General features: G+C 30.5%; 6 protein-coding genes across 23 annotated transcripts in view; 4 read left to right on the top strand and 2 right to left on the bottom strand.

Annotated features, from left to right (window-relative positions):
• Window positions 1–23,440: 23,440 nt before the first annotated feature.
• LOC114183286 (calcium-dependent protein kinase 32-like) lies at window positions 23,441–26,580 on the bottom strand. Of its 18 annotated transcripts, none has more exons than XR_014994968.1 (10): window positions 26,242–26,580; window positions 25,991–26,130; window positions 25,746–25,892; window positions 25,450–25,566; window positions 25,217–25,315; window positions 24,727–24,849; window positions 24,193–24,651; window positions 23,903–24,054; window positions 23,771–23,814; window positions 23,472–23,666 (listed from the first exon to the last, which is right to left on the bottom strand). XR_014994968.1 is itself a non-coding variant. In XM_085673050.1 (9 exons), exons 4-9 carry the CDS (start codon window positions 25,531–25,533, stop codon window positions 23,550–23,552), a joined length of 504 nt encoding a protein of 167 aa, XP_085529176.1. In that variant the 5' UTR covers window positions 25,534–25,566; window positions 25,746–25,892; window positions 25,991–26,128; window positions 26,242–26,577; the 3' UTR covers window positions 23,441–23,549. The 18 variants fall into 18 exon arrangements, 7 of the variants coding, with proteins under 7 accessions (XP_085529176.1, XP_027926049.1, XP_027926054.1 ...); XR_014994964.1 differs by having other exon boundaries at window positions 24,727–24,907; window positions 25,217–25,299; window positions 26,242–26,575; XR_014994966.1 differs by having other exon boundaries at window positions 23,903–24,314; window positions 24,515–24,651; window positions 24,727–24,907; window positions 25,217–25,299; window positions 26,242–26,575.
• Window positions 26,581–32,547: 5,967 nt separating this feature from the next.
• Window positions 32,548–36,406, top strand: LOC114184369 (uncharacterized). Its single transcript, XM_028071682.2, has 3 exons — window positions 32,548–32,705; window positions 33,793–35,350; window positions 35,525–36,406. Exons 1-3 carry the CDS (start codon window positions 32,548–32,550, stop codon window positions 36,404–36,406), a joined length of 2,598 nt encoding a protein of 865 aa, XP_027927483.2.
• A 1,110-nt stretch (window positions 36,407–37,516) lies between these two features.
• On the top strand, window positions 37,517–38,747 carry LOC114184368 (uncharacterized). The gene is made up of 2 exons (XM_028071681.2): window positions 37,517–38,132; window positions 38,659–38,747. The coding sequence occupies exons 1-2, from the start codon at window positions 37,517–37,519 to the stop codon at window positions 38,745–38,747; spliced, it is 705 nt and encodes a 234-aa protein (XP_027927482.2).
• Window positions 38,748–48,787: 10,040 nt separating this feature from the next.
• LOC114185489 (uncharacterized) lies at window positions 48,788–54,087 on the top strand. The gene is made up of 6 exons (XM_085673950.1): window positions 48,788–48,880; window positions 49,953–50,147; window positions 50,229–50,417; window positions 52,164–52,373; window positions 52,453–52,557; window positions 53,832–54,087. The coding sequence occupies exons 2-5, from the start codon at window positions 49,955–49,957 to the stop codon at window positions 52,506–52,508; spliced, it is 648 nt and encodes a 215-aa protein (XP_085530076.1). The 5' UTR covers window positions 48,788–48,880; window positions 49,953–49,954; the 3' UTR covers window positions 52,509–52,557; window positions 53,832–54,087.
• An 8,924-nt stretch (window positions 54,088–63,011) lies between these two features.
• Window positions 63,012–64,364, top strand: MT2B (metallothionein 2B). Its single transcript, XM_028073229.2, has 2 exons — window positions 63,012–63,202; window positions 63,876–64,364. Exons 1-2 carry the CDS (start codon window positions 63,135–63,137, stop codon window positions 64,048–64,050), a joined length of 243 nt encoding a protein of 80 aa, XP_027929030.1. The 5' UTR covers window positions 63,012–63,134; the 3' UTR covers window positions 64,051–64,364.
• Window positions 64,365–66,652: 2,288 nt separating this feature from the next.
• LOC114183843 (ATP binding microtubule motor family protein) overlaps window positions 66,653–66,755 on the bottom strand; it is a 3,895-nt gene continuing 3,792 nt past the window's right edge. Inside the window, exon 13 of the mRNA XM_085673227.1 lies at window positions 66,653–66,755. This exon is cut by the window's right edge and continues 198 nt beyond it. The gene's annotated coding sequence lies outside the window, so the exon portion shown is untranslated.

The following is a 66,755-nucleotide window of genomic DNA, read 5'->3' as shown; positions in this document are numbered from 1 at the left end:
GTAATAATTAAATAATTATGAAGTTCTAGAGTTAGTTGATTGCCTTAACAAAGTTATTAATTGATAGTATTTGGTATATATGGATTCGTTGCACCCCAAGTGTTTCTCGCCCTTTCACTTTCAATCGTAGAGTTTAAAATAATCTTTCTTTGTATCTTGTTGTAATGAAGTGGATGTTGCAGTTCATCCGTTAGTTGGTGTCGGGTCCACTACTATTTCACTATCTAAAACCTTGATTCATTTCATTTCAGAAAAAAGGTACGCATTGCAACGTCTGATTGTGATTTATTTGGTATGATAAGTTTATATTTGAGGTAGTGAAATGTTTGATGAAAAAAAAAACTGAGTTGGATTTTTAACCTTCTATGAATCTGCACATTCGACTTACTGTGACGGAAATGATTTCTCGAAATAATATTTATATATAGAAGTCGACTTCCGAAGCAACAAAAAAAATCCCATACTTTCAGATGTGGGCATCCGAAATTGTTTGTAATCAGATGTGAACTTCCAGTCTTTAACTGTCCGAAAATGATATTTTTCATCGTATTCTTTTAGAAGTGGACATCTGAAAATAAAATTAACCGAATGTCGACTTCCAGCATTTATCATTTTCAAAAGTGGTGTGTTGATTCCATTTTCTTCCGAATGTGGACATCTGGAATGTCCATTCCCAGTTTTGGTTTTATTTACTTGTATAGTGCAGAGGTTTAAGGAATTCAATATATTGTGAGGTGCATGTTTTGTCTTTTTTTTTTCTTTGTCCGTGACGTTTGCAACCATGAGGTTTGAAGACATTGAGTAGGGGAAAACATGAATGTCATGGTTGTGTTGTTTCAATTGTTTATCTTTGGTGTATTTTATCGGAAGTTCACTTTCGGATAATATACAAAGATTTTTTTTTAATTGGTAATTTTTTTAGTTTGAGTAATAACTTAATACTTATGCTCATTTATTATTTATTTATATTTTATATTTAATTTTTAGTTACATAAATATTTCTTTTTATTTTTGTATTTTTTATTGTTATATTTTTCTATGTTTTAATTGTTATTTGTTTAAGTTCACTATTTATTTATGGTTTATTGTTTTATTTTTCAATGAATATTTTTATTTTTTATTTTTTTAATTTTATTTAGTTTGAATTGGTATTTTTTTTTTATAGTTTACTATTTATTTATGTTTTTTTTATATTTATTTTATTGTTCTACGAATATTTTAATTTTCTTTTTATTATTATTTTTTATTTTGAAAAAAATGGTATTGAATACTAATGTTAGATTATATGTGGTTAAAGTTATCTAAGATTGATGATCTCCCTTTGACTTTCATGGAGTCCCAAGTAAATTCGAGTTTCATCTTAAATTTCTCTTCTTTTATAAATGAGATGTGTGACAGAGACTATACAAATAATTTTACGACTGATAAGATATTTTCAACACGAGATGAGTTGATTTAGTGGGTTTGAGGGATAACATTTCATCTTGGTTTTATTGTTGTCACTATAAGATCTGACAAAGCTACTTATCAACCTGGGAGGAAAACGTATGTATTGTTAGGCTATGAAAGGGATGGTAAGTATAGGAAGTATAAATCTGATGTTCAACCTAGTGTTTTTGGCACAAGAAAAATGTGATTGTCCATTTAAACTCAAAGACAAACCAATTAGTAATGGAGATGGTTGGATGTTGAAGGTAATTTGCGGATATCATAACCACGATGTGTCTTAGACGCTAGTTGGTCACCTATTTGCTGGGAGGTTAAAATCTTATAAACATTCCTTGCTTGTTGATATGTCTAAGAGTTAAGTCAAGCCTGCAAATATTCTACCCACTCTGAATAAAAATAATGAGTGTAATGTCACAACGATAAAACAAGTTTATAATGCAAGATACATTTATAAATGATCGTTGACAGGTTCAAGACCTGAATTACAACACTTGATGATGTTGTTAGATCGTGATAATTACATCCATCGGAGTAGATGTGAAGACAAATCTAAGGTGGTTAGTGATCTGTTTTGGACACATCCCGATTCCGTTAAATTGTTGAATGCATTTAATATTGTATTCTTGATGGATACCACCTACAAAACCAACAAATATCAATTGCCATTACTTGAGATAGTGGGGGTGACATATACATGGTTGACTTTCTCTGCTGGGTTTGCAATCATATCTAGTGAACAAGAATCTAATTTTACTTGGGCCCTAAAAGACTTAAAGGATTATTCATGACCTTTAAGGATGATCCACTAGTAATTGTAAGCGACAGGGACCTTGCTTTAATGAATGCTATTGATAGTGTTTTTCCTGATTGTTATCATCTCCTATGTTGATTCCATATTTAGAAAAATGTGCAAACGAAGTGCAAAATGTTAGTGAATTATGTTGACGCATGGGATGTTATGATGGAAGCATGGAAAAATGTTATGTATTATGAAGATGAGTTAACCTTCACTTATTATGTTGACCACATTCATCATGTTTGTATTTCATGGCCTTTATTATATGAATATGTCAATGAAAGTTGGATAATTCCTTACAAAACATTCTTTGTAAAGGCATGGACAAATCGAGTAATGCATTTAGAAAAACACAACATCTAACAAGTATGTTTCATTGTCATTTTCATCAGTTATCTTCTTACTTCACTTATGATATTGTTTATGCTAATTATAATAGAATTGAGTCAGGTCACTAAAGCCTGAAGAAAGTTCTGGAAGTAGTATGGGAGACTTATGCTCGGGTTGGGATGTAATTCATAATGTGATTATCCGCTAACATAATGAAATCAAGGCGTCTTTTGCAAAAAGTATAAATCTGATCAGTGACGAGTATAAGGGAGTATAAGGGAGGCATGTATAAAAGATTGGTTGAAATTGTATTAAGACATGCTTTACGACTCATTGTTGATGACGTTGAACGAGTCATGTATATAGGATTTGATAGTGGGAGTTGTGGATATGTGTTAAGAGCGACATATGCCATGTGCTTATGAATTAGCACGATATGTCTATGGGGTGATTCCTTCGACCATTCTTCATATATTGTGGACTGGATTAAGCTTCTCAAATATTTCATCAAATGAATCGCTTCCAAGATTATGCATTGACAAGGAAATTGATATGGTGGTCAATTTTTTCAGTGAAGTCGACATTATAGGAAAAGTAACAATCAAATAAAAGTTACTTGAAATTGCATGTCCTGCAATGATATCAATGGTGGCTCCAATGCAAAAAGTTAAAACCAAAGGTGCACAACATAAAAAAGTTCATTGATCCGAACGGTCTACTAAGCGTGATCCATCCTACTTTGAGCATGTCGACGCCTTTTTTTCCCCACAGAGTGGTCATTCCTTGAAGAGTGACACGAAATCTAAAAAAAAATGCAATGAAGTTTTTGGATCTACAGAAGAAAGTGCAATTCCCATGTTAAATCACTTCCATCCTATCTATCACCCTTACATTGTCAATGTTGTTGATGTGGTTGTTGATGGTCATTGTGGGTATAAATGTATTGTTGCCTTGTTAGGGATGGGTGAGGAATCGTGGCCCCTAATCCCACATGATCTTTTTAAAGAACTTAGTCAATGGCGTGATGAATACAAGATTAGTGGGATCTTATGACGTGATGAATTGTCCTATACCCATGGTAGATATCATATCATTTACACATGGCTATCCTAAGGCTCGAGCTTGGTCTGTGTTTTACGCTAATAGGATGCAGACATTTGTGCACTTGATGAGTATCAATACTAGTCATGTGGACCTAGGCATCGACTAATATTTGTATTTTTATTTTAATTTTTAAAGGTTAATTATTTTTGTAACTTAATATTTTGTCTTATGGACATTAAAAACTATTTGTAATTGTTATGCATATATATAAAACTATAACTCTTTTGACCAAGGGACGAATATATTTTAGCCTTAGTGCAATCACCATTAAGTCAACAATGTCAATAATTGTAAAGAAGCACATTAAAACATAATGCAAGTAAAAAATAAGAAGTTCTACAACACAAAATGTCAAAAGTTCATGACTATTTAACTAATATACCGAATGGAAATACAATCTTGTTCATATAAGAATATATAAAGGTCTCCTATCCAGAACTAGCTAAGCACCTCCCTCGCACATTTTGACCTATCTGCAACGCCTCATTAGTGCGTTCCCATGTTACTGTCCTTCACTAACATCGCGACAGTCTATCATCCTGTGTAAGAATAGAGCCCTGTAATGACAACATCAAATGAAGTATATTAAAAATTTTACATGTATTCAAATATAGTTTTGAGATACTTACAAATAAATTAAATGATGAAGCTAGTGATCTTCTCTGTGGTGGAAGATCATCTGGTACATGTCGTCAAAGTCGAGGAATTAGACTAGGCCAATCGTCATGAGTACCCAAAATAATATACGGATGAGATACCTGTCTAAGCCACTACAGGTAGTCGTCCACACATGCATGAGGAGACATTGCTAGAAGCAAACCCTTCAAGACATGACTCGTGAAGCGTAACCATCGAGCATCAATGTCTGCTAAGTCGACATCACCAACATACGAATGAGATACTTGTCTAAGCCACTACAGGTAGCCGTCCACACATGCATGAGGAGACATTGTTGGAAGCACACCTTTCAAGACATGACCCGTGAAGCGTATCCATCGAGCATCAATATCTGCTAAGTCGACATCACCAACAGCAAGTGGATACCTCAGGATATGCTGCAAAAACCTAAATTGGTGCAACACACGTTCCGATAGATGACGGTGACCAATTTCACCCACCCGGATGAAGCCAGAGAATAAAGTGATGGTTATAAGGGGACGATTAACTCGATGTGATGCATACGAGTTCCACACAACCCCATCGTACATTAGTGCGTCCAATTGTGCTCTGACCTCATGCAACGTATAATTCAGTCTGAGTGTCAAAAAATGCATCGCTCGAGGTCTCTGCTCATCATAGTTGTTTATTAATTGCTTCCTTCTTAATCACAGGAAGTGCTCATATATCCAACTCTACAAACAAATGCAAAGGGTTTTCAACAATAAAGCAATAAACATGACCAAAGCAAATAATAATTTTGCAAAAATAATTTTGTACCTATAAAAGAGTAAGATATCCAGTTAATTGTTTGGTGTGTGCAAGGCTTGCATCGCCAAGCTGCTCATAAAGATGTGCAAGTGTAGCAACTCCACATTCAAACCTTTCACACAATTGCAGATCTACAAACATATTCAGGTAGGAGACGCTATGGAGGTATCGCTCCTATCCATAAAAATGGTGTTGCCAAAAGGATGCAGCAAATGCGCCTGTGCCGCAAACTACCACTACTAATTCTCACAACACTCAGTGTAGAGGTCTCTCAACCAACTAAGTCTTACATGGGGACCACGACATTATCTGAGCACAAATGACCCCGTCGTCTGTTCAACGCCTAAAAGATCAATCACACACTGCAAAGCAGCATCGAAGTCTATTGCTTCGTTGCTAAAAATCTCTCCTACTATAGGTAAATAAAGGAGGACAAAGATGTCATCTAGTGTCACGCTCATCTCCACAAAAGGAAGATGAAAGCTGCTGGTCTCTTTGTGCCACCTCTCAACAAAAGCCAAAATGAGGTTCTTATCAGGATATTTATATCATATATGACACAATGACATCAACCCAAAATTTTGAACAAATGGCTCAACAACTTCATGACAAAGTCCAAATCTTTTCAATTTCTTGCCATGAGACACTAACTACATGTTCACTTGGTCCTACTAAAAATCATTATACAAATATTTTAAATTTATCCACTAATTTGAACAAAGAAATTAGGCTTAATTAATGTTTTGGTCCCCTAATTTGTCGGTTTGGTTCATTTTGGTTCCCTTATTATTTTTTCATTCAATTTAGTCCTCTAATTCTTTAAAAAGGTTCAATTTGGTCCTCTAATTCTTTAAAAAGGTTCAATTTGGTCCCTGCTGTTAAGTTGATGTTAACACCGTCTTCGTACATGCCAGGTGTCATTTTATGGAATTTTGAATTTTTAAATTTTTTTTTAAATTTTTTTTGAAATTAAAAAAAATCACGTGTCACTTTATGGTTGTGACACGTGTCAATTTAAGAATTTTTTATTTAAATAAAAAAAAATACTACCACGTGGCAGGTCATGATTGTGCCACGTGTCAAGCTAATATTGGTTGTTTTCAATTTAGTCCCTCTATTTGAAAAATTGATTCAATTTAGTCCCCCAATTTTTTAAAATGATTCAATTTTGTCCTCTCCGGTGTGAGACCAAATTAATAATTAAGCTTAATTACAACTTATATATTCATGTTAAAATAATATTTTATCATTTATACATCAAATTACTCCTTAAATACTCATGTTATTTTATTTCTTACATTTTTTCACTTGTAATTTTTCACACTTGAAATTTTGTATACATGTAAAAAAGTAATTTGATTTATAAATATATTAAAAATTATTTTAACATGTATATATAAGTTGTAATTAAGCTTAATTACTAATTTGGTCTCAAATTATGGAGGACAAAATTACAAATCTACTCATTGTGTATGACCTAATCCATTCCATCATACTAATGATTGGTTTATCCCTAGCCAATAAGATAGTACTATTGAATGACTCATACAAGTTATTCATTAAAACATCACATCTAGGATAAATGTTGAATGCATGCTTACACCATGAATTTCTAGGAATGCCAATTAACCAGTTATACGCTTCAGGGTTAATGTTTCTTAACTCACCCATCTTTTTTTCCCAACCTGCGTAGAAAGTTGTCTTTGCTGCCCCCATCATAAGGTCTCTGATAACTACCCCACCACCAAATTTCTTCTTGAAATTACTATAAAGATGCCTCAAACAGAAACGGTGCTCTATCCCATTCAAGATTTCATCAAATATTGTCATAAGTCCCTGCAAAAATGAATAGTTTTGTATAAGAATATAGTCTCAATTAATAGTATATAATTTTAGTGCAAGTAAGTTGTTGACCTTTTGTTGATTTGAGATGAAAACCCAACGATGATTTTCAATGTCCCCAATATCTTCTAGCAGTAGTGAAAGAAACCACTTCCATGTCTCCTTACATTTATTCTCTACAGCAGCAAATGCAAGTGGATAGTATTGGTCATTGGGGTCCCTGCCCACTGCAACCAAAAGTTGACCACCATAAGCTGTTTTCAAGTGGCATCCATCAACCCCTATAAAGGGCCTACACCCAGTAAAAAAACCAGCCTTACAACCTTCTAAGCACATGCAGAAACAACCAAACCTTGGTGGCAGACTTGGTTGAGGCTGATTTATCTTAATTTTGAATGTTCCAGCCTTTACTCTCACCAATTCAGCTACATAATCATCTAAGCGACTGTACTATATTTGTCCATCCCTTACCAAACAGTCCATTGCTTTTTGCTTTGATTTCCCAGCCCTCCAAGGGGTTATGCCAACACTGTATATCTTCTTGATCTCGTCAATAATTTGACTCACTATCATTACACCCACATTCATAAATCTGTCTATTAACACTTGTGTTATCTAGTCACTATTAGCATTTTTATTCCCAAATACCATGCCACACCTATGATGCCCAACCAATGTCTTAAGCTGAAAGGTTTCCCTACCACCAACCTTGCTTGCCATCATTAAGAAACCACATTTTTTTTTACAAAACAACCCTAACTCTCTTCTGATCATTTTTAACAAATTGAACTTCTTTACCATTTAAAATACTATGCTCCATTAATGCTTGCTTAAAATCTTTCAAAGACGAAAATTCCATTCCTAATTTGAACTTGAAGTCCTTTGTCATATCTTCAGCTCTATATCTAGAAAATTTGGGCCTATCACGACCAACACCTTCCTCACTATCAACATTTGAATCCAACTCATAAGTATCATATTCATCACTTATGTCATGTTGTCCAACTTCAGCATTAGTCACAAATGAACCAGCTCCAACATTTTTTTACTCCGCACAGTGCTTGAATTTCGTTTCATTTCTTTCAACCTATCCAAAACAGGCCCAATTTTTCTGACAGGTGGCTCAATGTCTATCCCAAAACCATCATCGTCATCTGCTACCCTTTCTTCTTCACTCTCATCTAGTTTATTTGCATCAAAACCTCATCCTTATCAGACACATCCTCAACTACCACATTTGGCTATCCAGTCCCATCCTTATCACCCCCTACTTGTGCCTCAATGCCCATTTGTGCCTCACACCCCTGTTTTGCCTCACACACCTGTTCTGCCTCACCAACCAGGTGACCCTCAACTCCTACTTCTGCCTGAAAACCATGTTCTACCTCACAAACCAGACCACCCTCAACTCATATTTCTGTCTCACACCCCTATTCTACCTCACCAACCACATCACCCTCACATCCTACTTCTGCCTCAACCCCCAATTGTGCCTCAACCCCAACTTCTGCCTGACCCAGTTCTTCATCCATTTCAAGACCAGTAATAAAATGAACTACTTCGGGTTGACAAGGAACGTTCTGAACATATATATATATATATACATATATATATATATATATATATATATATATATATATATATATATATATATATACATATATATGTATATATATATATATGTATATATGTGTGTATATATATATATATATGTATATACACACATATATACATATATATATATATATATATATGTATATATATATATATATATATATGTATATATATACACATATATACATATATATATATATATATATACATATATATATATATATATATATATATATATATATATCTACCTCTTCATTCCTATCCTCTACATACTTAGCCAACGCTAATGCCTCCTTATCATCACTTAACAATCTTAGATTGTTTAACAACTTCTCTTTTGATCCCTTCCACCAAAGTTTAACATCTCCAGCGTATTTAAACTCCTTCAGGATGCCTAATGTTTCAAAGAATGACCACAAATCTGGATCGATACCCTTAACCACATGGATTTCACCCCCACATACTTCAATCCTTTATTCCTTTCAAACCTACCCATGTCATGGAATGTAACTGCAAACCCCATTTCCAACCCTACATTTCAAATAAAATCAAAAACCAACCAAATCAAACATTCAACGAAAAAAACAATGAAGAGAAAAGTGAACATTCAACGAAAGAAATTTAAAAACAATAAACGACTAACCTCACTTCTTCGTCCACCAAATGCAAGCACTTAGCACCACCTTCTTCGTCGTTCTGTGATTACAATTAATACCTTTGATTACGAATTCTCTCTTCCTTCACCAGACCATGTTTAGTCCCTAGGGTTCTTACCAATCACCTCAGCTCAGATTTTTTTACAAATGATAAGAAGTTAATGAAATTCTAACATAACCCTCCATCAGCTAAGATGTTTTAGTAAAGTAAAGAAACCTTTCTAATTCTAACAAAAACCTCAGCTCAGATTTTAGTTAACCTCTAATTGTGCATGTGCCTTATTAATGTTTAACTAAAACGTGCAAAAAAAAATTAACTAATGAAAACGGGATCCTGACATGGCCATCCGTTAGACAGGTGTCAATTAAAACTAACGGAGTTTAAAATTGAGGACGAATTCCATGAGATTAAAAACGTGGAGGACTAAAATAAAGCAAACGTTAGGTGGGGGACTAAAACCAAAAATTACCAAAACTTGAGGGATGAAAAACATAATTAACTATTTTTTAAATTCAAAAAAAAAATTAAAATTAAAAAAAAATTGAAAATTCTACAAAATGACACGTGACATGTACGGAGACGGTGTTAACGTCAACTTAATGGCAGGGACCAAATTGAACCTTTTTAAAGAATTAGAGGACAAAATTGAACCAAAAAATAATAAGGGGAACAAATTAGGGCATCAAAATAGTAATTAAGCCAAGAAATTATTAAAGTATTATACTAATCGTGCCATCCCAAATAGCACATGTGACGTGATCAACAAATCCAGTGAACAAAGAAGTATCATCGGGCCCTCCTGGAAATCCTCTTAAAACATTGTGGTCCTGGTCCGTAGCAACCTCCTCGTGTTGGATTACATTTTCCTACTCAGCAGGAGCTGGTGATGATGGACCAACTTCTCCATGACCTGTTGATGAACCAACTTCCCCATGAACTGATGGACCACTATCTTCATAACGACCCTTGCCTCTTCTACAAATAGATGTTGTAGGTCTACGTCTAGGCTCTTGGTCAAAAGCTTCAGCATGTGAAGAACTTGAGCCTCTACGAGGTACAAATGCTTCTCTTATCCCAGCCATGTCTGTAATTAACAAATTTCAAAACATTAAAATTATAATTAATTAAATTTAAAATTATCGAAAAATATATTTATTTAAAATTCAAATTAATTCAAATTCAAATTAACTACAAATAAAAATTACAACATAACCACACAAGAAATTATATAAAAACTAAAATATTTCACAAATATTAAAATTAAAAAAATTTAAAATGAAATAAAAAAATTTATAAACCGGAAGTCGACATTTGGTGAGTAAACCCACATCCGAAAAACAACCACTTTGCCACTTAAATTCATCGGAAGTTGATATGCGTCAAGCAACTTTACGGAAGTCGACTTTCGGTGACAGTTTCTGCCTACGGATATCGCGTTCTCTTATGGAAGTCACTTCCGATAATCAATTACTTACGAAAGTCGACTTCCGGATGTGGGTTTATGAAGATTGGTTATGGATGTCACACTGGTTACGAAAGTGGCGTTGACTTACGAAAGTCGACTTCAAGAAGTGGATCCTTTGAAGCATTGCTACGAAAGTTGACTTTCAAAATTCAATAATTTACAGAAGTCGACTTCAATTTTTGGTTCAGTTTTCCTGCACCGCTTCCTGTACATTTATTCTCATATAAACTAAATCATTCGTGTGTATATATATATATATATATATATATATATATATATATATATATATATATATATATATATATATATATATATATATATGCACATATGTGTGGTGTATGCATATATTCCTAGGTAAAATAGTACACAGGATCAAAATGAGAAACATGATAATAAAATGACAATGATATGTTGACATGTGTAGGTCGTCGGGTCGACCGGCCTGTCTGACTCGTCGTGTTGACCCGACACGATCAAGTCTTTGTATTGGCCCGACCTTACCTGGTCAGGTCATTAGGCCTGCCTGGCTCGTTAGAGTCGTCGGGCTTGCCCGGTCTGTATATGGCGTTTGGCACGACTAGGGATGGCAACAAGTTGGATCGGGTACGAATAGTGCCTACCCGCAACCCGACCCGAAAAAAATCCGCTCGTTACCCCGTCGTTTACCCGCCGAGTACCCGCTTAAAAAATACCTGCAGATTTTTTTAAACCCGCGGGTACCGGTGGATACCCGCAAATATTTAAAAAAAATATATTTTTTATAAATATTTTTAATATAAAATTATAAAAATAAAATAAAGTATAATTAAATTAAATTTTAATTTTAATTAAATTTAACCTAATAAAATATAATTTTAATTTTAATTAAATTTAACTTAATAAAAAATAAATTAAATTTTAATTTTAGTGTTTTACGAGTAACGAGTACCCGTGGGTACGGATAGTATGATACCCGTACCCAACCCGTTTATAAGCGGGTATTAAAATATCTGCTACCCGCGAGAACTAACTACCTGTCGCGGATTTTATTCGCGGATATCTGCATGCGCGGGTATTTTTACCATCCCTAGGCACGACCCGTCCGAGTCATCAAGCAGACTCAGCCTATCTGAGTTGTCGGGGTGACTAAGCCTGTCCGAGTTGTCGGGCCGATTAAGCATGTCCGGATCATTGGGCCCGATCGGCCCATCAAAGTCATTGGGCCCTGCCTAGTTCGTAAAGGTCGTTGGACACGATTTGTCCGAGTCTTCAGGTCGACCCAGCCTATCCGGGTCTTCGGGCCCGCCTGACCTATTCGGGTCATCGGGCCCACCCGACTTTTTTGAGTCGTCGGGCCTGATCGATTTGTCAAGGTCGTCAGGCCCGTCTAACCCCTTGTCTTTGGGCCTGCCTGACCCATTCTAGTTGTTGAGCGCAACGACTCGTCCGAGTCGTTAGGCCCTCCAACCCGTTCTGGTCGTCGGGCCTGCCCAGCCCTTTAGGGTCATCAGGCTTGCTCGGTTTGCATAATTCGTCGAGTACGACCCGTTTGAGTCTGGATTTAGCTTAGTCCATCTTAACCTTTAGTCTAACCCAACTAAAAATTTAAATTGAAAATTTGGATTATCCATATTTAAAAATCTTGATTTAAAGAATAAATATTTAAACTATAAAATATATAAAATGTATATTAGATTGAAATCCAAATCCATTAAAATGGATTTTAAATGAATTGGATTTCTAATAAAAATGGGGGACATTTGGTTCCTACATCCCATCGTGCACCCCCCACATATCAAGGAAAATATTCAAATATCCTTCGTCATTGCATCACACCACTAATGTTATTATCATCGCCCTTGTTAATGTTGTCTCCGCTACCGGATATTTCATATATTTTGGAAAGCTATTTCCAAAATACATGTAAGGAGTATTCCAAAATATGTTTCTGAAAGTTTATTCTAGAAATCTGTTTTAAAGAATGTCTTCCAAGATATATTTCACACATTCCAAAAATTCTAAAACACTATTCTGGAATTAATAATGCAGAAGTCACTTTTATATAGGTAAACTGTCATTTTGAAAATTGGCGGGTGTAGAAGAAAATATTGATGGTTTTCAAAATCAATAAAAGTTTGCTTTTTGACGATGTTATTTGTTTCAAGAATTAATTAAATTTTAAACTATGTTGTTGGTTTAGTAAATGTAACACCCCATTTAATTTATAATCCTAATTAAAGAGGCATCACACAGAAATATAATGGCGCGGTCCCGGAGTATAAACCTCACTCCATCCAGTTGTTCAAACAAAGACAAAAGAGGAACTAGGCACACTACCATGCCAAAAACAGAAATAAGAAATCAAGGACATAACAGTAGTTGATAATACATCAAAAGCCAAAACAGTACGTGGGCCACAACCCTAGGGAAAAGCCCAAATAAAAGAAGTCCAGTCCAGGTAGACTATGCAGCGGAATCATCCCTTCCTTGTTGACCTCGAGTACCTCTCGCATTTGCTCACATCAATAAATTGATGATCATTGCAAAGGAGAAGAACCACATATAAAGCAACCAAACAAGCAAAAGGGTAAGCCTGGGTACATTTAATCATACAAATACATGCTATTTCATAGACAAATGAATATATGTCAACCAAATCATGTTTTGACTCGCAACCAATACACTAAGACTCAGACTCGACTCATCCGGATACATATAATTTAGTCGAATTCAGCGGATGCTTGCACTTGTGGTGGATTTCTCTGCTCACCCCTGAGCTAAGTGTTACAAATGTTACAATGTCTCAATACCCCACGCACAAGGTTAGCCCTTAATGAGTTTCAGGCCTCCTACTACTCTCATCACAAGAGTCAGTCCGCTCTAAGTGAGACTAACTGACTCCTTAGAGTGTCAGGATGCAACCTTACCTTGAATCCTTACTAAATTATATAGAGGGGGCACCACCATGAACTCCCACTAACAGGGGTCATGGAATTACGTCCCGACTACTAAAGCACTACCATGGGGTCTCACCTAGAGGCTCATGGGTTTACGTACTGACCACATACCAATCATATTTAAACAACCAAGTAATATTTATCATACACATAAACCTCATGCCAACCTTTATAACCAATCTTCATTCATATTCAATGTTGAATCCATACCAACTCATCCTTCCCCAACCATGAGTGTAGAATTTTATGTCATATCAATACCATGCCACTTTAATTACCAACCATCTCATATAAAATCACATGCCAAGATCATACCACACCTCTCATTTACAACCCATGCATCATACCACTCATGCATAATCATTCTCCTCATGCTTTTAATATAACAAGGCAAATCAAAATATTTCCAATCATCCAAGGACAGAGAAAATAGCAAAATCACAGTATCCTCGCCCAACTTCTCGCTCAGGTTAAAGGGTCTCGCTCAGGCGAGAGAGACTCTCGCTCAGGCGAGCTCCCTTCGCCTAGGCGAGAGCTCGACAAACTGGAACAGTGGCCATTCACGCTAGCTCGCTGAGGCGAGATCTCCTCGCCTGAGCGAGGCATTCTCTCGCTCAAAACAAAGATGGTCCGCCTGAGCGACAGCTCGCGCAGAAGGTCTGGGTGAGCCTTTGCCAGTGAGACTAGCTCGCTTGGGCAAGACTATCGGTTCTCGCCACTGTTCGTACCTGCAGCAGTCATACATTCATGTCCTAAAACACAAAGCAAAGCATTTTTATGCAGGTACAACATCACACACTTCATACCAACTCGAGATAGATCAAAATAAGCAACGGATTTTAAAATGCAAGAAACCCTAGCTTCCCTTACTTGGAAAGGGCTAGCAGATGGGTTCCTAGGTACGAACATGAGAGTACTGCAGCTCCTAGAGCAGTTTAGTGAGCTGGAGAAATAAGGAACAAAATGAAACAAAGTTACTAAAAGCGACTTTAGTTGGAAATCAAGACACGATGCTAAAAAAAGGATGTATAGGATGAGAGACAACTTACGTGAAAAGGAATGAGCTCGAACAAGTTTGACGGAGGCCAAAGACTAAACCCTAGCCAAGGTTCGCTGTAACTCCAGGAGGGAAGAAAGGCTGGTTTCTGAAAAGTGAAGGAAAATGAAAGGGGTTATGGCAGTTTAGGTCCTTGGCTCCTCATGGGCCAGCCCTAGGCCCAACTATTTTGGGGCAACCCCTTTTTAAAAAACAAAGGACAGAAAACTAATGGGTCTTACAGTAAACAAATATAGGAGAAGAGGTAAGCCCCTAACTCTAATAGAACAAAATATTTTTTTATCATTAAAAAATATTAAATTATACCGATGTTTATTCTTTCACTTTTAAAACATTGTGTTCATGCATTCTAAGGTATACATGTTTAAAAATCAATTCATAATATAAAAACATATGTTATTACTCTAAAAAAAGAAAAAAAATTGAGACTTTAATATAGATAATAAAAATACAGGTGAATGTTATTTGAATGAACAAGATAATAATAATATAGATATATTGACTTAAAGCTCAAGTTGGTAATGTCCTTACCTTAGGACCCTAAAACAATTCTCCAAAATTATTTTTGGGTACTAACATATCTCTATTAAATTAATTGTAAAACTAATTTAATTAAAATATTTTGAGTGACTATTAATTTTAATCTATACTAAAAAAGATTTTAATGTGCTAACAAATTTTTCCATAAATCATTTGTTTAAGAAAAAGATTGATGAATTATCTTTATTATTTCACTAATCAATTCTAATTTATATTTTTTCTCTCTTCATGACTTTTCATCTTTTGATACTACTCATCGGTTCCTTTTCTTTTTGAACATTGATTCAGTAGTTCAATTTGACACATTAGTCTTATTGTCTTTATCAAATAGTAGGATGACCTAATTGACATTTCTTCATATAAGATAAAAGACTAAAAGTCGAAGTTAAATCCTATTGTTCTAGTATAAACTTAAGTTGTCTTTTGTAGATACTTTATGCATGTTCCTTTATCAAATAACTAGTGCTATACTCGTGCTTACGCACGAGTGGTGTGTTTTTTCTTTTCCTTTTAATTTTGTATTTGTAAAATAAATAAATATTAGTTATATTTTGAATAAATTATTATTTTATATATGTCATTATATAATATTATTGTTTATACAAATAATAGTAATAAATGTTGGAGTTAAATATTATTAGAATTATATCCATGCATATGCACGGTTTTTTTGTTTTTTATTTTATTTTTAATTATATGCTAAGAAAAATAATAAATAATTAGTATAGTTGAAAAAGGTTTAATTATTGATTTAATTGTATAATTTGTTGTTTTAGTTTATTTTGGTCCCTTGATTATTTTAGGGTTTAATTTAGTTCTTCAATTTTTTAAAAATGTTCAATTTGGTTTATTTATTATTTTTTATTCAATTTAATCACTTTTTTTAGAATGATCCAATTTTGTCTTTTCGAATTTGAGATCAAATTATTAATTAAGTTTAATTACAACTTATATATACATATTAAACTAATTTTTTAGAATTTATACGTCAAATCACTCCACCTAAGTGTAAAAAATTGGAGTATTTAGATGAAATGTAAAGAATAAAACAACTTTAGTATTTAGATGAAGTAATTTGATATATAAATTATAAAAATTTAGTTTAACATGTATATATAATTATATATAAGTTTAATTATATTATCTTATTAAGTGTTATAATATATTTGATTGTAAATATAATACTTAATTTTAGAATTACATAATATAAGAAAGTTAAATCTTAAATTTTGTGTATATTTTTATAATAATAGTCATTTAACTATAAATAAGTAGTATTTTTTAACATCAAATTCTTAACATTAATGTAATAGATCATATTATGTGGTTAGGGTTGAATTGTTATTCTTTAGTTATTATTGTTTAGTAGACCAATATTAAATAAAAAAAAATGTGTTTGCTAAGGTATTATTGTTTGGTAGACCAACATTAAATAAAAAATGTGTTTGCCAAGGTATTATCAATTTTTTTCTGTTTTCTTTTAAATTAAGATTAAGAAAACAATTATAACAATAATTATTTTTAAATAAATAATTTATTTATATAATTATATTTAAATGTAATAATTGTGTAGTTATATATATATATATATATATATATATATATAATATTTTAAAATGATATTAATAATATCAATATTAAAAAAATATTGTTGTATGCTTAAAATTTACAATTAAACTTTGGAATTATATATTATACTAAAATGAAATATATATATATATATATATATATATATATATATATATATATAAATAAAATATAGATATATTATTCATGCAAAATAATAATAAATAATATCTAAATATTTAAATAATTAATCATAGGTATTTTTGGTAACAAAATAGTTTAAAAAAATAAATTATTTTATACTACCCCTTTAAATGAAAATAATAAAGTGTAATATTATTATTTATTTTGAATGATTAAGATTAAAAAATAACATTTGAATATAACTTTGTTTAAATTTAAAATTGACATATATGATTAAAATTTTGAATTAAAATTTTTAGTTAAATATTACATTAAATGACATGTTTTAGTTTTTTTTATTTGTAAATTTTTGGTAAAAAATTTATATGTTACTGTATTCATTTAGCTTGTAAATATATATATATTAAAAGAAATATAAAAATTGAGAAAAAAAAACAAAAAATATTTTAAGAATAAAAATATCAGACAATACAAATAAATGTAAGTAGCAGATAATCTAATAACACAAAAGTTAAACTATTTAAAAAATATATATAAAGAATAAAAGTTAAACATAATAAAATATTAAAGTATTATAGTAATTAATTTTTTTAATATTGAATAAATAATGATAGATAAAATAAAATTATAAAAGATAAAAATATATTAATACAATTGCTTATAAGAATAATTAAATAATTATGGTATTATATTGTAATATATATTAATATATTTTTGCATGTAGATTATTATAATAATATGCATGATTATGAATTTAAAAAATTGTTTTAGGCAATGTTTTTGGATAAATGAATAATTGAAATAAATATTTATTGCAATTAAAAATTAAATGTTTTTGAAATATAATAGTTATCATATGTTCAGTATAATAATTTTATAATTATCATAAAAAAAATATAATTATTATAACAAATAAAAATTATAAAAGAATGATAAAAGAAAATTTTAATAGATAAAAATTAATGGTTACTAATGTTTTTTAACTTTAAAAACGAATTTGAGAATAACTTAAAATTATCTTAATAGATAAAATTGTAAAAAATCAAATTATCTATGATAAAAAATATATTTATTATTATCATTATTAATATTTATTATTTAATTTGTGTATTATTAGTATACACTTATTTATATTATTATCATATTTCACTGTTATTAACTTATATTATTAATATTATTAATTTTTATTATTAATATTATAAATTTTTTATCATAATTTACTTTTGATATCAAGTTTATCATAATTTATAACTATATCATAAATTCAAACATACTCCTCATAAAATATTGATAATGCTTAAAACTAATATGTAAGGTCAAAATAGTAACAAAAATACAAAAATCAATAACACCAAATCCCTTCTCAATATTTATATAAAGGATAGCACAATTAATGGACATTAAAACACATTGCTTGCTTGGATAAATTATGCATATTTTATGATTTCTGCAATATTTAGATCAGTTTTATATTCCACATTTTCTGAGAGATTAGACATTGATCTCAATTAAATTCATATTTTAATCTTATATTATCAGAAAGGACAAAAAGTGAATTTTGTTGTTTCTAAAAAAACAAATTTAATGTCTTAGTATTATGAAAGAATGTTTAGGGTTATAGTATGGTTTACAATAACAATATATTTAAAATAACAATATTTGGTTTTGGTTATAATATAATTGATTTAATAATTATGTATAGTTTTAACTAATTAAAATATAAATAAAAGAGAGGTTATAATACAATAAATTTAATAATTATTTATATTTTTAGCAAACTAAAATATAAGTTTTAGAATTTATTATTATTAAGAACAAAAACTATAGATCGAATAATTAATGTTTTATAAATAATAATATTATAGTTCCTTAGTATATATTTGTTTTTTAAATTCAATAAGTTTAATATTGTGTTAGATGTAATAACAAAGTATCAAATGTAGGTATATTTTGCATTATAAATCATGTAAAAAAAAATACAAAAATAAAATTGATATTAAAATTTGTTAACAGAAACATAAACTTAAACTAATATTTAAAAGTGATTTGGTGATATGAAATTATAAAAGATATGAAGCTAAATATAAATTATTATAATCAAAAGTAATATATATATATATATATATATATATATATATATATATATATAATATTATGGATCCCGTAAAAAAATAATAATAATAACATAAGAAATAATAATAATGCAAAATTAACAATACAAAATATTTATTAATACTAATAATATTAATTAAAATAATAATAATAATAATAGAATAGTCTAGAATTATAGATCTCGTACAAAATAACGATAATAATAAAAAATAATAACAATAGTAACAGTAAAATAATAATTATATTATTAAATATTCATTAAATAATAATCACATTAACACTAATAATATTAATATATTATTAATTATGTATAGTAAAATAACATCGTCGTTGTATGATTAAAATTTATAATTAAAAATTTTAGTTATATATTATATATATTATGTTAAAATGAAATATATATTCACAGTCATTATTAAAGTAAAATGTAGATATATTGTACAGATCTGGTATAAAATAAATACAACGCCAAGTTTAAATTAAGTTTAAAACAATAATTAAAAAGAATTAGCAAAATGAAATTAGAAAAAGAAAGTTAGATATGCATCGGAATGTTTCTTTTGTTTTTTCTTTTTATTTTATATTTAAGTTTATAATTATATATCGTCATAAAATAATATTTTAAAAGAGAGTTTGATGATAAAAAAAACCTAAAATATTAATTATGGGTATTTATTATTTAGTAACAAATTAATTAAAACTAAATAATATTATTTTAATATTAATTTCTTTAAATAAATGTAATGGATAAATATTTTTTATAAAGATTTTAAAGATAAACCTTTATTGTGTTTAATGTCACACAATTACAACAGAGATAATACAGTAACTTAATGGTATATTTATTTATTACTTGTTGAATCAAATTTAAGATTAACTATGTAATTGTGTACTCAACCAAGTCCAAGCGAAAATAGTTTTTTTTTTTACTAATATTCTAAATATGAAAATAATAAAGTATAATAAATTTATTAATTTATTAATTTTCAATAAATATAAATTCAATCTTCATTGAATATTAAAATGATAGCATTAATAAATTGATAAATAAATAAAAATAAATTAAAATAAAATATAACAATTAATTATATTTAATAATAACAAACAATAATAATAAAAGTAACATTAATAATCGAGAAAAAGTATTAAAATGAATAATAATTATTGATAAATAGATTATAAATTAAGGAAGATGACGTGAATTGATTCTTGAATTTTTTTTTTCCATAATCAATTAATAACTATGATTAAAACAGTTCATCTACACTGTATTTATAAAAATAAAGTAATATTAAAACTAACATTGTAAATGAAAATAGTGAAATGTAATAAATATATTCAATAAATATTGATTCAAGATTTGTTGAGTAATAATTAAAGAAATAATTTAAAATAAAATATATTTATTGATTCAAATAATAATAACAAAAAAAAAATAATTATAATAATATTATTAATTACCGATTAAAACTTAGTTCATAATTAAAGAAATTTAAAATTATTAATAAAATAAACTAATTGATAAAAAATTTTTAGAAATTAATCATGCAACTGTTAATTATAAATGTATAAATTTAAAGGATTTCAAAACGTATGGAATAAAAAAAATCCACTCATAATTAAAAATTAAAAATAATTAATAGAATTAATTAGTGAGTTAATGAAAAGATTTAAAAAATAATCATAATTAATTGTATAAATCAATTTGATTGTATAAATCAATCCTATGTTTTACATATGAGCACAATTAATTACTAAATTTAGTATTATAGTATAAATAATAAAATCTTGTTACATTAACTAACTACTGTTATTATATGTTATAATTTGGTTTTATTAGTTTTATAATTTTTCTATATTGAATTAACATAATTAATATTATATTTAAATAAATTATTTATTTAAATAATTATGTTTAAGTGTTATAATTATGTATATAATATTTAAATAAAGAATTTGATAATACAAAAATTATATAATTAATTATATTATTTTTATAACAAATTAACTAAAAATAAATTGTATAGAACTAAAGCAATACGCATAACTTATATAAGTGGAAATGCAACCCGTTAGTAAATTTTAACTTTCATCATTCATTTATACGATAAAGTCATCATTTATTCTTTTGGTAAGTTAACCATTTGTTTATAATTTTAAAATATAAATTATGTATAGTTTTAACTAATTAAAATATTAATAAAAGAGAGGTTATAATATAAAAAATTTAATAATTATTTATATTTTTAGCAAACTAAAATATAAGTTTTAGAATTTATTATTATTAAGAACAAAAACTATAGATCGAATAATTAATGTTTTATAAATAATAATATTATAGTTCTTTAGTATATATTTGTTTTCTAAATTCAATAAGTTTAATATTGTGTTAGATGTAATAACAACGTATAAGATGCATAAAATGTAGATATATTTTACATTATAAATCCTGTACAAAATAAATACAAAAATAAAATTAATGTTAAAATTTGTTAACAAAAAACATAAATTTAAAGTAATATTTAAAGTGAATTGGTGATATGAAATTATAAAAAATGTGAAACTAAATATAAATTATTATAATTAAAAGTAATATATATATATATATATATATAATAATGTATTATGAATCTCGTATAAATAAATATTGATTCCAGATTTGTTGAGTAGTAATTAAAGAAATAATTTAAAATAAAATATATTTGAAAAATTCACTCATAATTAAAAATTAAAAATAATTAATAGAATTAAGGTATAAATACACATTTGGTACCCAAACTTTTTCGGAAAGTTCAGTTTGGTACCCAAACTTTAGGAATGTTCAATTTGGTACCCCAATTTTCTAAAGAGATTCAATTTGGTCATCTCCGTTAAGTTGGAGTTAACACCGTGTCCGTACAGGACACTGTCAAGCCATTAAATTTTTATTTTTAAATTTTTTTTTTCAAAAAAATTATTTTTTTTTCAAAAAATTTAAAAATTGCCACGTGTCAGTTTATCATCGTGCCACGTGGCAGCTTACGATCATGACATGTGGCAGTGTAATAGTTGTTTTCAATTTAGTACCCTAATTTAAATTTTTGGTTCAATTTAGTACCCAAATTTTTAAAAATGATTCAATTTCGTCCTTTCCTATTTGAGACCAAATTAGTAAATAAGCTTAATTATAACTTATATAAACATGTTAAAATAATTGTTTTGAATTTATACATCAAATCACTACACCTAAATATTCAAATTATTTTATTTTTTACAAGTGTAAAAAATTTCATGTATAAAAAATTACAAAGGTTAAAATGTAAAAAATAAAATAATTTAAGTATTTAGGTGAAATGATTTGATGTATATATTAGAAAAAGTTATTCTAACATGTATATATAGGTTGTAATTAAGCTTATTTACTAATTTGGTCTCAAATGGAAGATGACGAAATTGGATGATTTTAAAAAATTGGGGTACTAAATTGAACCAAAAATTTAAATTGGGGTACTAAATTGAAAACAGCTATTAAACTGCCACGTGTCATGATTGTAAGCTGCCACGTGGCACGATGATAAACTGACACGTGGCAGTTTTTAAATTTTTTGAAAAAAAATTAATTTTTTTGAAAAAAAAAATTAAAAAAAATAAAAATTTCATGGCTTGACACGTGTCCTGTACAGACACGGTGTTAACTCCAACTTAACGGAGAGGACCAAATTGAATCTCTTTAGAAAATTGGGGTACCAAATTGAACATTCCTAAAGTTCGGATACCAAACTGAACTTTCCGAAAAAGTTTGGGTACCAAATGTGTATTTATACCTAGAATTAATTAGTCAGCTAATAACAAGATTTAAAAAATAATTATGATTGATTGTATGAATCAATCCTATGTTTTACATATGAGCACAATTAATTACTAAATTTAGTATTAGTATAAATAATAAAATCTTTGTTACATTAACTAGTGTTATTATATGTTATGATTTGGTTTTATTAGTTTTATAATTTTTCTATATTGAATTAACATAATTAATATTATATTTAAATAAATTATTTATTTAAATAATTATGTTTAAGTGTTATAATTATGTATATAATATTTAAATAAAGAATTTGATAATAAAAAATTTAAATAATTAATTATATTATTTTTATAACAAATTAACTAAAAATAAATTGTATAGAACTAAAGTAATACGCATAACTTATATAAGTGGTAATGCAACCCATTTGTAAATTTTAACTTTTATCATTGATTTATATGATAAAGTCATCATTTATTCTTTTGGTAAGTTAACCATTTGTTTACAATTTTAAAATTTAGATTTCAATTTTATTTATTAAGAAAAAAAAATTATCACTATAAAATTTTTACTTTTTAGAGACAGTTGTGAATAAATATGGTAATTAAATCACTTCATATCAATATATCTTTTATTTCTTCATGGACATATAATTACACTAACTATAAATTTGGTAAAATCGTGTCAATCAAAACATAGAACATTAAAAAACATATCAAGTATCAGTTAACTAATACTATATATACATCTGAAACATATTTCACCTCCTTTATGATAAACTTATTTCTCATAAGTTCTATCTGCCTCACGTCACAAACTCCATGTCTCACAGATGGTTCCTAAATCATTCATTCCATAACATATCATCATTTGCATATGATGATAAAAAATAATTAATAAGATGAAACAACATAGTAATATAGTTCGTGAGATTGATATATACCTCTTGGGCAGCATCTCGAAGCTTGTTTCTGTTCTCTTCCTTAACTGTAGTAACAATCAAATCATGCAATCTTTAGCTTGATCTTTAAGTTTTAGGAGTTGATTAATGAATGAATGCAAAATATTATTTTACCTGCTGGAACAATTCTTACTAAAGAATCCTCTTGAACAGTCATGACCATGAGTTCTGTATAATAAGGACAAATTGGAAGAATACAATTTCATTCTACTCATTCCACCATAACTTCTATTCCATCATTGAATACCCAAATATCGAAAGCTTTACTACATTTCCACTCATGAAAATCAGAACGATGGCAATAAAAAACATGGAGCAGGTTAGCATTCAAGCAAACAATGGGTGTAATTTAAAATATATTAGCAAAAAACTGCAGAATTTTATAGATAATTGAAAAAACATACCATTTCTCACAAGACCCGAACCTAGCTGTCCACGCTTGTCCCATCCAAAGGCCAAGGAATTTCTATCCTCCGTAACAACCACTGTATGCCTCCTCCATGCTCCAGCTTTGAAAATTTTGTACCTTCGTTGACAGAATAAACTACAGATCATACAAAATTAAACCTTACATAGAGTAGGGTTTATAGATAAACAGATGTTAAACTAAATGGTCGTATTTATTAAAGCTAGAGAGAATGTCTTTTTTCCATTAGTCACATTCATTACACTAAAATATGCATCAACCATAACAGCAATATAAATCAACTGAAGTGCATTCTTTACAGAATAATTGACAGTTCCAGTTGAAAGATGTGTGCTCTTCTTTGATGAAGGAGAGTTTGGAACTGTGACAATGTTTTCATCAGATCCAACCACAGCCTTAGGTGCTATAGTTGGAGCAAGTGCTTTGCCATCATAACCTTCAACATGAACATGAAGTTTCATTCCTCCAAGACAATACAACTTGTTTCCACTTACAAAATATCTCTACCCACCTTTTCTCAATGGCACCGTTGTGTTAACATTCTCATATGTTGCCAAAACATTGATCGTGTTACATGTCTCAAAGTTTTCTTTTGTAACTTCATTCACACTTTGGCCTAATGAATACCGAAAAACTACAAAAATCAAATAAAGTTATCAATTTGGTGAATATTTCAGCTCCTTAAGAAGTATCTGCATAAGTTGAATATATCATTATATTAGTATATCAACATATCGGAATATGATATAGCTATTATATAACTAATAAGGGTGCATTTGTGTAAATAATTCAAATAAATAAGCTTTGGTTATATGAAATTTAAATATGAAGCTCTTTCTAATTTTCTTTCGAGTTGAGAGAAGTGTTAAGTACTTACTAAAAACATCTCCTACTTTGAATCTAGTAACATTGATATTCACAACAAAAAGTGAAGTTGGTTGGATAATTTGAATACAAAAATAAATAGGTTCACAATTTGTCCTATAATACAACATATCTACCTATTTCCACTGAAGTCAAAGCGGAAAGAACTGAATCCTGCATTCTCTAGAGCAGAAGCAAGATTTATCATGATATTGTCTTCCTGCACATAGAAAAATCTTTAAACAATGAAAAAAATTAATCAAGATATTTAATGTGTAAACATAATGAAATGAGATGTCATATTGATTTTTAATAGTATTTACATAATGAAAAAAATTGAGCTCACAATTTATTAAAAGGGAAAATTCACCTTGGTGGGTTGAAGACCATGGCATAGGATGACAATCTTTTGAGGTTCCAAACTCATGAAGAATGCCAACCAGTTTACTGGCATTCTTTTTAGTTATTATAACTTGTTGTTGCCGAACTGAAAAAAGTAATTCAACAGTTATACATCATTTTCTTTTCTCTTTATTATAAAGTATGATCATATCATAGTACACGATAAACAATGGTTGCATAAACTCCTCAATAACTTAAAAATGTAGAATTTAAGATCACAGATTCTGAAAAGCTAAAAAACAACATGCGTAAGATAAAGCTAACCTGCACAAAATGGTGGAACACCACAAAGTAAGATGTATAAAATTACTCCAACACTCCAGATATCTACTTCTAGCCTATAATTCCGCTTCAATACCTCAGAGGGAGCCATGTAATATGGACTTCCAACTATCTCATTAAATCTTTCCCCTGAAAAAAAAGGCAAAGTTTTAAGCATCGTTATGCGCAACATTGCAACAATACAAATAAAATCATTAACCAATGTACCATCCAACTAAAAGTATTACCTGGTTTAAAGAACACTAACAACCCAAAATCTATAGTCTTCAAAGTTGTAGTTTTTGCAAATAGAAAGTTTTCCGGCTTAAGATCCCGATGCATCATGCCATGCTTGTGGCACATCTCAAACGTAACATCAAACAAACCTCTAATATCACAAGTATCACAAAGAATCAGACAAGACTTGTATTGTGATTCATAAAAAAAAAACCTTGTTGGATCCAAAAACTTCGAAAATGAAAAAACTAATGGTACGCACCAACTTGATAGTCGATAGTCTTCACATCAATTAGGGCATCAAAATAGTTTTGAAGGGAATCAAACCCAAGATAAAACCATACATCATCAAAGGAGAAGTATCAAAGTTAAACAGAAAACAAAAACAATCAAAACATCTAAAAAAATCATAAGAATAAATATTACCGATAAAGGCCGAAGAGAAAACAAACATAAAAGAAGGATCATATTCCCAGGGTTTTAGAAAGACACAAAAAGGAGATAAGACCATTAACCGTGTGAAGGCATTTTTGGACTTCAAATACAGAAAACAGACAACCTGGAAACGTTTTCAGCTACATTTTTCCTGCTTGAGGATTGTGTGCTGCAAAGACCAATTTGCCAGTAAAAAAGCTGATTCCCAAAACAAAAGCAGGGGTAGGTTGGTAAACATAACAACAATGAAATGACAAAAAAAACACATTTCTGGACAGCTATCACGATTTTAAATATGGGTATTTGGATAATATCTCTAGTAGTTTGTTTTCTTAGTATTTAAATAGATTTAAGTAGATAATTCCTAAATCATGATCAACCACATGCTTGATCTTCCAAATAACTTTTTTTAACTATTTTATTAATGATTAATCTCAAAATAAATTATGCACATTTATGAAAAGGTTAAATTTTAAAATTCAAATTTAAGCACTTACTGAAGAAGAGAAAGAGATTTGAGACTTTAAGATAATACAAGTCTACGATTGAATTTATTTTCATGATAACCGAAATCAATTTTTATTGTTTTAACTCATTCTTTTTTATATACTTATCTTTAGTAGTGTTTTACATATTTTTTATTTCATATAAAAATTTATAGATAACAATACTAATCTCAAAGTGAAAAATGCATGGTATAAACACTTTATTTATAGGGGAGGTGTGTCATAAAGATGACCTAAAGATATGAACTTGGAAACCTTGGAGAAGAAGTCACAAATCCTTTCCAATAGGAGAGTGCCATGTGGTACTCAAAGAGGTGGAAAATCCTCTCCAATCCTAGAGTGTCTTGGGGCCACTCAAAGAAGTGGAAAATCCACTCCAATCCTAGAGTGTCCTGGGGCCACTCAAAGAAGTGGAAAATCCTCTCCATTCCTAGAGTGCCATGCAGCCACTTCTAGAAAGTGGAAATACTCTCCACTCATGGAGTGTCATGTGGCCGGTCACCCTTGCTCTCCAAGTTACCAAAAACACACATGTTAAGCACTCATGTTGGGTGTTAGGTGCCACTAGGTATGTCAAAAAAATCTATACCCATAAGTACCCCCGAATAAAACTCACAACAGGTAGGAAATTGATACTGAAAATGGATATCCATGGATAATGGATACATGTAATTTTTATACCTATATTTTCATAGTATTCATACCCGTGGATACCCATACTCGCTATACTCTAATTTAAATTAAAAAGTATAAAAAAAAACATGATTAAAATATTAACACATTGATTTTGAATGAGTTATTTTTTATCTATTGGTTTCAAAATACAATCTCTCTTTCTTTGTAGACTGTCATTCAGCATTATTTAAATGAATTATTTGCACTATGTTTGAAAATTTATGAATGTTATGCATTATATTTTATTTGAATGTTTGGTTAAATTATATTGTTAAATATTTATTTATTTTTTTCTAAATACTCACGGGTACCCGTGAAAAATATAAGGGTACTCGAATAACATATACACGCACGGATATGGGAACGGAGACGAGACGAATATTGATCCAGTAAGTAGGGTATGAGAGAGCTATTATCCATATCCTACCCATTTTGTTGACATCCCAAGATACCACAAATGCTACACCAAGAAGTGCTCTCTCGTTGGCTGACATTGGGCGTAAGATGTCAACTTTTTACAAAATCATTTACAAAATCAACTTATTTTCTCAAGAAGTCACAAATCCTCTCCAACAGTAAAAATAAACTTATTTTTTCGAATTATAGTAAAAATCACAATTCTTATATTTTAAAATTATTTATTTTTTGTATCGACTTTTGAAAATGTAAACATCAACGTAATAATAGTTAACCTAAACGACAACTTACAACTAACCTAAACTCATCCTGACAGTCATCGCCCTTGTCCCGTTGTGATCCGTGGTTGTGACTCTAGGCTTCTTATTTCTTCTTCTAATTTTTTTTTTAATGTTTTCACTTTTATTTATTGTTGGTTTTGTTTGGATTCGATAAGTCAAAGACACACGAGACAAACAATTTGAAGCAACCCGAGATAAACATGAATCTTGTGTATCTCTATAACAAGTTATTGCAGGAATGAATAGCCATGTTATGGTTGATTTACTTGCAGAGTGAAGATAACAGTAATTAAGACCTGAAAATTTACATTGTCCATTTCTGGATATGGGAATCATCATCAACATTCACTACTAAAAAAATCCATATTTCTTGTCAATTTTGTTCTGAAATTCTTTTCATAAGAAATACTTATAAATTTTGTTATGAAAAAAAAATTTGCAGGAAATTGCTGCCAATATTTTTGCAAAATATTTTGTATAAAACACTTTTTGCAACAAATTTTGTAGGAAATACTTGCGAATTTTATAATTTTGTAGGAAATAATTACCCACGAAGGAATTACCTGTCAATTAAAATTCTTAGAAAAATAGTAGGAAAAAGTCTTTTCTTGCAAATTTTTTTAATAAATTTACAAGAAAATTCTCATGTAATATTAGAATTTGTAGTAATGATTGTGTCTGTACCTTCCAATTATTAGTTTTATTATATCATACTCCATGGTTATTTTCACATATATTATTCAGGTCCATTTTAACCACTTTATAAGGGAATAAGAATGTTTTCAGTATCTGTCAACTCTTGTGTGTTCTGACATAATATGCTAATATAAACATCCATTTAATCCTCTCTTTCTTTAATGGTAGCTATCAAATTAACTGATTGCAGTAGTTAATCATCAATTAATATTAGTTTAGTGCATCCACCTTGGGTGTATTATATTTTTACTTAAGTTTTCTTTAAGATAAACTCTTTAAACTGATAATTTAACATAGATATATACTATACATATATAAGCACATTTTATAGGTATGGAAGTGTTATTCTTCTATAAGTTGATGTCACTACTTACTTTCATACAGTTTTAGGTCAAATTTTTATTGCTATCAGATGAAAGAATGCTGGTAATTAAAGCAATTTATTTTCTGCTTTAGTATTTGCCATCTTTTAAATTGTTGATGAATTGCTAAAAGTTTTAATTAAGAATAATCATGGATCAGATCTTTGAAAATCCAATCACGATCAAATAAATTAGATCAAATTTTAGATTCAAATCTACTTTTGTTTTGAAACTGGTTTGAATTTTCCTAAAATCCAGATCCAAAAATCAAGTTCTAAATATCTAAATAATATATTTGGATTCAATTTTCAGATCCATTTCCAAATTCATATTTTCATTAAAAATTCTCAGATATTACAGAGCAGTGATCTTAAAAGAACACAACATTTTAAACACTTGTAAAGCATTAAAATTTAAAAGAAAATGCCAGATGAGAAGGAGCAATTAAAGTTTCAAATATATGCTCTAATAGTGAAAGATTTTTACACAATTACCTGATCACAAATAATTGTATATAGTAAGTTTATCAACTTCTAGAATAACTACTTTAAAAATAATACAAAACATGATTTTTTATTAGTTGACGGCGTAAAAACTTTTACATTGACAATGCATGCCTGTTAAGCCCTAAAATTAATAATTGGTATATAAAAATAGTAAACTTAAATTAACACAGCAAATCCATGGCATATTTCAGGATCAGACATACAGACGTTTTTCCTTGAGCATAATTTTAGGAGTTTGTATAGGCATAATCTATGACAGGAGCATATGCGGTTCGTGACATCCCATTTAAATAGAATAATCTACTCAATAAAACATCGTATGATTATAATAATGAGAAGCAATCAGATGAACAGAACACGTACGGATTTACTATTACAGTTATCCATAAGAGTACTTAAAAGGAATCATAGACATATAACCATGCCATAACCAAAAGAAAATCTAAAAGTTCAACGGTTTTGCAAATGGGGTTGCCACCAAGGCAACTATTACAAAAGGCCCCATGGCCGTGAAACTGCTCCTAAGAGTCGCCAGGACAGAATAATCTAAGTTGCACCGCTGCTACCCCCGGATCCATCTCGAACATCCCTCTCGTCTGCTCTCACCAAAAGGTGATCATCGCAAAGGAGAAAATATAACAGAAACATACACAAAATGCAAGGGTAAGCTAGTGTAATTTAAATTTAACATATTATAGCAGACAAGTACGTAAGACAGTCCAAGCATGCAAATCAGTAAGCACCGAGAATCATGTTATGACAGACAAGCAGGACACTATGACTCAATTATCCGGATAAATATGCTAAGATCGGATTCACTGGAAGCTTGCACTTGTGGTGGCCTCTACTGCTCTGCAGAGCCATTGCTGTAAGACCCGTAGAATTTAATTAATTAAATAAATAATTAATTAATAAATACGGGAGGCGAAATAATTATGACATTAAATTATGGTTGGTATGATGTGGAAAAGTACTAGCTCAAGTGGTTGAGAGTACTTTGATTGTATGAGAGGACTTGGGTTCGAGTCCTATGCATGATACTTTTTGTGTTAATATTATTATTTCAATCTATGAAAGCATGTTCTGTTATGATATGATGCTTGAATTGTGATGGTTAGCATGAAACATGATTGGTTGAAGTGGTTATGCACTTGAGTGGTAACAAAGGGGTCAAGGGTTCAAACCTTGGAAATTCTAAATGGAACTTATGCTTATTTTTATTTTGCTAATGGTGACTTTAGAGGGAATTGGAAAGGTTAACAGAAACCATGGGAATCACGGTCAAGGGGGGCTGCATTCACGAGATGGATGGTTATTAAAAAGTAAATGAGCTGAATTTCGTTTTAATGTTTTGGGTAACCTAAAATACTAGTTTAAAAGGCAAAAGTTAGAGTTTAGGCAAGGTTTTGGCAAGGCTAAAATTAGACTTAGAAAAACAGAGACAAGGGTGAGTGAGAGGGGTCTGACGTGAGGGAGTTTGGAGGCGGAATTGAGGGAACCCGAGGTTGGCTAGTGGTGATCAAGGGAGAGCTTCATCAATTGTTCAAATTTAAGCTAAGGATCCAGGTTAGAGGAGCTGGACTCCGTAATTTTATAATTATTATTAATAATTCGTGATGTATGGTATATTGGATGGTTGTGCACTGTTAATTCTTTAAATTTCTGCGTTTCTGGGATTTTTCCAGAAACCGCCTGACGGGTGACAAACCACCGCCAGGCGACTCATGCATTTTTGTGTGTTCTGGGTTCCTGGAAGAGGAACCGCCTGGCGGCACACTCCCGGCCGCCAGGCGACGCAAGGCGTCTTAACCAATTACTGGGTTGGCTGATGAAGCGCCTGGTGAGACTGGTTAAACCGCCAGGCGGCGAGGGGCAATCTGACTCGTTTTGGGTTTTTCTGGCATTTTGGGTTGAATCTGGTGGGGGCAAAGGTCATTGGTAATTATTATGGAGTAATATTGATGATCAGTAGTGGATATAATCACGTAATCGAGGGCTTAAACGAATGGAACAGTGCATTTGAGTTTAGGGTTGAATGCGTGATATCGGTATTTATGATTTGAAAGGGGATACTGTGAATTGGATATAGGAATAGTGGATCATTATAATTAAATATTGAATTGTTGTGACTGTGATTGGATTGGAATTGCGAGTGATGAGAGTTCGTAAAGAAAGAAAATTGGTTGGGCTAAGAGTGCTGGGAACATCTGGAAAAAATATCCATATGGCAAGCACCGCCTGGCGGCACGGGGTTGGCCGCCAGGCGCCAGCGCAGTGGCAGTGCTGCTGCATGTTGAGACATCGTGCTTTGAGTTTGGGTTTGGTTCCATTGGGTTGGAATCAGTAGATGAGATTTTTGGGACATTTGTGCAAGCTGGACGATGGAGTTTTGTGCATAAACTACAAGGGGTGGAAACCCCTTAGGAGTTAATCATATTAGATATCTGAAGTCTGCTTCTGTATTAGGGCGTGATAGGGATTTGGGTTCTGGATAAGTGGGGTGCAAGAGAGCATAGGGAGTTGATCAACTGTTGTACATAAGAGTAACCCTATGTAAATGTTAGTAACAAGCTAGAGAGTGAGGACTGAACTACGCTGTGGTTAGTAAGTAGCTAAGTTGGATGATACAAGGGAATAAATCAGATGGAATTGAGGTAAGAAATTGTGCGGGACTTGAATAGGAAACCAGAATGCGAGTACTGTCACGGCGCCTGGCGGTGGAATGCGGACCGCCAGGCGGTAGCGGGGTTATAGTGAGCTCTCGAGGTGTGGAGCGCCTGGCGGCGAGGGTAGTCCCGTCAGGCGATACCTGCAGCAAGGAGAGTTTTGTGGCGCTGTGCGCCTGGCGGTACGCAACACCCGCCAGGCGGTCTGGAAGCTGGCAGCGCCTGGCGGCACGTGTCCCCCGCCAGGCGATTCGCACTGCTGCAGCTTTGAACTTGGATTGTGTATGTGTGATCTACGTGACGTCTAATGGTGCTTTAAAGGTGGGGTCGTTGGAGTTCCTTGAGTTGTGGCTCGGAACGTATCCCTTGAGTTGTGGCTCGGATTGGCGTGTGTTGCCAGTGTGAGTGTGCTGGTTGTGGCCAGTACGGATGGGTCCAGAGAGATTGCCCTCCGCAGTTGTTGGCTGACGAGTTTGGTAGTCTTGGGACGATACGGACTATGTTCGTATACGGGAGCTCTACCTGGCGTTGCGGTGTATGATCCGTAGCATGTTTTTCCCGCACGTGCTCTATCGGTTGTGGCCGATAGGTATGGAAGTAAGTCACCTTGAAGTAATCATCAGACGATGTAGAACACGAATAAACTGATTGAGGGGATCAGATTGCAGGAATAAAAATATAGGGCAATGTGGAAAGTTAAGTTAAGTGTTGTGATATGTATGCATGTTGTTATACATGTATGTTTATAGCATTGTATATATGTGATTTATCTGCTAAGCTCACCCTATCTGCGTGTGTGTGGCGATGATCGTGTACGCGGTACACGGGAGCAGATGTTAGTGATGCAGGTGGCTCTGGTGCAGCTTAGTCGCGGAGAGGGGATTGACTTGGGGAAACTCTTACGTTTATTTACTTGTTTTTGAAAACATTTGTAAACCCTGATGGGTGACTTGATAATATTGTGGTTTTGGTTTTATAATGGACGTTGTAAACTTTATCCGCTCATTTAATAAAGTTTTAAATTTTTCCGCGTTTTGGGAAAATGAGGTATTATTAAACGCGTTGTTTTATTTATTTCATTTATTTATTTATAAATCAGTAATATCCTGACGGGATGTTACATTTGGTATCAGAGCAATGGTTTTCAAAATGATTTTTGGGGTCTACGGGGAGTGAGCATACCGTGTTACGTTTGCGTGACTAATTGTCTGTGATTATTTGTTATTTCTGGATATGAAATCCTAATATGCGCTGTGTGTGTGTGAACAGCTATAATATGTGGCGTGCACGAGCTATGGCTAACAGGAGGAGGAGGAACACAACTGGAGCTGATAACATAGCTCAGGCGATCCATCGTATGGTGGACGCGATGCAGCCCATAGCGGCGCCACCCAGAGTTGTAGTGGCACCTACCCGACCAGTATCTATGGAGGATTTTATGGAACACCGGCCGGCCAAGTTCTCTGGCAAGGCCACTCCTGATGAGGCAGATGCCTGGATGCGGGAATGTGAGAAGATTTGTAGAGTGCTGGGGTGCACGGATGAGCAGAGGCTGTTGTTTGTCACATTTCTCCTGGTGGCAGACGAAGAGTACTGGTGGCAGGGGATGCAGACCCGTGAGGAGCAGGTGACATGGACTGCCTTCAGGACGAGATTCCTGGAGAAGTACTTTCCCGACAGTGCGAGGCACGAGCGGGAGGCAGAGTTCCTTACTCTTCAGCAGGGGACCATGACTGTGGCGGCATACATTGAGAGGTTCGAATATCTGGCGCATTTCTACACTTCAGTAGTCACCGAGGAGTGGAGGTGTAGGAAGTTCGAGGGCGGACTAAAACATGAGATACGCCGCTTCATTGTGCCGCTTCGGATTAGAGAGTTTCCAGTTTTGGTCGAGCAGGCCAAGACTGTGGAGCAGTTGGAGACCGGGTCGAGTAGTGGAGGAAAACAACAGAGGACTACCCCAGATGTCCGATCACAGAGGAAACCTTATAGCAGACCGCCGACTACCTGGGGGAGGCTACATTATTATAACTGTGGCGCGGAGCACTTGAGGAGAGATTGTACTAGACCTGCCAGCAGTACAGGTGGAGGCAGTGGCATTGGTAAGTGCTACGTATGTCAGCAGGCAGGGCACTTTGCAAGTCAGTGTCCTAACAGAAGACCAGCTGGTGGTGCACCAGCTAAGAGGCCAGTAGGAGATCGACCCAAAGCACCGGGGCGTGTGTTTGCTTTGACGACCACAGAGGCGAAACAGTCAGGTAACCTTTTACAGTTTCTATGTTTGTTGTGTGACCACGAGGTGGTGGTGTTGTTCGACTCGGGAGCCACTCATTCGTTTGTGTCTAATGAATGTGTGAGGAGGCTCGGGCTTACGATGCAAGAGCTAGGGTGCGAGCTTTTAGTAGCGACGCTAGCGTCTAGAGAGGTATCCACCACTTCTATGTGCGTGGGGTGCCCTATGGAGGTGGCAGGCCGTAGGTTCAGGCTGAATCTCATTTGTTTGTCGATGGAGGGTTTAGATGTGATTCTAGGCATGGATTGGTTGTCGAGTAACCATGTCGTCATTGATTGCGGGCAGTGCAAGATAGTGTTTCCAAATACGGTGGGGTTGGAACTTATATCGTCTAATCAGGCGATGAGGGAGATTGAGGCTGGAGCTACATGTTATATGATTGTGGCTCAGGCAGAGAAGATGAACACGGCCGAGAAGATCAGCAGGATTCCGGTAGTGGATGAATACGCAGATGTATTTCCGGATGAGATTCCAGAACTACCGCCTAGCAAGGATGTGGATTTCTCCATTGATCTCATCCCTGGCGCTGGGCCAGTTTCTATGGCACCGTACAAAATGGCGCCTGCTGAGTTAGCCGAGCTAAAGAAATAGATTGAGGATCTACTTGAAAAGAAGTTCATCTGACCGAGTGCATCACCGTGGGGAGCACCGGTTCTGTTAGTGAAAAAGAAAGATGGTAGCTCTCGGTTGTGCGTTGATTACCGGCAGCTGAATAAGCTAACGATAAAGAATAAGTACCCGTTGCCGAGGATTGATGATCTGTTGGATCAGTTGAGGGGAGCTGCGGTGTTCTCAAAAATAGACCTGAGATCTGGATATCATCAGATCCTTGTCAGGCCGGAGGATGTCCAGAAGATTGCTTTTCGATCACGGTATGGTCACTACGAGTATGTAGTGATGCCATTTGGGGTGACCAATGCGCCGGCTATATTCATGGATTACATGAACAGGATTTTCAGGCCATACCTAGATCAGTTTGTAGTAGTGTTTATCGATGACATTCTGATCTACTCTGAGAGCATAGAAGAACACGCAGAGCATCTGAGAGTAGTGTTGGGGATTCTCAGAGAGCACCAGTTGTATGGGAAATTATCGAAATGTGAATTCTGGTTGGAAGAGGTACAATTCCTGGGCCATGTGATCTCAACCCAAGGAATAGCCGTTGATCCGGCAAAGATAGGGATTGTGGTGAAGTGGGAGAGGCCCCAAACAGTTTCAGAGGTGCAGAGTTTTCTAGGTTTGGCAGGGTATTATCGACGGTTTGTGGAGGGTTTCTCCAAGATGGTGAGTCCTCTTACACAGCTTACGAGAAAGGACCAGCCTTTCTCGTGGACAGAGGGGTGTGAAGCCTGCTTCGAAGATATGAAGAGAAGACTGACTACCGCACCGATATTGGCAATCCCTGACACGACTAAAACATTTGAGGTGTACTGTGATGCCTCGTATCAGGGGTTAGGCTATGTGCTGATGCAGGATAAACGGCCTGTAGCTTATGCATCGAGACAGTTGAAGGTGCATGAGAAGAATTACCCGACACACGACTTGGAGTTAGCGGCATTCGTGTTTGCCCTCAAGACATGGAGGCATTAACTGTATGGAGCGCAGTTCCAGGTATTCAGCGATCATAAAAGCTTGAAATACTTGTTTGATCAGAAAGAGCTGAATATGAGATAGAGGCGTTGGATGGAGTATTTAAAGGACTACGACTTTGAGCTATTGTACCACCCTGGTAAAGCTAATGTCGTAGCGGATGCCTTGAGTAGGAAGAGAATTCATGTATCAACTATGATGATTAGAGAGTTGGAGCTGATAGAACAGTTGAGGGACATGAATCTGGGGTTGGAAATGGGGCCTGGACAGATACGATGCAGCATGTTGAGGATCACGAATGAGTTCCTAGATGAGCTCCGGGTGGAACAAGGTAAGGATCAGGAACTGCAGCTGATAATTGGTGAGTTGGGCATTGAGAAGAGGAAGGATTTCCGAATGGGCAGAGATGGGATTCTACGGTTCAGGGAGAGAGTGTGTGTTCCAAACAGCAGGGTTCTGAGAAAGATGCTCCTAGATGAGGGGCATAAGAGTCGTCTTAGCATACATCCGGGTATGACTAAGATGTACAAGGATTTGAAAGCCTCTTTCTGGTGGACGGGTATGAAGACGGATGTGGCTGATTACGTCGCTTCTTGCTTGGTATGTCAGAAAGCGAAGATAGAACATCAGCGACCGGGTGGTATGTTAGAACCTCTAGACATTCCACAGTGGAAATGGGACAACATTTGCATGGATTTCATCACTCACCTGCCGAGATCAGTGAGAGGGCACGACTCAATCTGGGTGATAGTAGACAGGTTGACGAAGTGTGCTCATTTTTTGCCGATTAATCAGAAGATGAATATGGATAGGCTGTCGGATTTGTATGTGCGAGAGATTGTTAGATTACATGGAGTACCAACGAGTATTGTGTCAGACAGAGACCCGAGGTTCACATCGAGGTTCTGGCAGTCGTTGCAGAACGCTTTGGGTACTCAGCTCAGGATGAGCTCCGCCTATCATCCTCAGACAGATGGACAGTCTGAGCGGACTATACAATCGTTGGAGGACCTGTTGAGAACCTGTGTTTTAGACCATCTGGGTACATAGAGTGATGTGTTGCCGTTGGTAGAATTCACGTATAATAACAGTTACCATACCAGTATTGGAATGGCTCCCTACGAGGCTCTGTATGGTAGGAGATGTAGGACGCCATTGTGTTGGCAGGAGGATGGCGAGGTAGTGGTTCTTGGGCCAGAGTTCTTACAGCAGACCACCGAGAAGGTGAGGGTGATTCAGGATTGGATGCGCGCGACTCAAAGCAGGCAGAAGTCGTACGCAGACAAGAGGAGGAGGCCGCTTGAGTTTGAGGCAGGGGACCACGTATTTCTCAGAGTGACCCCTACTGCAGGTATTGGCAGGGCACTTAAATCGAGGAAGTTGACACCTCGATTCATTGGACCATATCAGATCATGAGGAGGATTGGTCCCGCAGCGTATGAGATGGCATTGCCACCACACTTGGGAAACTTGCATAATGTTTTCCATGTGTCACAGTTGAGAAAATACATAGTCGATCCTACACATGTTCTGGAGGATGACGATGTGCAGATACGGGAAGACTTGACCATTGGAGCCGGACCAGTGAGAATCTTGGATTCTCAAACAAAACAACTCAGAGGGAAGGAAATCAGAATCGTGAAAGTCCTATGGGATGAGGCAACTCAAGAAATGACATGGGAGATGGACGATGTCATGAGGCGGTCCTATCCTCATCTCTTCCCTGGTAAGTTCTCTTTTTCGAGGACGAAAAATTTAAAAAGGGGGGAGTATTGTAAGACCCGTAGAATTTAATTAATTACATAATTAATTAATTAATAAATACGGGAGGGAAAATAATTATGGCATTAAATTATGGTTGGTATGACGTGGAAAAGTACTAGCTCAAGTGGTTGAGAGTACTTTGATTGTGTGAGAGGACTTGGGTTCGAGTCCTATGCATGATACTTTTTGTGTTAATATTATTATTTCAATCTATGAAAGCATGTTCTGTTATGATATGATGCTTGAATTGTGATGGTTAGCATGAAACATGATTGGTTGAAGTGGTTATGCACTTGAGTGGTAACAAAGGGGTCATGGGTTCAAACCTTGGAAATTCTAAATGGAACTTATGCTTATTTTTATTTTGCTAATGGTGACTTTAGAGGGAATTGGAAAGGTTAACAGAAACCATGGGGGTCATGGGTTCAAACCTTGGAAATTCTAAATGGAACTTATGCTTATTTTTATTTTGCTAATGGTGACTTTAGAGGGAATTGGAAAGGTTAACAGAAACCATGGGAATCAGTACGGTCAAGGGGGGACTGCATTCACGAGATGGATGGTTATTAAAAAGTAAATGAGCTGAATTTCGTTTTAATGTTTTGGGTAACCTAAAATACTAGTTTAAAAGGCAAAAGTTAGAGTTTAGGCAAGGTTTTGGCAAGGCTGAAATTAGACTTAGAAAAATAAAGACAAGGGTGAGTGAGAGGGGTCTGACGTGAGGGAGTTTGGAGGCGGAATTGAGGGAACCCGAGGTTGGCTAGTGGTGATCAAGGGAGAGTTTCATCAATTGTTCAAATTTAAGCTAAGGATCCAGGTTAGGGGAGCTGGACTCCGTAATTTTATAATTATTATTAATAATTCTGATGTATGGTATATTGGATGGTTGTGCACTGTTAATTCTTTAAATTTCTGCGTTTCTGGGATTTTTCCAGAAACCGCCTGGCGGGTGACGAACCACCGCCAGGCGACTCATGCATTTTTGTGTGTTCTGGGTTCCTGGAAGAGGAACCGCCTGGCGGCACACTCCCGGCCGCCAGGCGACGCAAGGCGTCTTAACCAATTACTGGGTTGGCTGGTTAAACCGCCAGGCGGCGCGGGGCAATCTGACTCGTTCTGGGTTTTTCTGGCATTTTAGGTTGAATCTGGTGGGGGCAAAGGTCAGTGGTAATTATTATGGAGTAATATTGATGATCAGCAGTGGATATAATCACGTAATCGAGGGCTTAAACGAATGGAACAGTGCATATGAGTTTAGGGTTGAATGTGTGATATCGGTATTTATGATTTGAAAGGGGATACTGTGAATTGGATATAGGAATAGTGGATCATTATAATTAAGGCTTAATTATCATTTTGGTCCCCTAATTTATTGGGTTGGTTCACTTTGGTCCCCTTATTATTTTTAGGTTCAATTTGGTCCTCTAATTCTTTAAAAGGTTCAATTTGGTCCCTGCCGTTAAGTCAACTTTAACACCGTCTCCGTACATGCCACGTGTCATTTTGTGGAATTTTCAAATTTTTATTTTATTTTTTTTTAAATTTTTTTAAATTTTTTTTTTAAATTTTCTTTAAAAAAAATTAAACTGCCACGTGTCACCTTATAGTTGTGACACGTGTCATCTTATGGTTGTGACACGTGGCAGGTCACGATTGTGCCACGTGTCAAACTAACATTGGTTGTTTTCAATTTAGTCCCTCTTTTTACAATTTTGATTCAATTTAGTCCCCCAATTTTTTTAAATGATTTAATTTTGTCCTCTCCAATTTGAGACCAAATTAATAATTAAGCTTAATTACAATTTATACATTCATGTTTAAATAATTTTTTACCATTTATACATCAAATCACTCCCTAAATACTCATGTTATTTCATTTGTTATATTTTTCACTTGTAATTTTTTACACTTGAAAGTTTCTATACATGTAAAAAAAATAATAATTTGAATAGTTAGATGGAGTAATTTAATCTATAAATATAATAAAAATTATTTTAATATGTATATATAAGTTGTAATTAAACTTAATTACTAATTTGGTATCAAATTAGAGAGGACAAAATTGAATCATCTTAAAAAATTGGGGGACTAAAGAATTAGAGGACCAAATTGAACCTAAAAATAATAAGGGGACCAAAGTGAACCAACCCAATAAATTAGAGGACCAAAATGATAATTAAGCCTTATAATTAAATATTGAATTGTTGTGACTGTGATTGGATTGGAATTGCGAGTGATGAGAGTTCATAAAGAAAGAAAATTGGTTGGGCTAAGAGTGTTGGGAACATCTAGAAAAAATATCCATATGGCAAGCACCGCCTGGCGGCACGGGGTTGGCCGCCAGGCGCCAGCGCAGTGGCAGTGCTGCTGCATGTTGACCCTCTCGTCTACTCTCACCAAAAGGTGATCATCGCAAAGGAGAAAATATAATAGAAACATACACAAAATGCAAGGGTAAACTAGTGTAATTTAAATTTAACATATTATAGCAGACAAGTACGTAAGACAGTCCAAGCATGCAAATCAGTAAGCACCGAGAATCATGTTATGACAGACAAGCAGGACACTATGACTCAATTATCCGGATAAATATGCTAAGATCGGATTCACTGGAAGCTTACACTTGTGGTGGCCTCTACTACTCTGCAGAGCCATTGCCAATGGGTTTCACCCTACCACACACAAGGTTAGCCTTTAAGCGTCTAAGGCCATTATCCTGCCAGAGACTAGGGCCTCCCGCCGCTTTCACCACTTGGGTCAGTTTGCTCTACCTGAGACTCACTAACCCATTAGAGTTTCGGGATGCGGTCCTTACTTGAATCCATATCTTAACATATACACTACACACCACCATGAGATCTCCCCACGAGACTTATGGAATTACTCCTAACACATACACAGTTCATGTCTCTTATACCATAACCACAACCTTTATTTCATACATCCAATTCTCATGCAAGTTCTCAACCAACCAACCAAAATCCAAGTGTTACTCATGCCAACATACCAACTTTTAGTTCATAAAAATCAAGCAACCATATATATTCACATGCTTCAGGTTTTGGAAGAGGGTAAGTAAATAAATCACACAATTCACCCATCAAAACAGAGAGAAAAACAGAGTTGAAGCCACCCGTTGTAGCAGCCTCGCTCAAGCTAGGAGTCGTCGCCCAGACGAGAGAAGTTGTCTCGCTCAGGCGACGGGCTCTCGCTTAGGCGAGCCTACAACAGTGGGTCCTAGGAGGTTTCACGATATCTCGCTTAGGTGAGGCTGTCTCATCTAAGCGAGTTGGCCTGTCACTTAAAACGCAGCCCCTCTCCTAGGCGAGTGCTCGAGGCAGAACCCTGAGCGAGTTGCTGGTATTCTCGCCTAGGCGAGACGAGCTCGCCTGGGCGAGAATATCATTTCTCCCCCACTATTCCACACATGCAAGGCAGAAAAACAACACAGAGCAATATCCAGAACGTAAACCAACTATTTGCACATGATTTAAACACCATTTAAGCACCCACCACATGGAGCAGAACAGACACATGAAATAATAACTTTAAACTTGAAACCCTAGCTTCCCTTACCTCTATTTTGAGCACCAAAAGCAACAGATCCTAACTAAGGGGTGTACCACAGCTCCAGGAACTCGAGTAGTGAGCTGAAAAGTGAAAACCAGGGCAAAACGAGGTAAATACTTGGAACCCTACCCAACCAACATGCCCAAACAACGAAATGAGGAGGGAATAGACCAAAGAACTCTGAAGTTCAACTTACCATAAGGTACTAGATGGGTTTCGTTAGCTCGAAGGTGGATGAAGAGCGTGCCCTAACAGAGCTCCTAACAGAAGACAAGAGAGGAGAGGAAACTGTTTTCTGAAAAAGTGACCAAGTGAGAGTGAGAAGTTGGCTCTGTGTATTGGGGTCCCCTTACTGGGCCGACCTTAGGCCCACAAATAGCTAGGCCCAAACATATATAACTGAAAATGGAACTTACATGGTTCAGATTTTAGTAGATTATAGTTTGATCCAAATACTAAATTTAAATTTAGACTGTCCAAAATTTAAAATTCATAAAAATAAAATAAAAAATTTGATTTGAAAAATTAAGAAATATGAATTCAAACTCAAAGATTCTAAAAAATTAACTTTTAGTGAAACAGCTCAGATCAAAACTATATCGGATCAAACAAACTAGATTTTATGTCCACCTTAATTATAATCATTTATCCCTATTATTTAAGGTTTTGCTATCTACGGTCTTTTAATTCTTCTACTTGCCAGAACTACATAAACAAATTGGATCCAATGAAGAATCTATCTACTTATACTATGTACACGTGTATTGTAGGTAAATAGGAGTATCTTCTCAGCATTGAATGTCATCTTTCTAATGAATCATATTCAAATTTAAAACTCTGATTTAGTTATTTGGTTAAGCTCCATTATCATTCCTAATATTACTTTTTTGACCAGGAGAATCGTACTTTAGTAAGGAACCTACCGTTTCATCTATAGTAGCAAATAAATAATTGAGCAAGCTCACCTACCCTGATAAACATTTCTACTAAAAAAGAATTGAAAATAAGTCTCATGAGTCAAATAATATCCTAAAAGTATATTTCTTCAATATATATGATAAATATTTTTTTAAGGTTTACTCTTGCTTTGGTTGAAATGGGATCATCAAGTAGCTTCTCTGACTAGATTTTTTACTGATTTTTTTGTGATGTCTTTTGCTGAGCATTAAAAATATATTGTATTGATATTTTAAATATATTTTTAATATATTTTAAAACGTTAAAATTAATGATAATCAATATATTATGAAGGCAAAGTAGAGGAAGAACACAAAAAAACTCAACAGAGAATCCAAATTCTGTGATATGCATCCATCCCATCATGTAACAGGACAAAATAAACATTTAAACAATATCATAGCCCACATATATAAGTATCAAAATAAATTTTAGATTAAATTACCTTTTTTTTCTGATTGTTTTATTTTAAATATTATACTAATCCTTCAAATTTGTAAATTTCAATTTAGTTTTGATTTTCAAAATATTGATATCATTTTTCTTAAATTGTTTAAAATAGATTAAAAAAATTTCATCAAAATTAAATTGTTAATAAAGATAATTTGCTCTATTGATATAAATAAAACTAGAGATGGCAAATACACCCGCCCCGTGGGTATTGCCCGAACTCGTCCCCGTTTTGACGGGGAATCCCCACATTGACTGGGTATGGGTACGGGGAATCCCCGACTTTTTCAATTGGGTATGGTGATGGGTATGGGGATGTACATATCCCCGCCATAATACCCGTCCCCGCCATTTTTATGTCTCACATTTGAATATTTCTATTATTTTTTAATATTTTTATTTATTGTATATTTTCCTTTTACATAAGAATGTTTAATACTCTCAATTTAAGTGTTTAATAGCATAAATTTTTCATTTACTATGTAATATAAAAAAAATTTATTTACTTATTATTATTCATTTTTGTTTCATTTAAAGAACTATTTTGTTTCGCTAAAATAATTTTTGTTATTTCTCAACCATTGAGTATATATATGTTGATATTTGATAAGTTTTCTTAGATCTCTGAGGTATTTTTCATCTTATCATACCCTTAATTATACATTTGTTTTTCTTTATACAATTTCTTTCAATAATCTCTCATTGTTTTTAAGACACATATTTGTTAATTTTTTAATATTTTTATTTGTTGTTTATTTTCATCATATAAAATATTGTTTTGATATATTTTATCTAATTATTTTTTATTTTCTAACTCATTATCAATCATATTGTAATCCTTTTCACTATAATTGTATAAATAAATTGTATTTACTACAATATAAAAATTTAATGTAATTTTCATGAATATTTTTTATCACCATCCAACATATATTGGAGTTCAAAAGATACAAGATTTATGTCAAAATTTTATTATTATGTTTATTTTTATTTTTTTTGCGCCATTTTGATCAAGTAATGTATTATAATTTTTATTAGTGTATAAAAAAGAGATTCATTAGAATTTAAAAAATTTAAGTAAACAAACATTTAAAATATATTTTAATTTGAATATTTGTTTTCCTTTCATATTTTTTTAAAAATAGTTCTAAACTTTATCAACTAGATTTCATTAATGTTTGCAAATTTAATAAATGTTTTGGTTCTCATGAAAGTTTTGGTTCTCATGAAATTTTATTTGGTATTCTAATCTAAAATGTAAACAATTATAATTTATTTCAAAGTATTTGATATTGAAGAAACAATCATCCTCCTAATATATAATATTTGATAATATTATGTTCGTTTAATCATGTCTTTGATCCCCATTTTGGAGTCAAAATCTCAACTTGGTACCCGAATTGTTTTAAAGTTGTTAATAGAAAATAATATTAATAGAAAAAAATCATAAATTAACTAGTTCATGTAACAATAAAAAACATATAAATTTAAAATTTTAAAACAATTTTAAGTAAAGTTGAATGTGAAATACAATTTTAAATAAATTTAGCTATGTTAAAAATATATAATAAAAATATCAAATTTAATAAAAATATTTGTATAACATTTATATAAAAATTAATTTTTGTTTTAATTTGGAGAGGGACGAAATTGGATTATTTTTACAAAAATAAGGACTAAATTGAGACAAAAATTGAAATACAGGGACAAATTGAGACTAAGGAAATAACATCTGACATAACACTGACACCTGACATTATCACTACCACATCACTCTGTCACTGCCACGTGGCACAACGACAGCTTGACACGTGGCAGTTTTTTTGATTTTTTTAAAAGAATTCAAAAAAATAAAAATAAAAATCAAAAAATTGAGAAACTGACATGTGACACTCCCTCTAACGGCGTCAACCCAAACTTAACAGAAAGGACAAACTTGAAACGTAAATATTTTGAATTTCAATATGGATAACTTCATTTTAATGTTCACATGTTGAACACGTATAACTTTAATGCATTTAAAATGAGATTAAAAACAAAAAAATAAATAAAAGAATACAATTCTTGACAAAAAATCACAATCCTATAAGATTAATTTATACACCTCTTATTAAATATTTTTAGATTATTATTAAAATTTGACATAAATATATTATAATTTTAAATGAAGTATTATTTCACATATTTTATTATTTAATTTATTTTTAGTACATTAATGACATCATTACTTAATAATTTATTTATTATTTTACATCATATTTTAATTATTATTATTATATTAGTATTGTTATAATATTTTTATTAAATATTATTACATATTATAATATATTATTATAATGTTAAGAAAAATAAAATATTTTTAATTCTCCGGTTTCTAGATTTTGTTTCCATTTCAAATGCAAATTATTCTCCATAGGTTAAAAATATGCGAAAGTACACTTAAAAACATTAAAAATATTCATTAAAAAAATTATAATTTTTTAATTTTTTGGATTTTGAATTTTAAATTCAAATTTATTACCACAGTTTTACAATTTTTTTATTTCAAATTCTAAATTTAAACTTTATTATCATATATTCTGAATTTCAAATTTTTAATATTTTTGATAATATGAATCTTAATTTAAAAAAAATGATATTAAAATTAAAAAAATAAATTGACATTGAAATCGTTACTTATTTTTATATTTAAATTTTTTTAAATAATTCATGATTTTCACATTTTAATAATATGATTATGTCTATAATATAGAAATGAATTTTTAAGTTATTATTTAAGTTTAACATAAGTATACTCTTATTTAAATTGAGTATTTTTCAAATATTTAATTATTTAATTTATTTTTAGTTTATTAAAGATGTCAATTTAATTATTATTTATTTAATTTTTATATAATAATTCAATTTTATTATTATATTTGTAATATTATGTTATTATTATTAAGTATTATTATTTATTTTAATATATTATTATATTTTTAATAACGCATAAATGTTTTAGATTTTTCTGTTGCTAAAGTTTGTTTTTATTTTAAATGTGAACTCTTTTGAAAAAGGTTTGCAATAAATGAAAGTTCCAATCTTTTACCGTTTTTTCATTTTAAATATCAAATACAAATTTTGTTACCAAAGTTTTACAATCTTTTGTAATTTCAATTCTCAAATTCAAACTTTTTTATCATTTTAAATTTATCTTTAACAATGTGAATCTAAATTTTAGAAACAAAATGAAATTGAAATGTTTAGTTACTTCTTTTTTATCTTCAAAAGTTTAAAATTTTATTATTTTCACTTTTAATATTACATCTATACCTACATTATTAAATTTACTTTTAAAATTTTTATTTAAATTTGACGTAGTTATATTGCAATTTTAATGAAGTGCTATTTCTAATGTTTAATTATGTAATTTGTTATCAATATTATTATTATATTATTTATTTTATATTTTATATTACTATTTAATTTTTATTATTATAATGTTATGATATTATTATATTATTATTAAATATAATGAATTTTTATACTAAAATATTAATTTTTAAGAACCAATAAATTTGTTGAATTTTTCATTATTACGAATTTGTTTATATTCTAAATACAGACTCTTTTCATATGTTAAAAACATGTGAAAGTTATTTAAGAGTATTAAAATAATATAGTAAAAAGAATTAATTTTTGTAGAATAATTTGGATTTTAAATTTTAAATTCAAACATACTTTTACAGATTTTGACATTTTTAATTAGGAATTTTAAATTTAACAAAGATCGAAATTGAAATCGTTATTTTAATATTTTTTTATTTTTATCGATCCGGATATAAAAGATCATATAAATATTTTTTATTATATTAGGTTTTGCATTTAAGTCAAATTAGGTTGTTTTTTTATCTAACACATTGGTAATTTGTATTTTTGTGATTTTAATTTGTATTTGGAGTTTAACATCTTTTTGAATTGTATTTTGATTCTATTAATGTTTATTTAGATTTTATTCATAATTATAATTTAGTTTTTTTGAGCTAAAGAAAAAAAATTGTATTCTTTTTAATTAAGTGAGTCAGTGAACCAATCCATTTAACCTGTCAACCCATGGTGGGTCGGGCTGGGTTCAAATTTTTTTAGCTCACTAATAAGTGAGCCGGGTTAGATTGGTTCACTAAGTGGACAACTCGTGGTGGATCGGACCGAGTTGGATCAGGTCGAGCCAAGTTACTCGGTTTGACAACTCTAAAAATCACTACAAGAAAAATAATTTATATTAGGAGTTATTTTTTGCATTTTCGGATGTTTTAACCACTGCTAAAGAAGTTATCCGTTTTTTACTTTTTCCCTATAAAAACCATTGTCGTTATTGAATTACTGGTAGTTTCAACTAATCTCTGATAAAGTAGTACTTACCAGCGATTTTGAAATCCTGTGTATTTACCGGCGGTTTGAAACCCCTAGTATTTATCGTCAGTTTTAGAACCCTTAGTATGTACTGACAGTTCTTGAACACCTGTTATTTACCGATAGTTCTGGAACCTTTAGTACTTTGTAGAAGTTTTGCACACCTCTGCTCGTTGTAAGCAAATTTAAATTCTTTATAATGTATGTCAATACTAAAAGCATCTTTTAAGTGTTTTTTTATCCTTACGATGCAATTCATTAGTCGCTGATGTTTTTGTTTACGTTTCAACCCTATTATAATGTTTTTACCCCTATAATTTAAATTTAAACCCTGTTATAATGTTTTTACCCCTTAATTTTAGTTGTTACACTTTTTTAATGCATATATTTCCTAAAACATGATATAAAAAATAAAAATTCTAACATATCACTATTTCGAATTTCAATCTGCATCAATAATCGACACCACAATACAATAATCTCAAAACGTCAGATACAATTTCCATACTCAAATCACAATCGTAACCGTAACATCTACAACGTATATTGGATTCAGATCCTTTGCCTCCGAACACTCATACGGCTCGCGGTCCTCGTTGCTGTCGTTCAGTTCATGCTCGGAAGAATGTTTAGAAGGGAGAAAAGTTCAGTAGAGCCACGATTTTTGTTTCATAAACTGTGTAGAGATTAGTAGAAGAACGAAAGAAGAAGACTTCGTACTAATGAAGGAGCTATGCTACAAATTATTATAGTATAAAAAATATTGTAACTTGTAAAGAAAATAACCAAATTTAAAATAATACATATAAATTTGTGACGGCTAAAAAATTAACCGGAATAAAATATAATTTTAACAATTTTTTTGACCGTCACAAAATAATTGCTAAAAAAACATTTTTCTAAGTGTATATTAACTACTACAAATTTTAATTATTTTAAATAAAATTGTTAATAGTGACGAAGTTATATTTAATAAAATTGTAAAATACTAATATAGCAATAAAATTAATTTTAAAGATTTTAATATTTAATTACTTATTTTGGATCCAGTTCGTAGGTGGGCCCAACTTTAAAAATGCAGAACGAAAAGTTGGCCTCACCTTCATCCTTCGATCCAGAGTTTCGTTTCCAAACCGACTCTCGACATCGACGAAACTGCAAATTTGAGGTCAGTTTGATTTCTCAAAATGGAAAACCCAAATTTTTCGATGTTGCCCTATTTCACGTTGTGATTTTCCGCTGTTTCTGGACTGATTGTGTTGAATGATTCTGCTGTTGAATTGCGGTTTTGTGTTCATCCAATTTCAAATTGTTTATTGTATCATGTTGTTTTTGGATTAGGTTTGCGTTGCTTTTCTCATGTTTATGGATTGTTATTGTGTATGATGAGTCAATTGTGTTGTGTTATTGTGTATGTTTTTCCCATCAAAGTAAATAGCTTTGATTACTTCATCGTTTCTTTATCTTAGTTTTGGTTTTCCAGTAAATTCAATTGGAGGTTTACTTCTGTCAAGAAAAAATAAATTAGGAAGTTATTATTAATGATTTGAAACTGAATAGAGCTTGACATTAAAGTCTTTTACCTTTTTCACCAATTTGGGGACTTCTTCCACCCTCAGTTTTTGAAATGATTGAACCAGTTTCAGGCTTAGAAGTTCATAAGCTCATACTTTCCTCTTCTGACTTCAAGTTTCCAAATGCAATATCAATGCATCCATAGAGGAATAATTTTGCAACAGTGTTTTAGGGGTCGGTTGGAAAAGGCCATGTCATTGCAGACGCATTAGCAAATCCATTTAAATGAGACCATGCATGGTTTCAACCTCTTGGTACTCCATAAGATTTCCATAATATTTAGGAAGAGAAAACATAAAGAGCTTAGGAAATAAAGTGGTGCAGTTAGAAAAGATGAGAGTGTTTAGACAAGTGTAAGTGTAAAAAGGTGATGGTTGAAGCATTATTATTATTATTATTGGGGTGGCCGTATAGTGTTTGGTTTTATTTTTGGGACTGAGAGATTTTTTTCTAAGATACAATTATACAACTATATATGTAAATGTTATTATAGAAGTACACGGTGCACACCACTTAAGTCTATTTAGCTCAATTCAATATTGCTTTTTCCATCACCTTAATGCCCCCAGTTGGATCACAAGCCTCTTTTACTTAGCTTGGCAACTACTCTTCTTTATCACTGCTTTCTATACTCTTAACATTTCCATAATCTCTCATATATGAGCTATCATCAATTTGCTTCCTTTATTTCATTTGAACATCACAATTACCTCTCTTACTTTGGAAGCTACAAATCATCTTGTATTATATATAAATGAGTCATGTTTCTTTATTTTTATCAAATTTTACTATTTAGTTTTCTATGATGATATTGAAAATTGTTAATTATCATGGATAGGAATGGATGTGAATAACTTTAAAACTCAGCTGAAAAAGCACAGTGATAACATAAGTGCTCTGGAACGCAATATGCAATACAGCGGGTCCATAAATATGCTCATGAAAAACCTTTCCGTCAAGATTGAATCGAGTCATGCTCAACATTCTGAAGCCATAGGAGCCTTGGGGCAAGAGGATGAGGAACTATTGTCAGGTAATTTTATTTATTTTTATTTAAAAAAAATTGAAATTTTTTATTTATTTGTTTTTATTTTTGATGTGTTTTTCTTTTCAGATGTTAAATCAATGAAAACAGAGAGAGAAATGATACGCGGGGAGATGAAGGAAATAAACAAAACTTTAGAAAAGCTGAAAACTGATAAGATGGAGGGAGAAAGGTTGTTGGGGGAAGCGTATGACCGTATCTCAATGCTGGATGCTGAAATGGAGACATCAAAAAAGAGTACTACAGATACGATTGCAGGTTTATTTTCAAAGCATGCTAAATTGATTGTTAAGTTGAAGTAGGTATGTGATATTTTATTTAATGTTTGTTAATATTTAATGTAATTAGTCCAGAGTTCTAACCTTTATATTTAATTTTTAAATTTGTAGCTGATTGATCGGTACTAGAATGAGTATTTGAAAGTAACCAATATATATGAATGAAAAGTTACGATTTGGATCTCCACACTAATTTAACTAAAATGCACCAGAATCGTGATATATATTATTATGCAAAGTTATGTATCAGTGTTTTCAACATATAAAGTAGTCCATCCATCATCTGTGTTGGGATAGATTGAACTACCGTTAGGAACATGAAAACGTTACTAATGAAACTTGTTTATATGCAAATTATATTATTGTTATTGATGCTTTTATTGGTATAGCAGAGTGAAGCAAGAGAATGCTGAAAAAAAATATTATTCAACTTAGGCACAACTCTGGAAGATAATTTAGTTAGGCTTGAAAATTAGGATGGGATACATATTTCTTTAAATAATCTATGGGTTTATATACTTTAGTCCTACTGATCAAGGAAGTAAATGTCTCAGTAAGCTGTACTCCCATGATTTTTGGGATTTATACAGGTTACTAACTAACGGCATATAGATTCTTACGCCCCTCTGCAAGATAGTGAGTATGTATTCTTCATCCCTATCTTGGTCACAATTCTGTCAAATGTGAAGCTGTTCAACCCTTCTTGAGATTTGTGCAAGCTGTTCTTGAGTGGGTACATGTAGAGCAATTGATAAGCCAATATCAAGTTTCTCCTTGATAAGATGCCTATTCACTTCAACGTTCTTAGTCTTACCATGTTTAACAATGTTATGAGCTATGTTGATTACTGATTTACTGTCACAGTAGATTTTCTCAGGTCCTTTCAAAAGGGAAGAATACTTGTAAATATTGTATTTTCATGGTTGTTTTATTCTTGAACTCTAAAGTTGACTTACAAAAATGCATTTAGCTGTCAGAAAGTAATTCATTACTGAATGTTATGCACTTAATTCCCTAAACTTTGAGGTAGAGTCTTAGTAAAATGATAGACAAGGACTAAGTTAAACAATCCATCTAGCAAGGCTATGTTAAAAAGGCAGCTAGTAGTTGTTGCTCTAGTTTTCTTGCCTTCGGCAAATATTGGTTTCCAAAAGAATGAAGTCTTGTGTTTTAAGAGTTTGAAAAAGGATGCATGGGCAGAGATGAGAGAAAATTGGAGCTGGTTTGTAGGACATTGCATACTTGTTTGTTTTATAATTTGGGGAGGCCGTGAAGTGTTTGGTCTCTGTTTTTGGGCTGTGCGATTTTTTTTTAAGATACATTGATACAAATGTATACCAATATTATTATAGAAGTACACAGTCACACCACTTAAGTCTATTTAACTCAGTTCAATATTGCTTCTTCCATCACCTTAATGCCCCCACTTGGATCACACGCCATCGTTACTCAGCTTGGCAACTACTCTTCTTTATCACTGCTTTATATACTCTTAACACTTTCATTATCTCTCATATATGGGCTATCATCAATTTGCTTCCTTTGTTTCATTTGAACATCACAATTACCTCTCTTACTTTGTAAGTTACGTATCATGCAATTGAAAAATTATTACACGATCTCGAATAATATATGAATAAGTCCTGTTTTTCTTTTCTTTTTTTTATCTATTTTTACTATTTAGATTTCTATGATGATATTGAAAATTGTTAATTATCATTGATAGGCATGGATTATGATAAATTTAAAACCCAGCAGAAAGAGCACAATAATCATATAAATGCTCTTGAAGACAACTTGCGATACGATCGTCGGGTCATGAATATCCTCTTGAAAGACATTAAAGAGGAGATTGAAATGTTTCATTGTAAGCGTTCCACAGACTTAGAAGCGTTGATGCAAGAAAATGAGGAATTGTTGTTGTTACTATTGTCAGGTAATTTTATTTATTTTTATTTAAAAAAAGAATTGAAATTTTTTATTTATTTGCTTTTACTTTTTATGTTTTTTTTCAGAAGTTGAATCAGGGAAGACGAAGAAACAAATGTGTGAAAACATTAAACATGGATAATGAAGATATGATTAGAGATTTATCTGAAAAGGTTGAAAACTTGGAGCAGGTATGTGTTGTTTGTAATTAGTTTCGAGTTATGACCTTTATATTTGATTTTCAAATTTATAGCTGCAATACATGCTGATTGATTGGTGCTTGAATGCGTATTTGAACGTAACCAACATGTATGAAGAAAAGTTAAGATTTGGATGTCCAAACTGATCTAACTAAAATGCACTAGAATGGTGATATATGTTGTTATGCAAAGTTATGTATCGTGTTTTCAATATGTAAATATGTAAAGCAGGTCCATCCATCATCTGTGTTGGGATAGATTGAACTGGCGTTAGGAACATGAAAACGTTACATAATGAAACTTGTTTATATGCAAATTATATTATTAGTATTGATGTTTTTATTGGTATAGCAGAGTAGCAAGAGATGCAGAAAAAAAATATTATTAACTTAGGCACAACTCTTGAGGATAATTTAGTTAGGCTTGAAAATTAGGATGGGATACATATGTCTCTGAATAACCTATGGATTTACATACTTTAGTCCTACCGATCAAGGAAGTAAATGTCTCTCAATAAGCTTTATACCGGTTACTAACTAACAGCATACAGATTCTGTCATCCCTATCTTAGTTACAATTCTGTCAAATGTGAAACTGTTCAACCCTTCTTGAGATTTGTGCAAGCTGTTCTTGGGTGGGTACATGTAGAGTAATTGATAAGCCTCTATCAAGTTTTTCCTAACTAAAATGCCTATTTACTTCAACGTTCTTGGTCTATCATGCTTGACAGTGTTATGAGCTATGTTGATTACTGATTTATTGTTACAGTGGATTTTCTCAGGTCCTTTCTAAGTGGAAGAATACCCAATAAAACAGATTTTAGGGCTCTAATATCAAGTTTCCCTTGTCTTGGTTATGTTAGAAGAAATGAAACACACTCAAAGATTGATTATACAAATGAACAAATTCAAGCAACATGGATTCCCGATGTTTTTCACTTCTTTAGAGCTCAAAAAGTTAGAATGAAACAACTAAACAACTAAACCTTTCAAACTTGTTTTTGGATCTTTCAATATATTCATCTTTTGTTCTGTGATGGACTATTTTCAGATATATAAATCATGGAATTTGGTCATGTGGGTTTCATGAAAACACTATGCTCATTTTGGTGACATATATTTAAAATGTGGAATGCAGCTGAGTTTTGGTATTATATAGGTGAAATATTATCTTTCCTGTGCTGCACATTGAATTTATATGTACTTTCTGTATTTTTTAATTTTTTTATGAGCAACTATCCTTATTCTTCGTAGTTAATAATGCAGTTTTCAATTTTAAGGGTAGCAGAGGAGGGCTGAGGCTGCATGGATATGGAGTGATGATGACCTACATTACATTTTTGGTGACAAGTAGTCTTTGATTTTGTAGGGGTGTTTTTTGAATATGATACAATACGGGTTAACCAGAAAATAAGCCCTCAAGAGTACATAACAAACCTCAGTGGCTGAAACATAAATATATATATATATATATATATTTAATAATTATAATTATTCCAATATGAAAACCGTACTACAATCATTCTTTTTTCTCTTCATCAATACATATTTAATAGTTATAAATGAAAATTTTCTTATTAAAACACCCCCACTCTAAAATATATTATAGATAGATATATTTAAATGTACTTATTTATAACATTAGTAACATTAGTATTGTAACTGATATTATTTATAGTAATTAAGTTCTAAATATTAATGCAATATTACAAGTTTATTAAAAAATTTATTAATATTTTTAATATTTATTTATGTTTCATTCATTTTTTTAATGATTTAAATTTAATTTTTAAAATATTAATTAATTTTTCATATAAATAGTCGTATATTTATTTATAATACATATTGAATAGAAGTAGAATACATATTGAATATAAAGTAAAATAAATTTAAATATAGTCACATTTAAAATGTTAATATGTGTTTTATTATTTATTACACACCTGTTTGTGAAAAATTAATTGAAATTTTAAAGAATTAAAATTTGTATTTTAAAAAAAATCTAAATTTGATTATTAAAAAATTAATTAAAATATAAATAAATATTAGAATCGCTTATATATTTTATAAACATATAACAATGTAATATATATAAATACATTTAATTAAATTTTAAAATAATAATAATGTAAAGATATCTAATTAAAAAGGTATATATCTTTTTAAAATAAAGTAAAATCTTTAGTAAAAATAATTAACACATTTCTCACTAGATATGATTTTCTTATTTAGAATTGAGTGTGCCACTGTAAATTAGAATAAAGTGGAAAGCTATGGTTAGTCACTTGTAGATTAAACTAGGTGAACCTTCTTTGGTCTTTTTAAGAGCTTAAATATTTACAAGTTTTATTTATGAATAAATATTATATATATATATATATATATATGGTAAATAGTCCCTTTAGTGTATAATATTTTATTTTTAGTATAACAATAAAAAAATGTTTAAGAAAAATATTTTTGTTAATTTTTTTAATTTTACTAATAGTTGAAATAATTAAGTATGATTGTTTATAGTTGTCACATTTCTCAAACAAAGAAAAAAAAATAGTATTAATATGCAATTAATTTTTAGTCAAAGCTCTTAAGTGAATCTAAAATATATGTAAGGTTAGAACAATTATAAAATTATTATAATTTTCTACCTATTACTAAATACTAAATACTAAGCACTTGTTTGGTTATCTCAATCATTAATAAAATTAATAAAACTAAAATTTATTTTTGTATTAAGACTAACTTTTTTACTTTTTGTTATATAAAAATAAGATATATTAATATTTATTAAGTTGAATCGATTATCTATTTAATATATTTTAAATTATTTTAGAAATATCATTATGTAACAAAAGAAGTATTTTGGATGTTTTCAACAATTAATCCAAAATTATACATTTTACAATATTTTCTGAATTAGATTTGGGACTTTCTTTCGGTACCTACAAAAATTATCTGCATCTCCAAATAATTTTAAAATCACAAAAATATCTTTTGATATTTGTTTATGAATATTGACTTTTGATGAAGAATACTTTCATAAGTTGACATCGAAGTAAAATTTCATGCTTCCGCATTTTAATATAAATATATATATATATATATATATATATATATACTTCCAAAATATATTATATATAAATAAAATTAAATATATATTAAAAGACAAATAATAAATAAAACAAAGAAATAATAAACTAAAGAAAAAATAATTATAATTAAAAAAAAAACGAAATAAAAAAAAATATTTAACTTTTTTAAAACAAAAATATTAATTGTGTTTTAACTTTATTTAAATTATGTTTTTTCTAAATTTTAAATCTTTTTTTAGTTTATTATTTTTTCTTACGTTTTCATATTTCTTAATATAAATTTAAAAAATATATAAATATATATATATATATATATATATTTTATGTAATGTATTGGAAAAAAAAGATATATTTTAGAAATAAAAATTAACATATATGTATATATATATATATATATATATATATATATATATATATAAAATTAATTTTTTATTTAAAATATTAAAACTTATATTTTCAAATAAATTAAATTGAAAAATATTAATTTTTTAATAAACGAAATAAAAAATAAGAAAAAATGTTATATATATATATATATATATATATGTGTGTGTTAATATTAAAATTTATTTTTAAAATATATATTAAAAAATAAAATTAAAATACTTACAATAAAAAAATTAAACATAATTAATGAACTAGAAAAAAAATAAAGAAAAGGAAAAAGATATATATATATATATATATATATATATATATATATATATATATATATATATATATATATATATATATATATATATATTTGGATATCGACATCCGTTATGTTAAATAATTTTTTTATTTTCTTTAAATGTTCTTTTACTTTATTTTTAAAATGTGGAATAAAAAATAAAAAATTATAAATTAAAGAAATAAAATTGAAATTTAAAAGTTTAAATTTTAATAAAATTTAAAATAATTGAAAAAAATAAATATTAAATGAAAAATAATATATATATATATATATATTAATTACATAATTATATATGTTTTAAATAATAAATAAAATTAAAAGAATAATTAAACTTTAAGTTAAAAGAATATTTATTCTGTTTTAGAATTTTTATTTTATTTAAAAATTTTTTTACTTGAACTATTTTTTCTTTAGTTAATTTTTTTTTTTGTTTTAATTATGTTGTAATTTTTTTAAGTAATTTTTGTTTTAAATTTTATTTATTTTATAATTTTTTATATTTTTAATATATATTTTAAAAATAAAATAAAACTTATATATATATAAGCTTGTTTTGTTTTCATAATGTATTAAAAGGTAAATAAAATTAAAAGTAATTAATCTTTAATTTTTTTTTAAAAAAAAGTAAAAGCAAAAATTATATATTCTTTCAATTATTTCTCTAAATAATAATTCAAATATTGTTTTGAGTAGAACCATTTCTATGTTTTGAGATATTGCTGCATTCAGTTTTGTTGATAGCAGAGACTTTGTTTATTTGTTTCATTGATAGAAAACAGAAAAAAGTTAATGTGTGTGTGATTGATGTAAGAGAAGACGAAGAAGCAAAGAAGAATGGTGTAATTCAAATGGATTCGGTGCCCACATACAATGGCAACCCTAAATTAAGGGCCCACACCGATGCAAAATGGTTCTTTCTTTTACTTTTTCTTTTTCCAACCCTATCACACTTCTTTCTTCTCCTAATTATTATTTCAAAATAACCATTTTCAAATTAAATTATTAAATTTCACTAAATTAAAAAAACATGGAAAAAGTTGGGTTCTTAAATTCATCAAAAACTACATTTTTCATTATTCCAAATTTGAAAACGCAAACAATTTTGGGTATGAGTGCTTATTTTTGTGAGTGACTAACTTTTTTTTGTCAGTTATCATTTTGCGAAAAGCTCTTATCACAAGAGTGTAAGATTCTTTCAAATCCAAATTGGTATCACTTTCATGCGGTAGTGCGGATGAATTAAAAAATAACTTTTTTTTTACAAATTTGGGAAACTAAATTATTATATTATTGAAATGATTGCAAAATGAGTGTAATTTTCTTTTAAGAAATCACAAAGTATTATTTTCCTTAACATATTTCCAAGAATGTGTTTCATGTTTATAAAGCACTGCAAATATAAAAATAAAACTTTATTAAATGAAGGTAAAAAAAAAAAAAGAAAACTTCCTTTAACGTGTTATGTTAATTCAGATATTTTGTAGAGCAACAACATTAGGATGGAAAGAAATACAATTTTCTTTTCAAATCTTCCTCAAATTGAATTTGGTCTATTTAACGTGTCAGTTTGAACCAAAAGTATCTTTAATTCATTAACAATAATTTTTATTGAGTTTCTATATTTTATATTTTAATTGTTTATCGTAAGTTTAACAATTTGATTTTTTAAAAATACATAAAACTTAAAGACAAAAACAGTTTTTTTTAGTAGAGTAACTAAATTAGACCCCTAAATGCCTTAAGCAAAAGAATAAAAGTTAGCATGAAGAATAACCCTTTAGCTTAAGTACCTTTGATATGGCTGGACAACAAAAAGACAAAGCTAAGAATAAAGAGATTTCAGACCTAATAATTGTTACACACAAAACAATCAACACAAACAAAAAGTCCATTACATGTGTATATGTTTATGTTGTTTTCATTTTTACCCACACTTAGCTTACTACAAACTCATATATTTTACATCTTAAATAATATACTATTCTTAAAATATTAACATGATAAAATATTCATTATTTTTTTCTATACATAAAATTTTGATAAAAGCTTTGACGCAAGTGTATAAATTCAACACTTTAAAATTAATTTTAGATTTAACAGTTTTTTTCATTATCTTGGTAATTTTTTTAAGTCAACGTTTTTTTTATTTGGTATAACATTTTTTGCAAAAAGATAATATATTTTTGCATGATAATAATATAATTAAAATAATTAAGTATACACGATGATAATAGTAAATAAATGATATTTCATTACTTAATGTAGACTTGTTGAGAAAAATAATATTGACGAGATCATCATGAAAACTTTTAGTACGATCTAATAAAAATAACTATGATGATTTGTTTCCAAATTTAATAAAATTAAATTGAAAATATTTAAATTAGTAAGGTAAAATTTTAAATTATCATAATAGAAAAAAAAAGTTATATACTTAATTTGGTATAATAAATATTGTCATATTTAATTTTTAGTACATAGAAAAATGCAACATTAGAATAAAATTTGTAATTCTATTATTTTTGTTGAAATTTGTTAACAAAACCGTATTTGAAGACATGTTTGATATGAGTAATTATTAGATATATCGAAAATCTGAATTAGTGTATAATTAAATTCAGAAAATCACTAATAATTTTAATTTAATAAAGAAACAAGCAAAACTAATAAACATATATAAATAACTACTAAGAATTACCAAATTCGTGCTCACTATCTCAACGATTAATGAGATATAAATAAAATTTAAGCTTTTTTCTTCTAAAATTATAAGATGTTTCTATTACCCTAAAACTAAAATATATTAATATTCTTTTATTAAATCGAGATTTAAAAAAAATATTATACTTTTTTTTAATCATAAAAGTTTACACCTACCTATTTATTTGACCTTGAATTAATTAGGTCACGGCCATTATTCCCTTTGGATTTGCATAATAGCTTTTCATAGAATCCTAAGTAATCATCATTGCAATAACTATTACTAACTTTTCTCATTCTTTTTATTTTTATAGCCATACATGTCTCTGTCACACATCAAAAGAAGAGGAGAAAAAAAAAAAGAGATAAGAATGTATTGTGTTTTCTTTTTCACTTTTTATCTTTTCTAGGAATGAAAAAAGCCAATGCAGATGTGGGAATATCATATCTTTAATTGAAATACAAATTTGGAACGAGGGCACACATTACCTAAGCATATATAATATGTTAAAACTTATTATTATTTTATAGTTAATACATAATTTTAATTTTAATATTTTTTAGTGAAAGGTCATGTTGGAATATGGTCAAATTTCTGGGTTTCACAATATCGAGACGATTTGCTTGTGTAAGTCTATTTTTTATTATTAAAGAATTGAATATAAATTTTATTTTATTATATACACACACACACACATATATATATATATATATATATATATATATATATATATATTAAAAGTTACTATATTTTAGTATTTTAAAATATGACTTTTGTTAAATTACTATTTAAATTCGGTAAATTTTTCAGTTATGGTAACCTATTACTATTAATTTAATTTAAGGTATTCACTCTAAGATGTGATATTCAAGTTAAGTTGTATTATAAGAGTGAAAAGTAATAGTATTCGAGCATGTCGCAAAATTTAAATTTAAGGATTCAAATATTTTTTATTTTTTATAAAAGTTTTTTATAAATTATACGAGATAATAACAATTAAATTTAAAACATAAAAAATAAATACGTCTATAAATCTATACAAATATTTCGTTTATAAATACGTTTATGTACGAGATAATAATTTTTCGTTTTAGCTACTTATTCAAATGTTTTTGTTTTTTTTATTACACCTAAACAAATTTAATTATTTTTCAACGAATTTATTTAAAAATGAGTTGATTATGAAAAATTATAAAGTTTGAAAATTATCATAAATTAGAGTATTTTTAGTTTTCATATTAAATTTGTTTGTTGTACTGGAAATTTTTAGTTTTTTAATTGAGTTATTATAGTTTAATTTATTTTAATTGAATAATATAATCGTCATTTTATTTTGATATCTTCCTTAATTGACTTCGCATTTAATTAGCTTCACATTTGACAATTATATGACTTGAAGTTCTTCTTATTAATATAAAAATAATATTGTAATTAATGTTTTTTATCATTGAGCGATGATGTGGAGGTTATTATTTTCACACAAAAAATAAATATACTATTTTGATATTCGATTTATGGATATTCACAGAAAAAGAAATATATAAAATGGTATGTCAAAAATAAGTTGAGTTGGATGGGTCTATTACTGAAAAATGGATTAGATATTGCAATTTGTTTCGTTTTAGAACATGTTGGTGGACTGGCCACTTTTTTTTTAATTTTTTTAATATTTAAAAAAAATTGTTTATAATTTTTATATAAATATAAATTTGTTTATATAATATACAATTTTTGTTTTATTTTTTAATTTTTTATTTTTAAACAGAAATAAATTAAAAATAAAAGGTTAGCAGACTAAGACGAACTGATCCACCAGTTTGATGGATTAGACGGACTAGACTAAAACGGGTTGACAGGTTGAAAATTCTAACCCGACTCAACTTTTTTTTGGCGGACTGATAAAACCCATTTTAACATCTCTAAGAATCGGTCATGATATTCATAATTACAATTTAATATTATCTTAAGTCAAATTTGGTTTTATAACTCAAAACCGTATTTATATCAAAATTCATGTATAAATTGTATTACAAATACTTCCTTTCATACTAACTTTCTAAAATTCTACTTTGATTCTCATTAACTTTCATTATTGTTGTTTTTTCACACTATTTTTCAGTTTGAAAATATTAATCATTCACCTTTTTCATTTTACTTTATCTTTATATATTTATTTTAATAAAATTTGATATTTAAATTATAACATAAAAAGATTTTATAAATAGTATTTGTGATTTAAATATCATGCATGATCATAACATAGTAATATTATAGCAATATTGTTAGGATGGTTGAGTAAAATCATAAAATGGTAAATTGTCTTTTTTTACTATACCACATGTTCACGGTCTCAGATAAATGATCCATCGTTTTGTATTATAAGTGAACACTATCTGATCAAAAATTAATACAATATTTTTTTTTCATCTATCTTAATTAATTTTTTTAATAAAATTAAAAGTTTACCTTATTATTGGTATTGTGAAATCCAATTAAAATTTTTTTCTTATTATTAATATTGAATTCATCTGTTCTCTTTTTTTTTTTAAATCTCAATTAAAAAAAATCAAACCTAATAAAATTGTGATGGATTTTTCCACCTTATTTAATGTATTTCAACAAAAATAAACAAAAAGTAAAATTGATAAACGAGATTTTAATTAAAAAAATTCAATTAAAAATAAATGATGTTTTTCTCACCTTTATCTTCTTAATTGAATTTTCATTTAAATAAAATTTAATTAAAATAAAACATTATTTCTACTACACTTTCAATCAAAATAAAATCTAGTCGATACGATTATAGATAGGGATGGCAAAACGGGTCAGTCCGGCCCGTTTTGGCCCGACCCGTTTGTGGTCCGGCGAAAACGGGTCGGGTTGGCCCGCCACCCATAAATGGGCTGAATATTGCGACCCGATTCATTTTAGGACGGGTCAGCGAGCGAACCTGTTTTCTTTTTAATTTTTTTAGTTTTTTATAAATTTTTGTTTATAAATCTATTATATATATATATAAATTTATTTATATAATATATAAAAAATATTATTTTTTAATTATTTTTAATTTTAAATATAAAAAAGAAACGGATTGGCGGGCTGAACCGTTTTTGCCAGCTAAATTGGACTAGGCGGACCGAATTACAACGAATTAACGGACTAAAAATTTCAATCCGACTTACCATTTTCTTGACGGATTGGTGGGCCGACCCAATGGACCTGACCCATTTTGACATCCGTGATTATATATAGAAATTTCTTCTTCATTTCTTCTCTTCACCTATTTTCTTCAAGAAATCCAAAACAACACAATACATACTTGAGTTTGATAAACTATTGATAATTAAGGATTTTTTATCCTCAAATATCATGAGTATAAAATCATAATGACTATTATTAATTAGTTAATACCAAATAATGTCTATTTGAAATATGTTATAATTTTTTTTTCTCACGTTACCATTACTAAAGGAACAAAATAAGAATATTACACAATCATAATTAACAGTCACATTGTCTAATAAAAAATATAAAAAATTTAAATTATGAATATAAAAAGCAATTTTGATAGAAACTGATATTCGAGAAACTTCATTAAAAATACAATTTTTAAAATAACTCAAAATTTAATGAAGTTACAAATTGAAAACTTAAACTTAATTATGAAAAGGATAAGAATGATTGAACCAGTGCCACGTCGTCACAATTCCCATAGATATTTTCACGTTTTTCATCACTAAACTCTCACCCTTGATTCTCCCTTGTTGACCGCTATCTAACGTCCCATCCAATGGTTCTCAGTTTGTCAAGCCTACATTTTAGAACACACGAGAAAACCCCACAAAACTCCACTGCAAATAATAGCGATGATGATGTGTCGAAAACGACGTCGACGTGTGTGGAGATCCGAAGAGGATTAAAAGCGCCGTCAGATATAGACACGTGGACGGTGGGAATTCCATTCTCTCTCCACTCAATTGTGTTATAAATTGGGATCATGGCTCCTCCTTGAAACTCGAACCTGTGTGTGATAATTGTTCTTGTGACTTGTTCTTCGTCGTTATCTTCTTTTCTTCTGTGTTTGTTTTTTGTTACCCGAGAAAATGTCTTCTTGCTGCGGTGGTAACTGTGGTTGCGGAAGCTCCTGCAAGTGCGGCAACGGCTGCGGAGGGTGAGTGAGGTTTTCGTGCTTTTGTTGTGTCACCTTTTCAAATATCGGAATTTTTTTTGTTGGGATAGTTTTGTTCCTGGATTTTGATTTGCTTTCTGATGACCCTTTTGGTTAAATTGCATGAAAGTTCACGCTTTGTTAATTTTCTTGCATGGGGATATTCTGATAATCTGAACATTTATTTTTCTTCTACACAACATGTAGAATTGTATTTTCCTTACAGAGGAAGGTTTTTAGGGTGTTTTGATTTGCTATCTGGGTAACCCTCCGTTGAATTTCTAGGGAAGTTCGTTATTTTTTTTTTCTTACGTGGGTTTCTGCATGTTTAATTCCGACCACTTTGATTGTCTCTTCCACTTGTGTAAAGATTGCGGTGCTCCGATGTTGTTTGGCTTTTTGGGTACCCTTTGAGTTGATCTATGGTTGTTAGAATCTCCACGAGGCTTTTATTTCTGGGGAAATGTTTTTGGGAGTCCTGAAATAGGTTGAATGTGAATTCACTTGATCATGATGGAAATGAACCATTTTAATGTTTGTGTAATGTTAAGAGGAGAGAAACGCAGTGTTTTCGTGTAAAAAAAATGATCATAAGAGGAGTTTTTACCATTTGTGTTGTCTAAAATTCCCTTAAACTTTCTGTTTTCTTATTTTCTGGTTTTTGATTGTTGTGCAGCTGCAAGATGTACCCAGACTTGAGCTACGCGGAGCAAACAAGCACCGAGAGTTTGGTGATGGGAGTGGCACCTGTGAGGGTTCAATTCGAAGGTGCTGAAATGGGTGTTGCTGGTGAGACTGATGGCTGCAAGTGTGGAGCAAACTGCACATGCAACCCCTGTACTTGCAAGTGAGCTTGCAGAGCAAAAGCTTGAAGCAGAGATGAACCTTAATTACAATTAGTGGCAGGAATAATTACAATAATTAACTATTATCCGTAGTTAAAAAAGCTTAAAACTATGTAAGTCTTTGTGTCTGTTTTCGTGTTCTCTGGTGTTAGGTTTAAACACCCTTTAGAATAAAGTGGCCATGTCTTGCCCTTGAACAAGTTCAATTGCTATGGACTTGTGATGGGATTATCTAGCCATGGTTACTTTTGTTTGTTCTGTGTAAAGTTGGCTAATCAGAATTATCAGTCTCTGCTTATAATATTATATTACTGGAAAAAGTGAGTATTTAATTTTCTGTTATTTTATCAAGAATTTTATTTATGCTCCATATAAACAATTTAAAGGACAATCATTCAACTACACTTTTTTACTTGAGTGATGAAAGTGTGTGGGTGTGAATTTGATGAAAAAAAAAAGGATCATTTCTCTCTCCATTTGTTTTTGGAGGTAGCATATGAAATTAGAATGGCATTTTTTCAAACACATGGTGTGGTCGGTGTTGGTGTTGGTCCCCTTCTACTCGAAGACTGAGAGTTTGAGTTCCATGTGCGTGTTTCTGAAACCTTTGGCAGATTACTACTGTGATAGTTACAGCTACAGTGGTTCTTTTCGAACAATCTTAATCATTTTCAACTTTTTAATTAACTTGAAACTTAATAAAATGCATAAAATTGTAATTAAACTAATAAAGGAAAGTATGTGTGTCTTAATCATTTTCAACATTTTATTTAACGTGAAACTTATAAAATGAATATAAAGTTGTAATTAAACTAATAAAGGAAAGTTGTAAATAACGTTTATTTTATTTTATAAGATACAATATTTAAAGAATTAAATATTTTATAAGTTGAGGAGCACAGTAAATTTAAAAACTTTTATAGAACAAAATATAAAGAAATATTTTGTATGAACTTAAATCAATGTTTTATAATATTGAATTTTTAAAATTTTTAAAATTAATTTATTAAACCCTCAAAAAAGTAAGAATAAAAATATATTAGTAATTTAAAGTTTATTCAAGATTAGAATATAAAAGACTTTTTCTTTTCTTCTAAGATTAGAAATCTTAATAATTCCATATTTTAATTCTTTTGACATCAAAGATTAAGAATTTAACAGATTATTTTTATATTATTCAAAAATTTTATCACGATTTATCATTAAATTAATTTTTTTTATCTCATAGAAAAATATATTCATAGACAGTTATAAATTACTACTCTGCTGCCAAAAATATAAAATATTCAATATTCTATTCATGAATGAAGAATATTTTACTCTACTCCTATTATTATTCAACTTTGATGGATTAATAAAACAAGGTAATATTATTTTTACAATTTTCATCGGATTAATAAAAAAAATCTACATAAAGTATTACTGCTGTAATATTCTAAAATGTTATGAATAATTGGTAGTTATTGAAAACGTTTAAAAATTAATGTTTGGCAATATGATTAACTATCTATATACCTGGTGTTCTCCACAACAAGAACATTAATATAGATATAGTATTTAATAATGTACTTCCTATGCTATGGAGTCAATCCTTTCAATACCTGTAGTCTTTCAAAAATTCGAATTCTGAGTCCATTGACTCTTTTAGTGGTACATTAAATAAAGGTGAAGGTGCAGATTTCACAATGTCAAGCCATACAAAGATGGTACATTAAGCAAAAGGGGGGGTGCATATATGAATCTGACCCCAAAATAAATTAAAGGTGAACATATCAAGATGATTCAGAAAGAGAGCTGGAATGGGTTAAGCCCACATCAGTTTTTCAATTATTTTTTTGAATTTTTATTTATTATATATTTTTTTATTATTTACTCTTTTTCTTATACGTTTTTAAAAAATACCTAGAAGCTTTTATTATTTAGTGGTATTTTGGTGCTGTTTTGGCTTGTGTGCTTTGCTGTGGTGAATAAACAGGTGTAGATCAGATCTGAGAGAGCATGTAAAATCTGAAGAGTTTAAATTTTGTTTTACTTTGCTGCTACATAAATAAAGTTGCATGGTAAATAAACATCAATAATTCCCACCCCACTCACACTAAAAACACTATGAAAAATTTAAGTGTGGGGATGGAGGAAGAAAGGATAATTTAAAATTAATAGAAAATATAATGTATTTAGTAAGACTAAAACTTTAGTAGGTGTTAGTAATTTGAAATGAACTGTGATTGATTCAAAATAATTTGATTTTAAAAAATAAATAATATTATTAATTTTTTATTTTTCTCATTATTAAATTTATTAGTTATTTTAAATAACAGATGACAAAACTTTAAATAAAAACAAAATATGTAAAAAAAAAAACACAGTGAAATCGGATAAAGCGTGATGCAGTGACACATACATTTTGTAATATGTAAATAAAATGAGGACAATGTAAAAGCACAAATTATAAGTGAATATGTGACTTCAGCGTTCGCTCATCTCTTCGAATAGGAAATCTTTCGAAATGAGCACAGACTAAAATGTATTGATGTTGATGTATTAAAAATGTTTTTAATATATTTTAAAACTTAAAATCAGTGTAATGTTTATTAATGTATCTTGGAGATTTAGAAAGAAAAACACTTAAGACTTAATAGAAAATTCAAATTCATACACGAGATTCTTAACCTTTTACATGAATATGAAAAGTTATATAAATCTCACATAAA

This window comes from Vigna unguiculata, chromosome 5 (genome assembly GCF_037176805.1).
Source record: "Vigna unguiculata cultivar grain cowpea cultivar isolate G323 ecotype 2 chromosome 5, ASM3717680v1, whole genome shotgun sequence".
Taxonomy (NCBI): Eukaryota; Viridiplantae; Streptophyta; class Magnoliopsida; order Fabales; family Fabaceae; genus Vigna; species Vigna unguiculata.
This window is presented reverse-complemented; position numbering and strand designations above follow the sequence as displayed.

Coding starts and splice junctions, on each gene's coding strand:
- LOC114183286 (XM_085673050.1), bottom strand. CDS start 25,533: ATGCCAGTAAACTGGTTGGCATTCTTCATGAGTTTGGAACCTCAAAAG. Junction 23,815..23,902: donor AGTAAGAATTGTTCCAGCAG/GTAAAATAATAT, acceptor TTGTTACTACAG/TTAAGGAAGAGAACAGAAAC. Junction 23,667..23,770: donor TTCGAGATGCTGCCCAAGAG/GTATATATCAAT, acceptor TGAATGATTTAG/GAACCATCTGTGAGACATGG.
- LOC114184369 (XM_028071682.2), top strand. CDS start 32,548: ATGCGAGTACTGTCACGGCGCCTGGCGGTGGAATGCGGACCGCCAGGC. Junction 32,706..33,792: donor GTGGCGCTGTGCGCCTGGCG/GTACGCAACACC, acceptor GTGTGTGAACAG/CTATAATATGTGGCGTGCAC. Junction 35,351..35,524: donor TCATCCCTGGCGCTGGGCCA/GTTTCTATGGCA, acceptor GATTACCGGCAG/CTGAATAAGCTAACGATAAA.
- LOC114184368 (XM_028071681.2), top strand. CDS start 37,517: ATGGCTCCCTACGAGGCTCTGTATGGTAGGAGATGTAGGACGCCATTG. Junction 38,133..38,658: donor CTATCCTCATCTCTTCCCTG/GTAAGTTCTCTT, acceptor TGGTGACTTTAG/AGGGAATTGGAAAGGTTAAC.
- LOC114185489 (XM_085673950.1), top strand. CDS start 49,955: ATGGATGTGAATAACTTTAAAACTCAGCTGAAAAAGCACAGTGATAAC. Junction 50,148..50,228: donor GGATGAGGAACTATTGTCAG/GTAATTTTATTT, acceptor TTTTCTTTTCAG/ATGTTAAATCAATGAAAACA. Junction 52,374..52,452: donor GTTGTTGTTACTATTGTCAG/GTAATTTTATTT, acceptor GTTTTTTTTCAG/AAGTTGAATCAGGGAAGACG.
- MT2B (XM_028073229.2), top strand. CDS start 63,135: ATGTCTTCTTGCTGCGGTGGTAACTGTGGTTGCGGAAGCTCCTGCAAG. Junction 63,203..63,875: donor TGCGGCAACGGCTGCGGAGG/GTGAGTGAGGTT, acceptor ATTGTTGTGCAG/CTGCAAGATGTACCCAGACT.